Source organism: Eriocheir sinensis, chromosome 64, assembly GCF_024679095.1.
Source record: "Eriocheir sinensis breed Jianghai 21 chromosome 64, ASM2467909v1, whole genome shotgun sequence".
NCBI classification, from domain to species: Eukaryota; Metazoa; Arthropoda; class Malacostraca; order Decapoda; family Varunidae; genus Eriocheir; species Eriocheir sinensis.
The window spans coordinates 7,875,163-7,938,029 of NC_066572.1; the positions used below are offsets into that span (position 1 = coordinate 7,875,163).

A 62,867-nucleotide genomic window follows, 5' to 3' on the forward strand; every position below is an offset into this window, starting at 1 on the left:
CCCCCTTCCCCAGCCCGAGGCTATGACTTAAGCAGAGACAGGGTATAACTCATTGACTTCCGAGGCGCACCCATTAGCAGCAATGTTGTCCCTTTGCCCCCGTGGATGCAGGACAGCGTTTGTTCTTCGTCTTGCCACGTTGTACAAACGTGAAAGCACCCATGGAACTGTACCATGCTCTTAGTTAATAATCATACTATCTATACATATACACGTACATAACATTCTAATATATAATACAGTGATGGGAGAAATAGGGAGGGACACAAGAGTGATGAGGGAGGCGAGAAGTTAGGGGGAGAAGAGGAGGGATAACGAGAGCGAGAAGGGGGAGTAGTTGTGGCTAGGAATAGTTTGGGAGGGTGCTGGGGGGGGGGGCACACTTTCCTTTGAATGCGTCAACATGACTCGTCGGGTTTGTGTTATTTTTCACAAGTAAACTCGTCACATAAGACATATAGTAATGTGGTAGGTTAGCCATAAATTAGGTCCGGGTATTATAGGTAGTGTGCTGAAATATCATACTGATCCAAAGATTCGTCTAGGAGATATTTGCGAAAAACAGCGTTTGTCTGCCGCTGAAATGTATAGTAGTAATGAAGTAAAAGTATTTGGGTAGTGACTGTGAAATCACAATTCATCCAAAAGTACCTCCAGTTGTGTCAGAAAATGCACAAAGCCAGCTGCTACAATGGGCTGTTGATAATCAAATAACTCACACAGCTATTAATTCATTGTTAACCATTCTAAAACTAAATTATGATGTGTCCCTTCCTTCAGAGGCTCGCACACTGCTCAAAACTCCAGTCAACCAAACATCACTTATTACACAAAAATGTGGAGGCCAGTATTACCATTTTGGTTTGCTCAAAACTATTGATAAATATGAAACAAGACATACATCTAAAGAGTCCATTCAGCTACTTGTACACAATGGTTTGTCTTTGAAAATAAACTGTGATGGCATACCATTACATCGGAGCTCTAGAGCACAATTTTGGACAATACTGATTAATTTTCAGTGTGAAGGACTTAAACCCAACTGTTCTCCAGAAGTTGAAGGAATATTTTATGGCATGTCAAAACCTAATGATGTTGATGAATTTTTGAAAGATTTCATTGATGAATTGAAACTTGTATCTAATGGGTATAAGCTTGGTGAGCATCTTATCCCAGTCCACACAGCCTCCTTTATTTGTGATGCCCCAGCACGACAGTTCTCTAAAAGAATCACATCTCACAATGGTTACTCAGGATGTGAGAGGTGTCAACAGGTGGGGGAATATGAGGCTGGAACTGTGGTATTTCAAGAATTGAATTCTCTACCACGATCAGATGAAAATTTTCTTGCTCAAAGTGACAGTAATCACCACCGAGGTATATCCCCTCTTGCAAAGCTGAATATGACAAATTGTTTAGTGTCAAAATTTGTATTGGATCCTATGCACTTAGTGTATTTGGGTGTTATGAGAAAACTTCTCAATCTTTGGCTCAAAGGACCCTTAAATGTAAGGATAGGCTCTCACAAGAAAAACTGAATATCTAAAAACCTGGTCAATGTAGCAAAATTCATGCCTGCGGAATTCAACCGTAAACCAAGGTCGCTAGATGAACTTGATAGATTCAAAGCAAATGAGTCAAGAAGTTTTCTTCTATATACAGGCCCTGTGGTTTTGAAAGATACCACTGACATCAACATATATAACAATTTCATGTTGCTGTTCAGTGCAGTCAATCTCTTGTCCAGAAAAGATATTCCAAATTCTGTTGAGTATGCAAAAGACTATTTACTCAAGTTCACTGAGCACTTTATCCAGATATATGGGAAAAGATATGCTGTTTACAATGTTCGTAATTTGTGTCATCTACCTGATGATGTCGCAAAACATGGTACTCTTGATAGTTTTTCGGCATTTGAATTTGAAAACTTTTTGGGAGTCATAAAAAATCTCAATTATTTAACAGCAAGTTAAATCATTCTTAAGCTGCTGGAGAGCAAAATAAAGCCCTGGGCAAAAAAATACAAAACCTCCAAGCTAGTATTTTGTCTGTTTGGGCCGCTCAGGAGACTGCGGCCCCCGGCACATTCGCCCTCAGTGGTCACACACACCACACACAGATGCAAACCTTAAAACCTTACCAGCAAAGGGTAAATACATTTTTTTCTACCAGCAGGTACCACGTTTGGACATTTGGCTCCAAACGACAGCCAGTATTATTTTTTCCCAAAATAGAAAAGAGGATCCGAGTTAAGTCCAAACAGTACTTGTCTCTGAGTCACCGCCAGAGAGCCAATATGGTCCCTTGAGCTATGAAAAGGATACAGGACATTAGGTTCATTCTGTTTCCTGTTTTATTAATTTTTCACAGATAATGACAATTTTTCTTGGCAAAATGAAGAAATAGTTGAGGAAAAGTATCAAAAATAATGTTTTCCTGCATGAGTTGAGGGAGATATTTTTTTCAGGAGTACAGTGCATCAATTACGCTATAAAAAGGATGCGGAATTTAGGGCGAGATTCCCATGTGTGTGTTTGTGTGTGTGTGTGTGTGTGTGTGTGTGTGTGTGTGTGTGTGTAGAGGGAGAGATGTATCTCACCATGATGCTGTGATTTGTCTGTTGTATAGTATAGAGGGAGAGATGTATCTCACCATGATGCTGTGATTTGCTTTTGATTTCTTATGGAAAGAATATATTTTGCATCATATAATGATTATCGTCTTATTTATAGCACTTATATGACACATTCTAGCAGTAAATTAGCTCACACTTTGCCAATCTTAAATCTTGCCAGTGTAAGACATATCAAGGTCAAACAGCACCATGTCAAGCAAAGTTGAAAGGTTGAGTGCTTGATATGAAGCAGCAAAATTACATTTTTGTATTTGAGTTGCATTTTTTCATGTCGATCCTTAGGTCTGACAATCTTTGGGTTCACGGATGTTATAATTTGCATTCATTTATTTTTCATGGATGCTTGCAATATGTGTCCAGTCATATAACCACCATTATTGAATGTGGTCAAAGTTACTATGCAACATAGATCATTTTTTGGCCTCATTATTTAATAAGATACTATTGTATTATCAAAGATCTAATATGATCCAAAGAAAATGGATGACAAATTATAGCATCTGTTAGAACCCTAACACTTGAAAATCCAGAATACTGGCATAATATGATTTGATAATCCCATTTCAGTGTTGTGTTTGCAGTTATTTGTTGTCTGGATTTCATTGTGATTTTAACTGTTCTCAATACCACCCCGCTTTGGAGCTGTGATTTTCCTTTTGCCTTCTTGAAGCTTCATCTCATTGACTGTGTATGTCATTAGAAAACAACGTTATGGAGGAACAGCGTCTGTTACTTCATAAGGTCTTCTTCTGATGACATACACAGTCAATGAGATGAAGCTTTGAGAAGGCAAAAGGAAAATCACAGCTGCAAAGGGGTGGTAATGGAAACAGTTGGTCCATGTTGGCCTGCAACCGGCTCAGAATTGGGCCGGCATTGGTATTAATAGAAGGCTGCATAGGCCCAGTATTGGCTGCAGTATGGTTACGGAATGCCAATATAGATCTGTTTCTGGCCCGCAGCGTAACCGATTCAGGCCCGGGGTGCAAACATATATCGGCAAGTAAATGGCCCGCTGTTGGGCCCATTACTACGTGATGGCTTACCGATTCAAAACCAATTTGGTTTATGATGACTTGCCAGCACTGGCAAGATGCAGGCCCGGCATAACCATGTTTGCTGGGTCCTTCCTGTCCCAAGTACAGCCCGTCCACACCCTGGCCCTCCCCTCCTTCCTGTCCCAAGTGTAGCCCGTCCACACCCTGGCCCTCCCCTCCTTCCTGTCCCAAGTGTAGCCTGTCCACACCCTGGCCCTCCCCTCCTTCCTGTCCCAAGTGTAGCCCATCCACACCCTGCCCTCCCCTCCTTCCTGTCCCAAGTGTACCCGTCCACACCCTGGCCCTCCCCTCCTTCCTGTCCCAAGTCAAGCCCGTCCACACCCTGGCCCTCCCCTCCTTCCTGTCCCAAGTGTAGCCCGTCCACACCCTGGCCTTCCCCTCCTTCCTGTCCCAAGTGTTGCCCGTCCACACCTGGCCCTCCCTCCTTACTGTCCCTAGTGTAGCCCGTCAAAACCCTGTCCCTCCCCTCCTTCCTGTCCCAAGTGTAGCCCGTCCACACCCTGGCCCTCCCCTCCTTCCTGTCCCAAGTGTGGCGCGTACACACCTGGCCTCCCTCCTTCCTGTCCCAAGTGTAGCCCGTCCACACCCTGGCCCTCCCTCCTTTCTGTCCCAATTGTTTCCTGTCCACACCCTGGCCCTCCCCTCCTTCCTGTCCCAAGTGTAGCCCGTCCACACCCTGGCCCCCCCTCCATCCAGTCCCAATTGTATCCCCTCCACACCTGGCCTCCCTCCTTCCTGTCCCAAGTGTGGCCCGTCCACACCCTGGCCCTCCTCCTTCCTGTCCCAAGTGTAGCCCGTCCACACCCTGGCCTCCCTCCTTCCTGTCCCAAGTGTAGCCGTCCACACCTGGCCCTCCCCTCCTTCCTGTCCCAAGTGTAGCCGTCCACACCCTGGCCTCCCCTCCTTCCTGTCCCAAGTGTGGCCCGTCCACCCTGGCCCTCCCCTCCTTCCTGTCCCAAGTGTAGCCCGTCCACACCCTGGCCCTCCCCTCCTTCCTGTCCCAAGTGTAGCCCGTCCACACCCTGGCCCTCCCCTCCTTCCTGTCCCAAGTGTAGCCCATCCACACCCTGGCCCTCCCCTCCTTCCTGTCCCAAGTGTAGCCCGTCCACACCCTGGCCCTCCCGGTATTATTGTAGGAGTACACCAGTCTAGAGATGGCTTTTCTTACCCTGACCATTAGAAAGAGCTCCGCATTCTGAGTAAATTCATCCCCATAAACACCCCTCGGAAATCATTTATAACGGAGGGAGGGAGGCCGTTAGGTTAGGTTAGTTTTAGGTTAGGTTAGTGTTAGGTTAGGTTAGTTTTAGGTTAGGTTAGTGTTAGGTTAGGTTAGTTTTAAGTTAAGTTAGGTTAGGTTAGGTTAGGTTAGGTTAGTTTTAGGTTAGGTTAGGTTAGGTTAGGTTAGTTTTAGGTTAGGTTAGGTTAGGTTAGGTTAGGTTAGGGTTATGTTTAGTTTAAATGCACCTGTGTGGACGAAACTAGTTTTTTCTGGTAGATTTCGGTCTGTTTTGAATGAATGTGCTCTAAATTTTTTATCGCAAATCATTAGTCTCTTGGTTGGAAGGGGTAAAAAACACGTGATTTGCGATAGAAATGACACGCATATTCATTCAAAACAGGCCGAAAACTACCGAAAAAAACTAGTTTCGTTCGGAAATGCGAGACTGGTGAAGTGCTACAAATTTACCCTCCCCTCCTTCCTGTCCCAAGTGTAGCCCGTCCACACCCTGGCCCTCCCCTCCTTCCTGTCCCAAGTGTAGCCCGTCCACACCCTGGCCCTCCCCGCCTTCCTGTCCCAAGTGTACCCGTCCACACCCTGGCCCTCCCCTCCTTCCTGTCCCAAGTGTAGCCCGTCCACACCCTGGCCCTCCGCTCCTTTCTGTCCCAAGTGTAGCCCGTCCACACCCTGGCCCTCCGCTCCTTCCTGTCCCAAGTGTAGCCCGTCCACACCCTGGCCCTCCCCTCCTTCCTGTCCCAAGTGTAGCCCGTCCACACCCTGGCCCTCCCCTCCTTCCTGTCCCAAGTGTAGCCCGTCCACACCCTGGCCCTCCACCACCCGCACACTCACCCTGGGGGCCTGCACGCCGAGGGGCTCCTCCTCCTCCACGAGAAACAGTGCCAGGGCACTTCAGGGCACGCGGCGGACCTCGACCTTGATCTTGATGTCACAGGGGACTTGTTGGCTTCCTCCTCCTCTTCTTCTTCTCCTTCCTTTATAGCTTCTTGGCTCCTTCTTGATTGTTTCACTTTTCTGTCTCCCTATATTCAGACTTTCCTATTTTATCCTTTCCGATTGACCTATTTTCCCATTTCTTTATTTTATTTCCCTGTTTTCTTCTTTTCCCTTCTCCTCTTGTTTATCTGCAACAATAAACTATCAATCAATCAAATCTCCTCTTTGCACATCTTCTTAGGTCCTTCTTGATTCTTTATTTTTTCTGTGTACCTAGATTCAGATTTTCCTGTTTTCCTCTTCTGATTTAGTACATATTTTTTCCCAATTTTCTTTTATTTCCGTATTTTCTTCTTCTTTTGTGATGATCTGCTTCTTTTTTCTCTTCTTCACACTATATTCAGGTTTTCCTATTTTCCGATTTGCCTATTTTCCCTATTTTTCTTCTTTTCTTTCTAATTGGAGACTTTTTATGCCCTAAGTTGTTGTCTTTTTATGCATTTTATTTATGGTCTTTTATTTCTTGTATTTTCTTTTCCTTACGCTTAGTTTTATCCTTGGAGGAATAATACATGGAGTGGCCCTCAGCGGGTCGCTCTCTTGGAGGAAGATTCTTCCTCCTCTTGAGCAGGCATTGCCTAACTTTGTAATAACTACCGATGAAGTCCTTAAAGCTCTCCAGTCCCTTAAAACAAATACAAGCCCCGGACCTGACAACGTATATCCTATACTGCTTAACCCTAGAATGGAAACCGTTTGCCGTTTGGCACAAAAATTAAGGGGTTTTTGAAACTCGCGCTCACTGTGGTTAACCTTGGCCGAATTTTTCAACTCATTCACGGGCATGTATTAGTGCGTCGGGTGCCCTGTTGAGGAGAGGGTATCACAGTCCTCTGCTCCTTCTCACTTCTCTGGTATGAGTGCCCCGTGTGCCATTCGGCACAGCGTTTCCAGTAACGTTATTTTTGTTGTCAAATAAAGTTTTGGAAGTGGCCATTTTGACCCAGGTGTGACGACATGTAGGAATTTTTTTGGGGGTGAGTATACATTAGCCTTTGTACTTCACAAAAACACTATATACAGAAGTTTTTTTTATTCGGTGATGCGTGATAACGTCCATGTTACGAGACAGATCGTTCAGTGAGTATGACTTGGCAGCATTTCTTTGGTGTGAGGACGTGCTTTCATCACGTTGCCAGCAGGAGAATCGCCATTTTCCTTTGTCATTCGGTACATGGTTTCCTGGCGCCGTATGTTCAACCGGTCGTATCTCACCATTTGGTCCTAATTCCTCCATTGTGGTCGCAAGTGCTGCTCCGTACGTGCGATGTTCAAACAAAGACTACATATAAAAGAAAGACAGGAAAGCTGAACGAAACTCTGTGAGCAGCTGGCGTCGGCTCGCTAGATGGCCTTGGTGTAATACCGACACCCAGGACCAAGACCAAGACCCCAAGACATGAAAACATTGAGGCAGAGAATGAGTATCAGAATACATGGTCAGAGTATGTAAGGTAGGGATGGGCAAGTACCGTTAATTTGAGTACCGGTAGTACCGGTACAGAAAACTCAGGTACCGTTAGTACCGGTACCGGTACCCGAAGGATTTTTTTTTTCCTTAATGACTTCTGATGAAATTCCCAAATAAATTTCCTGTAAAGAAAACTCCCTCTCTCTCTCCTTCAACTTAATATCAACTAGAGTAGAAATGCATCGTTTAGTTCTGATTAATGTAAAATCACTTAGGTTTAAGGACAGATCACCTAGTCTGGACCATGGGGTCTGTGTGGTCTGATTTTCTATGTAAATCTATGTAAATCTCTCTCTCTCTCTGAATGAAGTGAATATTTATTTTTTCGATAAAAAAATAGCATGTATAGTTATTATGGGTGTACTCGATCATAGTCTAATAACAATAAAAATATTTATTAGCAACCTAAAAAAGAAAAAGAATCGGACATGAAGAATTATCCAGTAACTCCAATAAATAAATAAAATAATGGAAACGGGAGCTGTGATGGAAACGGAAAGCAGGACAAAATGGTGGGAACTTGGGGAGACGGTCAGCGGGGCAGTGACTCAGCGTCTACACACAGGGCCCATCCCACATGGAGGCGGGCGAGCGCCGAGCGTCACTAAGATCCTAACGGTACCGGTACTAGCGGCAATGCGCAGTGCCGAGTGATCATTAAGCTTCCCGGAACCCAAGTGATCATGAGGCTTCGCGGTACCAGGTACCGGTACCGGGTACTGCGACGAATCGATTCTTCGCGGCACCAGGTACCGGTACCTGGTATCGGTACTGGTACCGCTGGTACATGGTACCTCCATGTGGTATGGGTGTTATGAGCGACAATTTAGTCTTGTATGGCTGAATCCTGTCCCTTGACCCTTAGTTCATCATCAGAATCTCTAAACAAATATATTTACCTTAAGTAATAGTGTTAAAGTCACGCTACCCATATTATTTGGCAGATGATAATCCTGTGTGCGATAACGGTGCCTTATTAGACTTGGTAAATGAACTACTAATTTTACTCTCTGCTTTAAGTGATCAACAATTAATTCTACTTTGAGGTATAATTAACCAACATTATTAAGGAGTGCCCATGCCAGGCACGACATTAAGAATATTTTTCTGTTGACCAGCAGACTTACTATAGTCAAACCATTTCCAATAGTCTGTTGAGGCAGTGGCTTCTGCAGGTCCTTTCCTCCCTTCTGCTTTGCCACACAGTTCCAGTTACCTATTTCCTCCGTTTCCTGTCCCGTCTTTCACAAACTGGGCACCTGTAATGCACCACTACTTGATTTACATTTCTCAGCCCTGAGCATCTCTTTGTGGCACCACTTATCACCCCCTGTGCACAGGGCAGAGTTAGTAGCCATTTCTCTTCCACACCAACTACCTTCCTGTATAGATGATTTCTCAGTAATTACTTATTTGTTGTGCTGTATCAGCTGTTACGTGCTACATCAAGCTGTAATACTCAAACTGCAGGTTAATCCAATAACAAAGTGAATGACTAAGTCATGTGTTATTATTCCCAAGCTCCATTGGCAATGGCGAGTACACATTATATAACTGAAGCATATTACACATTCATTGAACACAATTAAAACTAACTACCCTAATCAAATTAAATGTAACCTAACCTCATCTGACCTAATTAAACTAAATATAAGGTAACCTAACATAACCTGGCCTTAATGCCTGCTCCCAAAATGAAATAAATGGAAATAAATATGATATTAATTTGAAAAATATATCTGAGGAACAAAAAGAGGGAAAATGACAAGAATTGAACTATGAAACAAGAATTGTTGGCTTCAAGATGACCTCAACTGACTAAGAATGACAAGATCTACGCAATGTGACAGTTCAGAATTGAGTCTTGAAAATGATTTCTGATGATTAAGAATGACATGATCCACTGAATGACAACAATTGTCTGCTTTGAAAATGACCCCAGCTGAAATAATATTGCATGCATTTAACCTTTTTACATCCCTCTCCAACATCCTATTCCATTCAGTCACAACTGTTACCATAATCCCCTTTTCTCTCTTATATACATACATCACTCAAGTAGCATGTGCTCAATCATATCGTCACCCCTCTTTCACACCTACATGAATGTCACACCTTGCTTCCCCCTATCAGGCACCCGTGCTCCCACCTGCCTCTCCCTTGTCCATCGCCCTTGCCAGGCTGGCCCCCAGGACTTGCCTCTTCTGAGCACTGTCAGACCTCTTCCTTAGCTCCCTCATCTCACTCCTCAATGCACGTATTATGCCTTCCTGAGCCCCTAACTTCCTCTCGTACCCACACACATAGTATACGTTGTTCACCTCTAACCCACACCTCTTTGCCGCGCCTGCCTGACAAATGCCCCACTTCTAAAATCTTGACCATCGTTATTTCCAGCACGGTAACCTCCTCTCCGGCCAATACTCACTAGTCTTCCCCATCTTAGCTTGGCTGTACGGACTTGAGGAAATACTGACTCGCGGTAGTTTTCGTCGCTGGCGCCGTTTTTTTGCAATCACCTTCCTTGATCCTGATTGGCTGTCTTTTTTGTTTCACTGATTTCCATTGGTTGCAATCACATCAGCTGGTGAGCTGCCCGCCCTCTACCGCCTCACTCGTGAACCATAGGGCTGACCCTTAGCACGCCGCGGCGACTGCGCTGTGCATCGCTGCGGAGGAGGATCCTAGCGGGGAGCGAACTTGCGACGCGACCCGTGACTTACAACCGTCTCCGGGGATAAGTTACCACCACCTTTGAGCATCCGGCCACTGTATCAGTGCTATTGTGAATAAAAAAAAGTGTAAATGCCCTCTTTTTTCCATATTATAAGTAAGCACAGTGATTCGGTCCTGCTTCGACATCACATGAGAGCCTAGGAACAGGAAAGCAGTGTCACCTAGCAGAAAGAGGTGTTTCTTCTGTCCAGCAAAAGGAGCCAGCCAGACCAGGACTTACTGCATTCACTGCGGTAGGCCTGTGTCCAAAGCACTCCGTGTGCTGTGTGATGAATGCCATGGATTGGAATGATGGGTAACTAAATCAAATTTACAGTATGTTGCTCCATATATTCACATTGATATATCAGTACCGCCAAATCTGTGCACGTAAAATGAGTGTTTTACATTTGTTCCCGGTGACATGTTTCCTGCAACATTGAGGACTCACTGGCTGCCAGAGTGAAATTAAGGAACACACGCTATTTTCTTATGATAATAAAACTCATCTCTCGGAATGCTTTTTTATCTTTACATAAATTCCCAAGTGGTACACTGAGATTTGAGGGCATACAAGACACATGTAAATGCAACCTGTTATAATTCTGATTGGGGGAAGAGAGGGGATGGGGGGGAGGGGGAGCAGGGTGGTAGAACACCCAAGAGAAGTAGGGGAGGGAAGAATGAGAAGACGGGAGTGTATGGAGAGAATTGATAACTCGCCTTTGCATTACCAAACTTCACCCTTATTCCTTTCTCCCGTTTCCGTTATTTCTCTCATCCTCAAAGGAAGTGGTGCCACTGCTGTTGTCCCCCCCCACACCCCCCAAAAGGCTGCCGTGGTATTTGACTTGCTTGTTGAGATGAGACATCACAAGGTTGGAAACAGGAAAGTGACAACACCATAAGACCTCAGTTACCCCTCCCAACTGCCAGTTTGGTGTGGTTTGCCTACAGTGCTGTCATCCTGCCCACCCTGCTGCCGGGAAAGGCCTGCTCTGCTTTGGTGACTGCTGTGTTGGAGCCTTGTCACTCAAGTGGAGCACAATGTACACCACCCCCGCCAAGGCTGTGCCCTTGTCCCCCCAGCCACCCCCCTCTCTTGTCCCACCAGCCCAGGGTATGGCACAAGTGTTCAGTCTGTGGCCTGAGTTAACTCCCACTGCTCTGCCTGAATCCCGCCATCAGCGTCTGACCTAAGGATGACCTGGGACTAACACCTTGCCACCATCTGGAAGAGGATGTCCTCCCCCTCCCGGCACCACCACACTGTACTCAACCTCCCACCACTATCATTCCAACATCCCACTGAACTGTTAGATCCCTGAACCCCAACATACTGTACTTTACAATTAGATAATAATGTGTAAATTTTTAGCTTAGCTGATGGTAAGACCAAATACACTATATTACTATTAACACACACACACTTGACCAATAAGCCCAGGCCACAACAGCCAGCCCAGCACAGTCACCAAAAAGATCAGACCTTTCACAGGACCCACCAACCACATGAAGCCTGGGGTGGAAAGTGAATAACAGATCATGCCGTCACAGTCACCATTTGTTCCAATAGATGAATATTTTCTGTTCTCTGTGCTACACACAGCCCTGTAACACCACCACAACAAACACTTGCACTCACACACACAGCAGAACTGAATCAGCACAGCACCTCAGGAGAAGTGGACCTTCATGTGCCTGACAATCTCACCCTTAGTCATGAAACGTTTCCCACAAACATCGCACTTGAACCCTTTATGACCAGAGTGTCTGAAGAGGTGCATGTCCAATATACTCTTCAGTTTGAACCTTTTCCCACAAACTTCACACTCATGACTCCTTGCATCAGTGTGTGTAACAAGGTGTAATTTGAGGTTACCCTTCCAACTGAAACATTTCCCACAAACTTCACACTCATGATTTCTTTCACCAGTGTGTGTAACAAGGTGTAATTTGAGGTTACCCTTCTGACTGAAACATTTCCCACAAACTTCACACTCATGATTTCTTTCACCAGTGTGTGTAAGAGTGTGTAATTTGAGGGTACCCTTGTGACTGAAACATTTCCCACAAACTTCACACTCATGATTTCTTTCACCAGTGTGTGTAAGAGTGTGTAATTTGAGGTTACTCTTCTGAGTGAAACATTTCCCACAAGCTTCACACTCATGATTTCTTTCACCAGTGTGTGTAAGAGTGTGTAATTTGAGGTTACTCTTCTGAAAGAAACATTTTCCACAAACTTCACACTCATGATTTCTTTCACCAGTGTGTGTAAGAGTGTGTAATTTGAGGGTACCCTTCTGACTGAAACATTTTCCACAAACTTTACACTCATGATTTTTTTCACCAGTGTGTGTAAGAGTGTGTAATTTGAGGGTACCCTTCTGACTGAAACATTTTCCACAAACTTCACACTCATGATTTCTTTCACCAGTGTGTGTAAGGGTGTGTGTGTTGAGGTGACCCTTCTGACTGAAACATCTCCCACAAACTTCACACTCATGGTTTCTTGCACCAGTGTGTGTAAGGGTGTGATGTTTGGGGTTACTCCTATTACTAAACCTTTTGCCACACTCCCGACTTTCATGAGGTCTTACACCAGAGTGTGTGGGTGTATTTGTTGAGGTCATCCTTCCCTGCATGTCTTTTCTCACACTCTTGGCTTTGGTCAGTAAACTTGCTCTCATTCTCAGATCTTCTCACACTTCTGAAATTCAAACTTCCCCCTTTGTGGATGAAGAGGCCAGCAGTTGTTGTTGTTGTTGGTGGTTGTGTTGGTGGTGTTTTTTATCACTCCTGAACCTCACACCAGTAGCAGTCTGCTCCTGCTGATCCCAGCCACTCCAGCTGCTGTCCCGCCTTGCAGCCTCCACTGCAACACTACTCTGGATGTGAGGAGTTGGCTGGCCTTGAGGAACCTCAGAGATGCTGGAGAAGGCAAGGTTGCTTCAAAGCCACACTCAGTGACCAATTGAGCAGGCAAGGCGAGGATGCACCAAGGAGTCCTGAAGTCAGCGGCAGCAGGACGGAACAAGTTCTGACCACAGCAACTGTTTCGATGCCACACTACAGCACTAACACCAGTGGTGGACATTGCGACACAAAGTCATGTGCTGAAAAAAAAAGAAAAAATATATATATATATATATATATATATATATATATATATATATATATATATATATATATATATATATATATATATATATATATATATATATATATATATATATATATATATAAGAAGATAAGAACGTAAGGAGTCTGCAAGAGGCCGGTTGGCCTATACAAGGCAGCTCCTGTACACTCAACCCCACCTTACCTCACCATCCATGGCTTTATCTAACCTCTTCTTGAATGTATCTATGGTATTGGCACCCACAACATGGCTCCCAAGCCTGTTCCATTCGTCCACCACTCTATTGGTGAACCAATTCTTGCCTATGTCTTTGTTGAATCTGAATTTGTCTAACTTAAAACCATTGCCACGCGTCCTACCTGGCTCTTTCACTCTCAAAATTTTATTGACATCCCCTTTATTAAATCCCTTCATCCATTTATAAACTTCGATCAAGTCTCCTCGCAACCTTCGCCTTTCTAGAGAGTGTAGATTTAACTGCTTCAGCCTGTCTTCATAAGGCAAGTTTCTCACCCCCTGAATCATCTTTGTCATCCTCCTCTGTACAGATTCTAACATCTTGATATCCATTCTATAATAGGGGGACCAGAACTGAACTGCATAATCAAGATAAGATCTAACTAGTGCTAAGTAAAGTTTGAGGACGACTTCAGCGCTCCTATTGCTCACGCTCCTTGAGATGAAACCTAGTACTCTGTTTGCCCGATTTTTAGCCTGAATGCATTGAGCCCTAGGACGGGGAAACTGAAGTTGGTGGGAGGGATCAGGGCGGCGGTGGGTGCACCGAAGGCAAGCCACAGGCCACCGGGTCAGGCAAATAGTGCGTGTACTGATAATAAGCTAATGCAATAATATATTCATTGATAAATATGTCTTTTGAACTGACCTAAATAAATCTGAAGCGATATTCGTAACAATACTAAGACAGAACTACACATCAATGGACAATATCCAGCGACCAAAGCTGCCAGCTTGATAGTTTTAAGGCCTGTTAACACATTAATCACGTTTGGCAACTCAGCGCTCTTGCCTGCTCCGCGGAACTTTCACGGAGCCCACCACACCAGTGTCCGTTGGACTTTTGCAGAGAGAGGAGTTATGTGTCATTATGAGAGGATAGCCTGTAGTATAGTGTAAAAATCCACGGTACAAATATATACCAAATCGCGGACCACTAATATTTTTTCCCTCTACTGCGTATTGGTGCACCAATGTACCAGGCATGGGTTGGCGCATATATGTACCAGTTCGCGACGCACTGACGATATAGTCTTGTTCTGCTATTTGGTGTAGTTTTTATGATTATTATATGAGTTTGTGTGGATACAATATCTTACATTCTGATGAGCTGTACATAAAAAACTATTAATAATGTTTTTTTCCCTCCTTTTCAACAGAAATGAACCCGACCGTCTTTTAAGGAGGGCGATCGGATACCTCATCTGGTGATTCAGATGATTCAGGTTTTTTGTCAGTTCAGATGACCCAGATGATGAGCTCTCCGAGGAAAGTGACGAGTTAGAAACAGATGAAGAGCAGGATGGGGAACATTATTTTCTTCTCTGTTATGAACAAAATTTTAATTTATCAGGAATTTTTTTTACGTTATTTGCGGAGTGGTATTTCCCTCTACAGTTCAGTAAAATACACTATAATAAATCAACCATTGGGATAATCTAATATTCCAAGTACTAGTAAGTAGTGATCTGGAGCATTATTTTTTCTGTTATGAAAGCAAGATTTTCATTTATTAGGATTTTTTTAATTTTTTTTTTTACGTTGTTTGATATGAGGGGCATTTGCCTCTACAGTTGATTACTGTTACATAATGAAATGCTTATATTTGGAAGCAAAATGTCACCAAACTTTAAATGTATTTTGGATGCCTTTACATAGCTATATATTTATTACCTTATCATTTTCAACTTATTACCTGGTACCATTGCAACACATCTGCAGTCATAATAAATACAAATTTACCCACAAATTGTTTATATACTCATGTTTGTAAAAGTTTATAGAAAGGGCTATTCGGGCCACAGATGTACCAATATGCAACAAGTGAAACATCTGCTCAGCACACTGGCGGCCCAGTAAGTGAACAAGGTATAAACAATCATATGTGAACATTTCATGACAATCAAATGAATACAAATGGCAAGACACATGAAATGTAAAAAAAAATCTTAAGGAGCCAAAATTTTGAAAATTTGTTTTTTACACTTCAAAAAATTTCACAAAATCAACAAAACGTCTGACAGTCTTTTGTAAGGTATCAATATAATCTACAACTAAACGGCAATTTTTCTCATTTTGTACATTTTTTTTAAATGTAAAAAGAAAACGGTAGAAAAAGTGGAGAAAATTCTAAGTGAAAATAAAATTCAATTTTTTTAGGCTAGAACAAAAAATGAAAAAAATTACAAAATGATAAATGTAGATCTATACACAAAGTTTCTATGGTATATTTTTTTCAGCTAAAGTCTGTGAAACAAAAATCAGATTTTATGCTTTGTTTGAGTCTCCTCTACACATTCACCCAAATTTCACAAAATTCACAGAATGTCATACACTTACACCAACAAACAACATACTAAAATTTCAAAGCCATAGGACATACTGTGTGCCCAGGAGGGACCCCCCCGGGCGCCCTCCTTAACCCGAGAACGTGGGCAGACCCTTTTTTAGGCTTTCACGAGTCGTGGCTGTGGTACGGTGGACCCTAAAAAGGGCTCGCCATAAAACGCCTAATTCGAGCTAATTGTAGGCGGTGGTGGCATAGCGCAACCCACCATGAATGCCCTAGGTCAATGTGGTGGGTGGGTGATCTTGAGGTGGGCTTTTTTGTCATAGGTGGTGCTGTAAGGTCGTGGCATACTGAATTAGCTATCCATACAGTGATCACTTGGCAAATTCTCTGTAGTACACAACAAGCGACTCTCGGCTATCTGCCACGCATCACGAGACTGTTTATTTTGTAACAAACATCACCCAAAAAGAATGGAGTTTGAGTAAAAGTAAATATTTGTGACGGTTTTATGGTTATGAGAGGAGTACTCTGATGTACGTTCCATGCTCTTTTCTTAGTCTCAAAATGCAGAGTAGTTTTGTCGTTTCTCGGGCACTTCTCGGCCTTCCCATAGCCGAAGCCTACGGGTTAATAAGGCAGTGAGGCCGCTGATTGGGTGAGCGCCGGCGATGACGTCATTGGACTCCCAGCGAATCACAAGCGTGTTTTCAGAGCTCAGCCAATCGTAAGGCTTCATCTGTGGCTTTAAAATGACCCGTTCTCTCTTTGTTTCCTTTCTTTTTCCAAGGTACGTATTTTGAGATAACAAGGGAGTAAAGGAGGAAAAAAAGTGAGCTCCGGGGGGCACCATGACCCAATTATAACGGCACCACTATAAACAGTTGCCTGCGCCATGACAGGCTCGGGGCCGACCATTAGGCTCAGATGGATAGTTTACCGGCGCCATAAGCCACATAAAAACAAAAATAAAATAAAAATCTCCACGGGTCGGAACAAATAAGCGCTTTTTCAGTGTTTTCAATACCTTGAGTTTCGCGACCCTCGAGTTTAGCGCTACACCTTCGGAAGGAAACGAGCACGAAACTGGAGAGGGTACTGTAGTCATAACATAAATACTGGCCTAAGGCAAAAACCTTCTCTTTCATCGTACTTTTATTTATTGGAGAGTAAGATGTTGGTATTTTCCTGAGGTCGGGGTGGCAACTCTACACACGCGTGGCCCGTCCACACGCTGGCCCTCCGCTCCTTCCTGTCCCAAGTGTACCTGTCCACACCTTGGCCTCCCTCCTTCCTGTCCCATGTGTACCCGTCCACACCCTGGGCCTCCACTCCTTCCTGTCCCAAGTGTACCTGTCCACACCCTGGCCCTCCCCTCCTTCCTGTCCCAAGTGTACCCGTCCACACCCTGGCCCTCCGCTCCTTCCTGTCCCAAGTGTACCCATCCACACCCGAGCCCCATGCGCCTTACGGTCCCCATTACACCCCATCCACACCCTGGCCCTCCGCTCCTTCCTGTCCCAAGTGTACCCATCCACACCCTGGCCCTCCGCTCCTTCCTGTCCCAAGTGTACCCGTCCACACCCTAGCCCTATGCTCCTTCCTGTCCCAATTACAGCCCATCCACACCCTGGCCCTCCGCTCCTTCCTGTCCCAATTACAGCCCGTCCACACCCTGGCCCTCCGCTCCTTCCTGTCCCAATTACAGCCCGTCCACACCCTGGCCCTCCGCTCCTTCCTGTCCCAATTACAGCCCGTCCACACCCTGGCCCTCCGCTCCCCAGCAAACATGGGGTTATTGGGCCAGCATCGGCTACTGTCGGGGTTGTGTCGGCGGCGGCGGCTGAGTGACTGTTGCAGCAAACCGCTTCGTTAGCGGTGTCGGCCTTACATCAGTAAATGTTAATTGAACCAATTAATACTAAAACCAAATTGGCCCGATACAGTTTGCCTCATATTTGCCTCAATCATGAGCTAATGTATAACACTGCATTTATGCAAACATACAAAAAAATGGATTATCCGTTTTCCGATTGGGATTACAGGCAGCGAACGTTCAAGATCAAGATCAAGTTCAACTTTTCCCGCTTAAATATTGTTTACGTTGTAAAACGGCTCATCCAAGAAGCCGTCCCGTCATCGTTGAACAATTTACCACTCTACACACAAGTGGTGAGTTATCTTTGATAAATCTTTGAAAGAAGAAGTCTTCTAAGTTCTAAGTGTTATGAGCGACAATTTAGTCTTGTATGGCTGAATCCTGTCCCTTGACCCTTAGTTCATCATCAGAATCTCTAAACAAATATATTTACCTTAAGTAATATTGTTAAAGTCACGCTACCCATATTATTTGGCAGATGATAATCCTGTGTGCGATAACGGTGCCTTATTAGACTTGGTAAATGAACTACTAATTTTACTCTCTGGTTTAAGTGATCAACAATTAATTCTACTTTGAGGTATAATTAACCAACATTATTAAGGAGTGCCCATGCCAGGCACGACATTAAGAATATTTTTCTGTTGACCAGCAGACTTACTATAGTCAAACCATTTCCAATAGTCTGTTGAGGCAGTGGCTTCTGCAGGTCCTTTCCTCCTTCTGCTTTGCCACACAGTTCCAGTTACCTATTTCCTCCGTTTCCTGTCCTGTCTTTTCACAAACTGGGCACCTGTAATGCACCACTACTTGATTTACATTTCTCAGCCCTGAGCATCTCTTTGTGGCACCACTTATCACCCCTGTGCACAGGGCTGAGTTAGTAGCCATTTCTCTTCCACACCAACTACCTTCCTGTATAGATGATTTCTCAGTAATTACTTATTTGTTGTGCTGTATCAGCTGTTACGTGCTACATCAAGCTGTAATACTCAAACTGCAGGTTAATCCAATAAAAAAGTGAATGACTAAGTCATGTGTTATTATTCCCAAGCTCCATTGGCAATGGCGAGTACACATTATATAACTGAAGCATATTACACATTCATTGAACACAATTAAAACTAACTACCCTAATCAAATTAAATGTAACCTAACCTCATCTGACCTAATTAAACTAAATATAAGGTAACCTAACATAACCTGGCCTTTATGCCTGCTCCCAAAATGAAATAAATGGAAATAAATATGATATTAATTTGTAAAATATATATGAGGACCAAAAGAGGAAAATGACAAGAATTGAACTATGAAACAAGAATTGTTGGCTTCAAGATGACCTCAACTGACTAAGAATGACAAGATCTACGCAATGTGACAGGTCAGAATTGAGTCTTGAAAATGATTTCTGATGATTAAGAATGACATGATCTACTGAATGACAACAATTGTCTGCTTTGAAAATGACCTCAGCTGAAATAATATTGCATGCATTTAACCTTTTACATCCCTCTCCAACATCCTATTCCATTCAGTCACAACTGTTACCATAATCCCTTTTCTCTCTATATACATACATCACTCAAGTAGCATGTGCTCAATCATATCGTCACCCCTCTTTCACACCTACATGAATGTCACACCTTGGGACTAACACCTTGCCACCATCTGGAAGAGGATGTCCTCCCCCTCCCCGGCACCACCACACTGCGCTCAACCCTCCCACCACTATCATTCCAACCTCCCACTGATGTGTTAGATCCCTGAACCCCTACCTACTGTTCTTTACAATGTGTTTATAATGTGTACATTTTTAGCTTAGCGGCTGGTAAGACCAAATACACTATATTATTACTATTAACACACACACACTTGACCAATAAGCCCAGGCCACAACAGCCAGCCCAGCACAGTCACCAAAAAGATCAGACCTTCCACAGGACCCACCAACCACATGAAGCCTGGGGTGGAAAGTGAATAACAGATCATGCCGTCACAGTCACCATTTGTTCCAACAGATGAATATTTTCTGTTCTCTGTGCTACACACAGCCCTGTAACACCACCACAACAAACACTTGCACTCACACACACAGCAGAACTGAATCAGCACAGCACCTCAGGAGAAGTGGACCTTCATGTGCCTGACAATCTCACCCTTAGTCATGAAACGTTTCCTACAAACATCGCACTTGAACCCTTTATGACCAGAGTGTCTGAAGACGTGCCTGTCCAATATGCTCTTCAGTTTGAATCTTTTCCCACAAACTTCACACTCATGACTTCTTGCATCAGTGTGTGTAACAAGGTGTAATTTGAGGTTATCCTTCCGACTGAAACATTTCCCACAAACTTCACACTCATGATTTCTTTCACCAGTGTGTGTAAGAGTGTGTAATTTGAGGTTACTCTTCTTAATGAAACATTTCCCACAAACTTCACACTCATGATTTCTTGCATCAGTGTGTGTAAGAGTGTGTAATTTGAGGTTATCCTTCCGACGGAAACATTTCCCACAAACTTCACACTCATGATTTCTTTCACCAGTGTGTGTAAGAGTGTGTAATTTCAGGGTACCCTTCTGACTGAAACATTTCCCACAAACTTCACACTCATGATTTCTTTCACCAGTGTGTGTAAGAGTGTGTAATTTGAGGTTATCCTTCCGACTGAAACATTTCCCACAAACTTCACACTCATGATTTCTTTCACCAGCGTGTGTAAGAGTGTGTACTTTGAGGGTACTCTTCCGACTGAAACATTTTCCACAAACTTCACACTCATGATTTCTTTCACCAGTGTGTGTAAGAGTGTGTAATTTGAGGTCACCCTTCTGACTGAAACATTTACCACAAACTTCACACTCATGCTTTCTTTCACCAGTGTGTGTAAGGGTGTGTTTCTTGAGGATACCCTTCCGACTGAAACATTTTCCACAAACTTCACACCTATAATTTCTTTCACCAGTGTGTGTAAGAGCGTGTAATTTGAGGGTACCCTTGTGACTGAAACATTTTCCACAAACTTCACACTCATGATTTCTTTCGCCAGTGTGTGTAAGAGTGTGTAATTTGAGGGTACCCTTGTGACTGAAACACTTTCCACAAACTTCACACCTATAATTTCTTTCACCAGTGTGTGAAAGAGTGTGTAATTTGAGGGTACCCTTCTGATTGAAACATTTCCCACAAACTTCACACTCATGATTTCTTTCACCAGTGTGTGTAAGAGTGTGTAATTTGAGGGTACCCTTCCGACTGAAACATTTTCCACAAACTTCACACTCATGATTTCTTTCACCAGTGTGTGTAAGGGTGTGTGTGTTGAGGGTACCCTTCTGACTGAAACATTTTCCACAAACTTCACACTCATGATTTCTTTCACCAGTGTGTGTAAGGGTGTGTGTGTTGAGGGTACCCTTCAGACTGAAACATTTTCCACAAACTTCACACTCATGATTTCTTGCACTGGTGTGTGTAAGGGTGTGTGTGTTGAGGTGACCCTTCTGACTGAAACATTTCCCACAAACTTCACACTCATGGTTTCTTGCACCAGTGTGTGTAAGGGTGTGATGTTTGGGGTTACTCCTATTACTAAACCTTTTGCCACACTCCTGACTTTCATGAGGTCTTACACCAGAGTGTGTGGGTGTATTTGTTGAGGTCATCCTTCCCTGCATGTCTTTTCTCACCCTCTTGGCTTTGGTCAGTAAACTTGCTCTCATTCTCAGATCTTCTCACACTTCTGAAATTCAAACTTCCCCCTTTGTGGATGAAGAGGCCAGCAGTTGTTGTTGTTGTTGGTGGTTGTGTTGGTGGTGTTTTTTATCACTCCTGAACCTCACACCAGTAGCAGTCTGCTCCTGCTGATCCCAGCCACTCCAGCTGCTGTCCCGCCTTGCAGCCTCCACTGCAACACTACTCTGGATGTGAGGAGTTGGCTGGCCTTGAGGAACCTCAGAGATGCTGGAGAAGGCGGCGAGGTTGCTTCAAAGCCACACTCAGTGACCAATTGAGCAGGCAAGGCGAGGGATGCACCAAGGAGTCCAGAAGTCAGCGGCAGGAGGGACGGAACAAGTACTGACCACAGCAACTGTCTCGATGCCTCACTTCAACACTAACACCAGTGGTGGACATTGGGACACAAAGTCATGTGCTGAAAAAAAAAAAAAAAAAAGAACATAAGAACATAAGAACGTAAGGAGTCTGCAAGAGGCCGGTTGGCCTATACAAGGCAGCTCCTGTACACTCAACCCCACCTTACCTCACCATCCATGGCTTTATCTTGTATTGGATCCTATGCACTTAGTGTATTTGGGTGTTATGAGAAAACTTCTCAATCTTTGGCTCAAAGGACCCTTAAATGTAAGGATAGGCTCTCACAAGAAAAACTTAATATTTAAAAACCTGGTCAATGTAGCAAAATTCATGCCTGCGGAATTCAACCGTAAACCAAGGTCGCTAGATGAACTTGATAGATTCAAAGCAAATGAGTCAAGAAGTTTTCTTCTATATACAGGCCCTGTGGTTTTGAAAGATACCACTGACATCAACATATATAACAATTTCATGTTGCTGTTCAGTGCAGTCAGTCTCTTGTCCAGAAAAGATATTACAAATTCTGTTGAGTATGCAAAAGACTATTTACTCAAGTTCACTGAGCACTTTATCCAAATATATGGGAAAAGATATGCTGTTTACAATGTTCGTAATTTGTGGCATCTACCTGATGATGTCGCAAAACATGGTACTCTTGATAGTTTTTCGGCATTTGAATTTGAAAACTTTTTGGGAGTCATAAAAAATCTCTTGAGGAAACCCAACTTCCCTTTATCTCAAGTTATCAATAGGATTTCAGAAAGAAATATAAGTATGGATGTGGAAGAACATATCTATCCTGTCCTGAAAAAGATTCACGCACAAGGCCCTTTAGTTGATGAAATGGTATGCCAGCAGTACAAGGAATTATACTTGGAAAAATACTGTTTTAAAGTCACACCTGCTGATCAAGGAGTAATGATTAACAATGAAATTGGATGCATTCAAAATATTATTTCAAATAAATGTGAGCCTAATAATATAAGTATAATATATCAAGTATATCAGGTTAAGGAAATTGTTTTTCATTACCCATTATCATCTGAAAATTTAGGAATTTACAAAGTTAAAACACTGCAAAAAGATTTGAAGATATCTTCTTACATGGCAATCCAAAGAAAATATTTGATGATACAATTATCACAAAATTCATTTGCTGCTTTTCCACTTGTTCACAGCCTTCAGCCACAGTGATTCAATCAATCAGCATGACTTCCAAAGAGTTTTGTGTAGTTGTGTTTGTTGAAACACAAGAGGTGGATGTTGATCCAAGCATTTGGCTTTCAAAAAATGAAAGAAAATGTAGATGGCCTCCATACAGAGACTCCCAGAAAACTCAAAAGGCTATCAAGGACCAAGTCATGCCTGGGGAAAGTTGGCCTACCTATCCAGTGTGAGTACTTGGCTTTTAGGGTGAGTATTTTTCTTCCTGTTGAGGTATTATTTGGCCTCATGTAGGCTCATACTGTCCCCTGATTTCCTATGGTACACATTCAATCACAGACAAGTTGGGGATTGCAGTTAGTTAATCTTTGAAGTTGCACCTTTGATAGGATGTTAATTCAAAGGTGTTGAAATTATTATTGAGGAGGTGATGAGAAGGTCTAGAGTAGGGGAACAGCAGCCTTTCAGTGGCCATTAGATTTTACAGAATTAATAATGTATAGTTAATATATTTACATCACATTATTTTTTGACAGGAGTGCTGCTCATGAAGCCACAATTTTCTACAGATGAGAAGGAGATTGGTCAAACAATTATGAAATATCTCCGTCGTTCCAGCGATCGTTGTGGAGGTAGAGCACAAAGGTTGAAATCCCAGTCAAATGATTCAGCACATTCATCACAAGATGGTGTTTTGTCAGACATAGATAGCTAGATCTTAATTAGGTGATTGATCACAATAGCCATGTCAGAGTATGGTTTAAGTATTTGTATACGGTTCTTTTTTACTGGGAAAGTAATGGAAGGAATTTCATCTCATGCATTACAAAAGATTCTCCAAGGAAAAGATTACTGGATTTGTTATTTTCAGTTTCTGTTTGAATCCCCTTAACTTCTTGCAATGTTTCATGCAGTTAATACTGTATTCATCATCATCATTATTATTATTATTATTATTATTATTATTATTATTATTATTATTATCATTATTATTGTTCATTATTGTTGTTTTTTTTTCAGTTCAGTTTTTACTTCCCTAATATTGGAGTTGAAGAGTTAGTTAATTTATTTTTGAATATTCTGTTTCCTGTTTTATTTATTTTTCACAGATAATGGTGATTTTTGTTGGCAAAATGAAGAAATAGTTGAGGAAAGGTACCATAAATAATGCTATCCTGCATGAGTTGAAGGAGATTTTTTTTTCAGGAGTACAGTGCGTCAAGGGACCATATTGGCTATCCAGCGGCGACTCGAAGACAAGTAGTTTGGACTTAACTCGGTTCCTCTTTTCTATTTCGGGAAAAAATAATACTGGCTGTCGTTTGGAGCCAAATGTCCAAACGTGGTACCTGCTGATAGAAAAAAAATGTATTTACCCTTTGCTGGTAAGGTTTTAAGGTTTGCATCTGTGTGTGGTGTGTGACCACTGAGGCGACTGCATAGGCCGTCTCTAGGCCAAACAGATAAATATTAGCTTGAGGTTTGTATTTTTTGCCCAGGGCTTTATTTTGCTCTCCAGCAGCTTAAGAATGATTTAACTTGCTGTTAAATAATTGTTAGCTTAAGAACCTATAGCTATTTTGACTTCTGGTCTTAAGATAAGTGATTTACAGACGCCCTCTCCAGCGAGAGGGCGTCTGTAAATCACTTATCTTAAGACCAGAAATCAAAATAGCTACTAACAATTATTTAACAGCAAGTTAAATCATTCTTAAGCTGCTGGACAGCAAAATAAAGCCCAGGGCAAAAAAATACAAAACTTCCAAGCTAGTATTTTGTCTGTTTGGCCCGCTCAGGAGACTGCAGCCCGCTGACTAACTAATTAGCTAACGAGGGGGCTTCAGCCCCCTCGAAGACCCTGCTAACCAAGGGGGGGCTGCCCTGGACCCCCCCCTCTTAAAGGTGCGTGTTCTAAAAAAAAAATAACCACGCGTAGTGGACCTGGTCTCACATGCGTGGGCTAATGGCTAACAAAGCGTACCATCGCTAACCAAGCGTATTATCGGAAATAGTATTAGGTAAAGGTGCGTGTTCACACCAAAAAAATAATAATAACAACGCATGGTGGACCTGGTCTCACATAGCGTATCATTGCTAACCAGATCGTTGGCAACGCTGCTCATATTGCAATGGCGTCGCCCTGTAAACACATCGTCCGTATGTATAATATGCCCTTAAGTACAATATGGAGGTGCGGTGATTTCAATAATTACCTTGAATGGTTTCTACGTCTAAAAAACCGGAATTGTGAAATTTCCTACATCTAGGGTATTTTCAACCCCTCATAACTCAAAAACTATGCATTTGCAACGCATTTCATGTTTACCACCGCATTCTGAAGTCTCAATGGCCCCTAGCCAATTTTGGTTGCGAGGTGAGTATGGGCAAACACTAGAATAATACCCCAAGTGTAGCCCGTCCACACCCTGGCCCTCCCTCCTTCCTGTCCCAAGTGTAGCCGGTCCACACCTGGCCCTCCCCTCCTTCCTGTCCCAAGTGTAGCCTGTCCACACCTGGCCTCCCTCCTTCCTGTCCCAAGTGTAGCCGGTCCACACCTGGCCTCGCCTCCTTCCTGTCCCAAGTACAGCCCGTCCACACCCTGGCCTCCTCCTCCTTCCTGTCCCAAGTGTAGCCGGTCCACACCCTGGCCCTCCCTCCTTCCTGTCCCAAGTGTAGCACGTCCACACCCTGGCCCTCCCTCCTTCCTGTCCCAAGTACAGCCCGTCCACACCCTGGCCTCCCTCCTTCCTGTCCCAAGTGTAGCCTGTCCACACCCTGGCCCTCCCTCCTTCCCTGTCCCAAGTGTAGCCCGTCCACACCCTGGCCCTCCCCTCCTTCCTGTCCCAAGTGTAGCCAGTCCACCCCCTGGCCCTCCCGTCCTTCCTGTCCCAAGTGTAGCCCGTCCACACCCTGGCCCTCCCTCCTTCCTGTCCCAAGTGTAGCCGTCCACACCCTGGCCCTCCGCTCCTTCCTGTCCCAAGTGTAGCCTGTCCACACCCTGGCCCTCCCTCCTTCCTGTCCCAAGTGTAGCCTGTCCACACCCTGGCCCTCCCTCCTTCCTGTCCCAAGTGTAGCCGGTCCACACCCTGGCCCTCCCTCCTTCCTGTCCGAAGTGTAGCCTGTCCACACCCTGGCCCTCCCTCCTTCCTGTCCCAAGTGTTGCCAGTACTCACCCTGGCCCTCCGCTCCTTCCTGTCCCAAGTGTAGCCCGTCCACACCCTGGCCCTCCCCTCCTTCCTGTCCCAAGTGTAGCCCGTCCACACCCTGGCCCTCCCCTCCTTCCTGTCCCAAGTGTAGCCCGTCCACACCCTGGCCCTCCCCTCCTTCCTGTCCCAAGTGTAGCCCGTCCACACCCTGGCCCTCCACCACCCGCACACTCACCCTGGGGGCCTGCACGCCGAGGGGCTCCTCCTCCTCCACGAGAAACACTGCCAGGGCACTTCAGGGCACGCGGCGGACCTCGACCTTGATCTTGATGTCACAGGGGACTTGTTTGCTTCCTCCTCCTCTTCTTCTTCTCCTTCCTTTATAGCTTCTTGGCTCCTATTTGATTGTTTCACTTTTCTGTCTCCCTATATTCAAACTTTCCTATTTTATCCTTTCCGATTGACCTATTTTCCCATTTCTTTATTTTATTTCCCTGTTTTCTTCTTTTCCCTTCTCCTCTTGTTTATCTGCAACAATAAACTATCAATCAATCAAATCTCCTCTTTGCACATCTTCTTAGGTCCTTCTTGATTCTTTATTTTTTCTGTGTACCAAGATTCAGATTTTCCTGTTTTCCTCTTCTGATTTAGTACATATTTTTTCCCATTTTTCTTTTATTTCCGTATTTTCTTCTTCTTTTGTGATGATCTGCTTCTTTTTTCTCTTCTTCACACTATATTCAGGTTTTCCTATTTTCCGATTTGCCTATTTCCCTATTTTTTCTTCTTTTCTTTCTAATTGGAGACTTTTGATGCCCTAAGTTGTTGTCTTTTTATGCATTTTATTTATGGTCTTTTATTTCTTGTATTTTCTTTTCCTTACGCTTAGTTTTATCCTTGGAGGAATAATACATGGAGTGGCCCTCAGCGGGTCGCTCGATCTCTTGGAGGAAGATTCTTCCTCCTCTTGAGCAGGCATTGCCTAACTTTGTAATAACTACCGATGAAGTCCTTAAAGCTCTCCAGTCCCTTAAAACAAATACAAGCCCCGGACCTGACAACGTATATCCTATACTGCTTAACCCTAGAATGGAAACCGTTTGCCGTTTGGCACAAAAATTAAGGGGTTTTTGAAACTCGCGCTCACTGTGGTTAACCTTGGCCGAATTTTTCAACTCATTCACGGGCATGTATTAGTGCGTCGGGTGCCCTGTTGAGGAGAGGGTATCACAGTCCTCTGCTCCTTCTCACTTCTCTGGTATGAGTGCCCCGTGTGCCATTCGGCACAGCGTTTCCAGTAACGTTATTTTTGTTGTCAAATAAAGTTTTGGAAGTACCCATTTTGCCCTCTTTCGGATTCTATCCCTCTCTCTGTTCCTAAGGCTCTTCGTCTCATCAGCTCTCCTCCTCCTACTGATAGCCCTCTGGAGCCATTCCTGATGACCCCAGTTGCACGCCCGACAACACCTTGGGAGGAACGATACAACAAGTCCTCGCAGGACAAGATGCGTTGTCGATCGGACCTTTGGGATCCTCAAGTCAAGGTGCAGGTGCCTACATAAGTCAGGAGGAAGTTTGCAGTATGACCCCAAGAAGACTATGAAGATTGCGACTTCTTGTATGGTCCTGTACAACTACTGAGTGGATCGCTGCAGAAGAAGTACCAGTTCAGCCTGTGAGAAACAACAGACAGATTCCTGGTCAAGATGTCAGGCAGGAAATTATTAGAAACTTCTTTTCCTGAGTACAGGTAGGCATATATGTAGACCTTGCAGTTAGTAATAGATTACTTTCAAATGTAAATGTGCACAACTCACAGTCGGAGGCATAAGAACAAAACAACGTGGTGATCCAGAGGACTTGACTCCCACATCAAGACGTTGAGAGTTTTCAACCATTGACAAGTGGCGGAGGGTTACCAACATGCTGCCTAACAGATCTTCAAGAGGGGCACCACCTCCACACCACACATTCTTATCACCTAGTTTGATACCCTACTTGTCCATCTCACATGGCCCATGTATCTCAGCATTCTGCACTCTTGGCTCCATGTCATCCTCTTCAACTTGTTGCTTCGAATAGCATAACTGGCCTCACATACATAGAAGTGTTCAATATACCTAGGCTATAATATTATATTTAAGGACTCTTATACGAGGTATCGCCCCAGACAGAGGTGTCGAAGTAAGTCTGTCTGATGGTAGGCTGGCTGACTGCTGTCGGGACCCAAGCCAGCTTGCCCTGGGGGTGTGTGCGGGAGGAGGAAAGAGGGTAAAGGACAAATGGTGTGTGTGTCATTATCAGGGGTAACCACGGTGGAGCGCAAACACTCGGTAGTTGTAGCCAAGGCTTAATTAAGTTGATGAGTGATGTTAGACTGAGTGAGCAGGTTTTTTACCACATATTAGTGGGAACACTTGATAGTGTTGTGCTGGAAGCTTCCCCCGGGGTCTATGGGACTCCGGAAGGCTCCGGGAGGAGCGAGTAGAGGGGCGGGGAGCAAGGCCCCGCCCGCGCCCCGCGGCCAGGCGCCGGGCGGGAAGTGTTGCCAACTCGCACATATTTTTGCTACATGTTCTTGTATAATCTAATAAATACTGTAACGTTCTAGACTGTACTGTTCGGTATATATAGGAGAAGAGGGCGAGAGGAGTTAGTCCCAGTCATAGTAAGCTAGTGGTCAGTGAAGAGTCAAGAGTGAATTGTACAACTAAGGAAGAATATTAAACTACAGAAGCTGTGCAAGGTGTTTCCATATCTCCCTCCCACGGAGTCTCCTGACGGCGACACGGAACCCAAGTAACACGTCCGGCATAACAATAGGTTTTCTTCGTGTGTTGGTGCTACTTGTTTCTTGTGTTTACATGTTAGTTTATAATTAGACTAAGTTCTAAGTGTTATGAGCGACAATTTAGTCTTGTATGGCTGAATCCTGTCCGTTGAACCTTAGTTCATCATCAGAATCTCTAAACAAATATATTTACCTTAAGTAATATTGTTAAAGTCACGCTACCCATATTATTTGGCAGATGATAATCCTGTGTGCGATAACGGTGCCTTATTAGACTTGGTAAATGAACTACTAATTTTACTCTCTGGTTTAAGTGATCAACAATTAATTCTACTTTGAGGTATAATTAACCAACATTATTAAGGAGTGCCCATGCCAGGCACGACATTAAGAATATTTTTCTATTGACCAGCAGACTTACTATAGTCAAACCATTTCCAATAGTCTGTTGAGGCAGTGGCTTCTGCAGGTCCTTTCCTCCCTTCTGCTTTGCCACACAGTTCCAGTTACCTATTTCCTCCGTTTCCTGTAGACCGTAGGGTTGCGCTATGCCACCACCGCCTACAATTAGCTCGAATTAGGCGTTTTATGGCGAGCCCTTTTTAGGGCGACTTTAGCGTGACTTTAACACTATTACTTAAGGTAAATATATTTGTTTAGAGATTCTGATGATGAACTAAGGGTCAAGGACAGATTCAGCCATACAAGACTAAATTGTCGCTCATAACACTTAGAACTTAGTCTAATTATAAACTAACATGTAAACACAAGAAACAAGTAGCACCAACACACGAAGAAAACCTATTGTTATGCCGGACGTGTTACTTGGGTTCCGTGTCGCCGTCAGGAGACTCCGTGGGAGGGAGATATGGAAACACCTTGCACAGCTTCTGTAGTTTAATATTCTTCCTTAGTTGTACAATTCACTCTTTGACTCTTCACTGACCACTAGCTTACTATGACTGGGACTAACTCCTCTCGCCCTCTTCTCCTATATACCGAACAGTACAGTCTAGAACGTTGCAGTATATATTAGATTATACAAGAACATGTAGGAAAATATGTGCGAGTTGGCAACACTTCCTGCCTGGCGCCTGGCTTTTGCAAGTGGCGGGGCCTTGCCTGCCCTCTACTCGCTCCTCCTGAGCCTTCCAGAGTCCCATAGACCCTGGGGAAGCTTCAGCACAACACTATCAAATGTTCCCCACTATTATGTGGTAAAAACCTGCTCACTAAGTCTAACATCACTCATCAACTTAATTAAGCCTTGACTACAACTACTGAGTGTTTGCGCTCCACCGTGGTTACCCTGATAATGACACACACACCATTTGTCCTTACTCTCTTCCTCCTCCTGCACACAACCCCCAGGGCATGCTGGCTTGGGTCCTGACAGCAGTCAGCCAGCCTACCATCAGACAGACTACTTGACACCTCTGTCTGGTGCGATACCTTGTATAGGAGTCCCAAACATAATATTATAGCCTAGTATATTGAACACTTCTATGTATGTGAGGCCAGTTATGCTATTCGAAGCAACAAGTTGAAGAGGATGACATGGAGCCAAGAGTGCAGAATGTTGAGATACATGGGCCATGTGAGATGGACAAGTAGGTTATCAAACTAGGGTGATAAGAATGTGGTGGTGGTGCCCCTCTTGAAGATCTGTTAGGCAGCATGTTGGTAACCCTCCGCCACTTGTCAATGGTTGAAAACTCTCAACGTCTTGCAGTGGGAGTCAAGACTGGATCACCACGTTGTTTTGTTCTTATGCTCCGACTGTGAGTTGTGCACATTTACATTTGAAAGTAATCTATTACTAACTGCAAGGTCTACATATATGCCTACCTATACTCAGGAAAAGAAGTTTCTAATAATTTCCTGCCTGACAACTTGACCAGGAATCTGTTTGTTGTTTCTCACAGGCTGAACTGGTACTTCTTCTGCAGCGATCCACTCAGTAGTTGTACAAGAGCATACAAGAAGTCGCAATCTTCATAGTCTTCTTGGGGTCATACTGCAAACTTCCTCCTGACTTATGTAGGCACCTGCACCTGACTTGAGGATCCCAAAGGTCTGTTCGACAACGCATCTTGTCCTATGAGGACTTTTTGTAACGTTCCTCCCCCGGTGTTGTCGGGCTTTTTTTTTTTTTTTTTACAACAAAGGAGGCAGCTCAAGGGCACAAAAAAAGAAAACAATAATAAAAAAGCCCGCTACTCGCTGCTCCCAAAAAAGAATCAAAAGAGGTGGCCGAAAGAAAGGTCAATTTCGGGAGGAGAGGTGTCCTGATACCCTCCTCTTGAAAGAGTTCAAGTCGTAGGCAGGAGGAAATACAGATGAAGGAAGGTTGTTCCAGAGTTTACCAGCGTGAGGGATGACAGAGTGAAGATGCTGGTTAACTCTTGCATAAGGGGTTTGGACAGTGTAGGGATGAGCATGAACAGAAAGTCGTGTGCAGCGTGGCCGCGGGAGGGGGGGAGGCATGCAGTTAACAAGTTCAGAAGAGCAGTCATGTGGAAATATCGATAGAAGATAGAAAGAGAAGCAACATCGCGGCGGAATTTAAGAGGTAGAAGGCTATCGGTAGGAGGAGGAGCTGATGAGACGAAGAGCCGTAGGAACAGAGAGAGGATAGAATCCGAAAGAGGCAAAATAGGTACTTCCAAAACTTTATTTGACAACAAAATAACGTTATTGGAAACGCTGTGCCGAATGGCACACGGGGCACTCATACCAGAGAAGTGAGAAGAGCAGAGGACTGTGATACCTCTCCTCAACAGGGCAATCTGACGCACTAATACATGCCCGTGAATGAGTTGAAAATTCGGCCAAGGTTAACCACAGTGAGCGCAGTTTCAAAACCCTTTAATTTTGTGCCAAACGGCAAACGGTTTCATTCTAGGGTTAAGCAGTATAGGATATACGTTGTCAGGTCCGGGGCTTGTATTTGTTTTAAGGGACTGAGAGCTTTAAGGACTTCATCGGTAGTTATTACAAAGTTAGGCAATGCTCAGAGGAAGAATCTTCCTCCAAGAGATCGAGCGACCCGCTGAGGGCCACTCCATGTATTATTCCTCCAAGGATAAAACTAAGCTGTAAGGAAAAGAAAATACAAGAAATAAAAAGACTATAAATAAAATGCATAAAAAGACAACAACTTAGGGCATAAAAGTCTCCAGTTAGAAAGAAAAGAAGAAAAATAGGAAAATAGGCAAATCGTATAATAGGAAAACCTGAATATAGTGTGAAGAAGAGAAAAAAGAAGCAGATCATCACAAAAGAAGAAGAAAATACGGAAATAAAAGAAAAATGGGAAAAAATATGTACTAAATCAGAAGAGGAAAACAGGAAAATCTGAATCTAGGTACACAGAAAAAATAAAGAATCAAGGACCTAAGAAGATGTGCAAAGAGGAGATTTGATTGATTGATAGTTTATTGTTGCAGATAAACAAGAGGAGAAGGGAAAAGAAGAAAACAGGGAAATAAAATAAAGAAATGGGAAAATAGGTCAATCGGAAAGGATAAAATAGGAAAGTCTGAATATAGGGAGACGGAAAAGTGAAACAATCAAGAAGGAGCCAAGAAGCTATAAAGGAAGGAGAAGAAGAAGAGGAGGAGGAAGCAAACAAGTCCCCTGTGACATCAAGATCAAGGTCGAGGTCCGCCGCGTGCCCTGAAGTGCCCTGGCATAGTCCGTGGGCCACCCTGGAATATCTTACACTTTCGTCGGGCATCATTCCGCAGCGCTCGTTTTCTTCAGGATATAATATGTTTTATTACATAGAAGCTAGTTTCGAGGAGCTTAACTAGTTTTACTTGCACGTTTACGAAATAATAGCATATTAAAATCTATTTTTTTTATATGAATAGGATAGTATTCCACAAAAACTTGTGGTATTCTCTAATGCTTAAAAGCGCCAAAGAAAATGTACTTTTATGGCTGACTAAATTAAATTCAATATTTTTTTATTTTTAATGCTTTAATGAATATTGAATTGAATAAAAGCACAAATAAAGTATGTCAAATATATGTAGTTTTATTTATACAAAAAATATTTACGTACCTATTCTAATAAGGTTTTAATATTAACTGTAAACAAACGCCTTTGCCTGTTCGTTCTGATGAATATTTCTGACTCACGGGACTATTCTCGTTTTAAGAAGACAGAAGACCGTAATGTTAGTAAATATAATCCATATAATTCTGAAATGGCCTTTGACTGGACAAAAGCCATCATTGTTCCAGTTTACAAAGGAAGGACAGGAGAGGGACTTTGGGATCTATAGAGGTATAAGTCTGTTGAGTGTACCCGAAAGGTAAACGGAAAAGTCATAACAGAGGGTTCAACGACTTACAGAGGAGAAAATCAGTGAAGAAACAAGGTGGCTTCCAGAAAGGAAAAGGATGTTTGGAAAAATATTTTCCTTCAGGATGGTAATAGAAAAAATTAAAAGAAAAAAAATATACGCTGCCTTCATGGATTTGGATAAAGCTATGACACAGTTTGGTTGGGAAGTCTTAAGGTATATGATGTGGGAGAAAACTGTTTAGTGCAATAGTCATTCTATGAGGCAGCATCTGCATGTGTCAGAATTAATGAAGAAACAAGTGAACATTTTGAGATAAAAATTGTTTTTGAGGTAGGGGTGTACCAACTCCATGGTTGTTCAATATTTATATGGATGGTGTTAAGGAGAGAAGTGAAGGCAAAGTTGGGGAAGTTGAGTAAAAATGTACAATGAGGGAAGGAAGTGGGTGCTGAATTCTATTTTATTTGCTGATGACACAGTGCTCATTGCAGAAAACGAGAGTGACTTACAAAATTGGTTAGTGTCTTTGATAGTGTATGTAAAAAGAGAAAATTGAAAGTAAATGTCAACAAAAGTAAAGTGATGGTTTGTGGTGGAGTAGAAGTGAGGTGTGGATTTTGTATGCCCATATAGAGTGGGTATTGAATGTGAAAAAGAATGTAAAATAACTTTGAATGATGAGGAATACACTTACCACGGTCCGGCCACACTCACAAAGGAGGATACACTTGGGACAAAGGAGGCTGTGGACGGGCGCCAGGAGGTGTGGCAATTACCTGAAGTACACCGAACAATCTATGACACCCGGAAAGCGAGCCGGGACGAACCACTAGTGTGGACCGTGGTTACCACGACTTGGGACGATGAAGGAGGGAGGCCACCCTTCGGGTGGATTGGGCACACCCAAGAAGTGGGACGATGAGGAAGGAGGCGCGCAGGAGTAGGTTTACTTTGCGGCCAAGCACTTTGACACTTGGAAGGAGTTTTTGAGGTTTGCATGATAGTATGTGCTCACGAAGGCCACACTTAAGCAGAAGGAGGAGGCTGGAAGGCCAGGTGTGGATCATAGGCCCCAATGGGACAGGAAGGCCATGTGAGATGGAGGTGTGTGACGGCCACTATGCCGTACAGGAAGGAGGAATAGGCCATGTAAATATACTGCAATGACTGTACTGTCTTGGGACAGGGAGTCCTGAAGGAGGGCGAGAGGAGGTGGACCAGGGCTCCCAGTGATAGTAAGCTAGTGGTAAGAAGAGTCAGAGTGAAGTGTACTACTAAGGAAGAACATTAAACCACAGAACTAATAAAGTGGTTCTGCCATACATCTCCTCCCACGGAGTTCTGACGGCGACACGGAACCCAAGCACAGTCTGAGGCGATAATAGTTTATTGTTGCAGATAAACAAGAGGAGAAGGGAAAGAAGAAACACAGGGCCAAAAAATGGACGGGCTGTAAATTGGGGAAAATAGGAATAGGTCCATAAATAGGGTCTGACTTGAGGGAGACAGAAAAGGAAACACCCAAGAAGGACCCAAGAAGCTATGAAAAGGAAGGAGACTTGAGGAGTCTGAAGCAAACAAGTCCCTGTGTTGACATCAAGATCAAGGTCGAGGGTCCAAGGGGTGCCCTGGAAGTGCCCCTGGGCAAGGTGCAGTGGAGGAGGAGGGAGCTGGCGTGCAGGCCCTAGGGTGATGGTGTGTGGTGGTGGAGGCCAGGTGGACGGGCCACACTTGGGACAGGAAGGAGGGGAGGGCCAGGCTGTGTGGACGGCCACTCATTCCTTGGGACAGGAAGGAGGGGAGGGCCAGGTCTGGGACGGGCTAACACTTGGGGACAGGAAGGTGGGAGGGCCAGGGTGTGGACGGTGTAACTTGGGGACAGGAAGGGAGCCAGGTGGATGGAAACGGCCACAACTTGGGACAGGGAAGCAGCTAGGTGTGACGGGGCTGTACTGTTTTACAGGAAGGAGGGGAGGCCAGGGTGTGCACGGCCACACTCTCCAATGACAGGCAATGAAGGAGGAAGGGAGGCCAGGGAAACGGAGTTGACACTTCACAGTGGGAAGGATTGTCCAAACAGGCTACACTTGTGACAGCGTAAGGAGGGAAGAAGCCAATGTGACGACGCTTGTACTTGGGACAGGGCATAAAAGGAGGCCAGGTGCAGACCCCTGGCTAGCTCCACTTAGACAGAAAAGGAAAATGAGGGGAGGCTAGGGTGTATTTGGACTAGGGCCAAAACTTGGGACAGGAAGGGGAGCTGGGAGGGTCAGGCGTGTTAGAAAATGGGACAGGATCAAGGCCAAACATGGCTGGGTGTGGACGTCATGTTAGCCACACAGGACAAATGAGTGGGGAGGCCATGGACCCATCCACACATTGGGACAGGTCAAGGAGGAGAGGCCAGGGTAGGCAGGCCATGTACATGTTGACAGGAGCATTGGGCCAGGTGTGGATTGTACTGCAGATGTTGACAGGAAGGGAGGAGGGCCATCTGGGGTGTGACGGCCACACTTGGGGACAGGAAGGAGCCCAAAGAGGCCAGGTGTGGACGCACACTTGGGAGACAGAAAAGTGAGGGAGGCCAGGTGATCGTTGGATACCAAGCACTTGGGACAGGAAGGAGCGGAGGCCATTTGAGACTTCGAGAAGCATTGGGACAGGGGAAGGAATCATGGGACTGGCACAGTTTTGGGACAGGAAGGCAGAGGGGAGGAGGATGTGGGATGGCTACAATTGGGGACAGGGGAAGGAGGGGAGGCCATGGACGGCCACACTTGGGACAGGAAGGAGCGGAGGCCAGACGGGCCACACTCTGGGACAGGAAGGAGGAGGCCAGGTGTGGACGGCCACACTTGGGACAGAAGGAGTGGAGGCCAGGTGTGTGGACGGCTACACTTGACAGAAGGAGGAGGCCAGGTGGACGGGCCACACTACTGGGACAGAAGGAGGAGGGCCAGGTGGTGGACGGCTGTACTTGGGACAGAATGAGGGGAGGGCCAGGGTGTGGACGGGGTCAGCACTTGGGACAGGAAGGAGGGGAGGCCAGGTGTGGACAGGGCCACCTTACACTGGGACAGGGAAGGAGGGAGGGCCAGGGGTGGACGGGCTACACTTGGGACAGGAAGGAGGAGGGCCAGGGTGTGGACGTGGCTACAGCACTTGGGACCAGGAAGGGAGGGAGGGAGGGCCAGGGTGGACGGGCCTGTGCACTTGGGACAGGAAGGAGGGGAGGCCAGGTGTGGACGGGCTGTACTTGGGACAGGAAGGAGGGAGGCCAGGGTGTGGACGGGCTACACTTGGGACAGGAAGGAGGGGAGGCCAGGGGTGTGGACGGGCTACACTTGGGACAGGAAGGAGGGGAGGGCCAGGGTGTGGACGGCCACACTTGGGACAGGAAGGAGGGGAGGGCCAGGGTGTGGACGGCCACACTTGGGACAGGAAGGAGGGAGGGCCAGGTGGACGGGCCACACTTGGGACAGGAAGGAGGGAGGGCCAGGTGTGGACAGGCTACTTGGGACAGGAAGGAGGGAGGCCAGGTGGACGGCCACATTTGGGACAGGAAGGAGGGAGGCCAGGGGTGTGGACGGCTGTACTTGGGACAGGAAGGAGCGGAGGCCAGGGTGTGGACGGGCTGTACTTGGGGGTACAGGAAGGAGGGGGCCAGGTTGAGACGGGGAATGTGGTGGTAAACATGAAATGCATTGCAAATGCATAGTTTTGAGTTATGAGGGGTTGAAAAATACCCTAGATGTAGGGAAATTCCTTACAATTACTAAGATGTAGGGAAATTTCATAATTCCGTTTTTTTTTACAACGTACGGAAACCACGCAAGGTAATTATTGAAAATCACTCCGCACCTTCATATTGTACTTAAGGGCATATTATACATACGGACGATGTGTTTACATGGCGACGCCATTGCAATATGAGCAGCGTTGCCAACGATCTGGTTAGCAATGATACGCTATGTGAGACCAGGTCCACCACGCATTGTTATTATTATTTTTTTGGTGTGAACACGCACCTTTACCTAATACTATTTCCGATAATACGCTTGGTTAGCGATGGTACGCTTTGTTAGCCATTAGCCCACGCATGCGAGACCAGGTCCACCACGCGGTTATTATTTTTTGAACACGCACCTTTGAAGGGGGTCCAGGGGGGCGGCACCCTTGGCAGGGGTAGGGGGGGTGAAGCCTCCTCGTTAGCAGGTCGTAAAGTTCTGGTTGAGAAGCTGAAATATGCTCCCCCACAAAACTACCCCGAGTTCACGCAGGTCCCCGAAGATCGTTGGGGGAAGGGGATTAATTCGGCTTCTTTACTTCTAAGTACTTTTTTTTTTACTATGATATATGGAGGCGTATTATTGTATTCTGGAGGCGCGGAGTCAATATCCACAATCATCTTGTATACTGGGAATACGAGCCCGTGAAGCAGAATCAAAATCCAGTCAGTAAGGATTCACGTGTTCGAACAGCTCGGGCAAGAGGTTCGAGAGCCTGCACTTCCTGCACAAGCCGCAGTAGTGTTAAAGGCGCGGTGTTGGATGGATCCCGGCTAGCCGGTAGTTTTACTTGTGTCAGTGATAAACAGTGAAGATACACTGTGTTTGGTGCCACGGACTCTACTTGGAGGACAGAAACCTTGCGATGAGGTGACAACCTACTAGAGAGAGGGCATGAGTGTGGTGAAGGCGGTTTATGTGAGCACAGATGGCCGCCGGTGCCACGCCAGATGGTGAGGTGAGCATCGTTTGGTGGGTTCACGACGCTTCTCTCCCAAAGCAAGCTTGGGGATCCACTGAGTGTGGTTTTTGTATGGGGAAACACTAAATTCGTCGCAAATGCTTATTTTAGTGGTAGGAGGAAAAATTTCAAATTTAGGGAATTTCCTAGATCTAGGGAGTTTTTTATCCCCCCACTAAAAAAAATACGCGAATGAGACAGATGTGTCCCCACCAGAAACCCCTGCATTCCCACCCAGGTCCCCAGGCTTTATGGGGGGAGGGGAGTATGGGCAAACACTAGAATTTTACCCACTTGGGACAGGAAGGAGGGAGGGCCAGGGGTGGACGGGCTGTACTTAGGACAGGAAGGAGGGAGGGCCAGGGTGTGGACGGGCTGTACTTGGGACAGGAAGGAGGGGAGGGGCCAGGTGTGAACGGGCTGTACTTGGGACAGGAAGGAGGGAGGGCCAGGTGTGAACGGGCTGTACTTGGGACAGGAAGGAGGGGAGGGCCAGGGGTGGACGGCCCACACTTGGGACAGGAAGGAGGGGAGGGCCAGGTGTGGACGGGCCACACTTGGGACAGGAAGGAGGGGAGGGCCAGGGTGTGGACGGGCCACACTTGAGACAGGAAGGAGGGAGGGCCAGGGTGTGGACGGGCTACACTTGGGACAGGAAGGAGCGGAGGGCCAGGGTGTGGACGGCTACACTTGGGACAGGAAGGAGGGAGGGCCAGGGGTGTGAACGGGCTGTACTTGGGACAGGAAGGAGGGAGGGCCAGGTGTGGACGGGCTGTACTTAGACAGGGAAGGACCCAGCAAACATGGTTATGCTGGGCCTGCATCTGCCAGTGCTGGCAAGTCATCATAAACCAAATCGGTTTTGAATCGGTAAGCCATCACGTAGTAATGGGCCCAACAGCGGGCCATTTACTTGCCGATATATGTTTGCACCCCGGCCTGAATCGGTTACGCGCGTGCCAGAAACAGATCTATATTGGCATTCCGTAAACCATACTGCAGCCAATACTGGGCCTATGCAGCCTTCTATTAATACCAATGCCGCCAATTCTGGAGCCGGTTGCAGGCTAACATGGACCAATCAGCCGTTACACCTTGTTCAGGATTTTTCTTTTTTTCAAAGCTTAATCATTGACTGTGCATGTCATCAGAAGAAGACCTTATGAAGTAACAGACGCTGTTCCTCCATAACGTTGTTTCTAATGACATACACAGTCAATGACATGAAGCTTCAAGAAGGCAAAAGGAAAATCACAGCTCCAAAGCGGGGTGGTATTGAGAACAGTTAAAATCACAATGAAATCCAGACAACAAATAACTGCAAACACAACACTGAAATGGGATTATCAAATCATATTATGCCAGTATTCTGGATTTTCAAGTGTTAGGTTCTAACAGATGCTATAATTTGTCATCCATTTTCTTTGGATCATTTTAGATCTTGATAATACAATAGTATCTTATTAAATAATGAGGCCAAAAATGATCTATGTTGCATAGTAACTTTGACCACATTCAATAATGGTGGTTATATGACTGACACATATTGCAAGCATCCATGAAAAATAAATGAATGCAAATTATAACATCCGTGAACCCAAAGATTGTCAGACCTAAGGATCGACATGAAAATGCAACTCAAATACAAAATGTAATTTTGCTGCTTCATATCAAGCACTCAACCTTTCAACTTTGCTTGACATGGTGCTGTTTGACCTTGATATGTCTTACACTGGCAAGATTTAAGATTGGCAAAGTGTGAGCTAATTTACTGCTAGAATGTGTCATATAAGTGCTATAAATAAGACGATAATCATTATATGATGCAAAATATATTCTTTTCCATAAGAAATCAAAAGCAAATCACAGCATCATGGTGAGATACATCTCTCTATACATATATACAACAGACAAATCACAGCATCATGGTGAGATACATCTCTCCTCTATACTATACAACAGACAAATCACAGCATCATGGTGAGATACATCTCTCCTCTATACTATACAACAGACAAATCACAGCATCATGGTGAGATACATCTCTCCACACACACACACACACACACACACACACACACACACAGGATATGGAGAAGATTGATAGAGAAGACCTAGTGACGAAGGACGTTAAGTGGTAGAAGAGGGCATAGCAAGAAACTGAAAAGACGACATTCAGAAAAGACAAAGAAACACACAGTTTCCACATAGAAGTATAACAGCTTGAAATGAACTTCATGAGATTGTGTGTGCAAAACAATACATGAATTTAAGACAAAGTTGATAGAAAAGATATAGACGGGATGACAGCATGAGGCTAAGCATGGCTCTTTTCCTTACAACTAGGTAAACACACACACACACACACACACACACATGGGAATCTGCCCTAAATTCCGCATCCTTTTATAGCGTAATTGATGCACTGTACTCCTGAAAAAATATCTCCCCAACTCATGCAGGAAAACATTATTTTGATACTTTTCTCAACTATTTCTTCATTTTGCCAAGAAAAATTGTCATTATCTGTGAAAAATTAATAAAAACAGGAAACAGAATGAACCTAATGTCCTGTATCCTTTTCATGCTGGTAGAAAAGGATTGTTTTGATGTGACTCAGAGAAACATTTTGAGGTTTTGCCCAGGCTTTATGCTCCAGCAGCTAAGAAACTTGCTGTTAAATCTGTTTGTAGCTATTTTGACTTTTGGTCTTAAGATGAATGATTTACAGATGCCCTCTTGCTGGAGAGGGCGTCTGTAAATCACTTATCTTAAGACCAGACGTCAAAATAGCTACGTACTAACAATTATTTAACAGCAAGTTAAATCATTCATAAGCTGCTGGAGAGCAAAATAAAGCCCTGGGCAAAAAAAATACAAACCTCCAAGCTAATATTTTGTCTGTTTGGGCTGCTCAGGAGATCATGCCCCCTGCACATTCGCCCTCAGTGGTCACACCCACCACACACAGATGCAAACCTAAAACCTTACCAGCAAAGGGTAAATACATTTTTTTCATCAGCAGGTACTAATGTTTGGACATTTGTCTCCAAACGACAGCCAGTATTATTTTTTCCCGAAATAGAAAAGAGGAACCGAGTTAAGTCCAAACTACTTGTCTTAGAGTCGCCGCTGGATAGCCAGTATGGTCCCTTGACGCACTGTACCCTGAAAAAAATCTCCTTCAACTCATGCAGGATAGCATTATTTATGGTACCTTTCCTCAACTATTTCTTCATTTTGCCAACAAAAATCACCATTATCTGTGAAAAATAAATAAAACAGGAAACAGAATATTCAAAAATAAATTAACTAACTCTTCAACTCCAATATTAGGGAAGTAAAAACTGAACTGAAAAAAACAACAACTAATGAACAATAATAATGATAATAATAATAATAATAATAATAATAATAATAATAATAATGATGATGATGATGATGATGATGAATACAGTATTAACTGCATGAAACATTGCAAGAAGTTAAGGGGATTCAAACAGAAACTGAAAATAACAAATCCAGTAATCTTTTCCTTGGAGAATCTTTTGTAATGCATGAGATGAAATTCCTTCCATTACTTTCCCAGTAAAAAAGAACCGTATACAAATACTTAAACCATACTCTGACATGGCTATTGTGATCAATCACCTAATTAAGATCTAGCTATCTATGTCTGACAAAACACCATCTTGTGATGAATGTGCTGAATCATTTGACTGGGATTTCAACCTTTGTGCTCTACCTCCACAACGATCGCTGGAACGACGGAGATATTTCATAATTGTTTGACCAATCTCCTTCTCATCTGAAGAAAATTGTGGCTTCATGAGCAGCACTCCTGTCAAAAACTAATGTGATGTAAATATATTAACTATACATTATTAATTCTGTAAAATCTAATGGCCACTGAAAGGCTGCTGTTCCCCTACTCTAGACCTTCTCATCACCTCCTCATTAGTCACCCTGTCATCCCAGTCAGGTGTTACTTAAATAGGGAAGGTTACAGTGGCGTAGCTACGGGTGGGTGGGAAGCCAATAACCCCCAGGTGCCTAACCACTGGCCAGTGGGCACAGCTGCCATACGGCAAGGGAACGGTGTTCCACCATGTAGGACGGAGGAAGCATGCAGGAACATTATGAATAATTTCTACTCATGACTTACTCTCGAACTCAAGTACAATAAATATTTTTCCTCTGCTTGAAAGAAAGTATAAGATTTATCAAACTATCTCTCTGATGCCTCACTCCATTCAGGAACGTCTAACAAAGAGGTGGTCACAGCAGAAGAGCTTCCAATTTTTCTTTATTCACCTGGAGGATAGTTTCTTTGAATTGTTTATGGGAAGAAAACAATATATTCAATGTTTATGATAACCAACATAGCAGTCTTCTAATACCAACATCAAGTATTATTTAGCATTTCTTAAGTTGGACTGTTCTAATTACATGATTCATATATACTTGAAATTGTACTCACCACACACCAGTTGACAAAGCTTTGTTGACTTGAATCCTATCTTGGTGAAATTCTCCTTTGTTTTCCAACACTTCTTGCCCTCCCAATTGAATTTCTGTTGCAGTCGATTTGACATGACAGTATCCAAAATTGACTTTACTGCAACTCTCAATGTAGTTCCTCCCAAAACCTTCAGCCGTTGTACCTAAAACATATAACTTAGATAATAATATGTTCTTTGTTATTTTTTATCATGCATTTGAAGTATTTTCCCAACATACAGTTCGCTTGATTTAACTACGACTAGAGTGTGATCAACTAGTTTTGCAAACTCAAACTAAAAGAACCTGACTGCGTCTTTCACACACAGTTAGGCTAAAATATGTAAACATTATTCCAGTTTATTTTGTTATCATTCATTGTTACACAACCTTGGTAATCATTACCAAGGGCCTCTAGATGCATAAACACAATCAAAAAATAAATAAAAGGGATCACTTAAGTAAACTTAAAACAACAGACAAGAAAGGAAGAAAAGGAAAACTTGAAATGGTTTCTTAATTTAATAACAAAAGAAATTATATTAATACATCAAAACTGAAAGTGAAATATTTACAAGTTCCAAAAGATAAGTCCAGTTACTACTTTAAGATAAAATAAGCACAACAGTAAAGTACGGTAAATAAATAAAATCACAAATATGAAGACACAAATAAATCCTACAACATAACACCTAACCCGCAGACACACACACACACTAAGTTACCGGGGAAATTCACATTATGTTGTACTTACACAAGACTAGAGAGGAGCGGTAGGGGAAGGAGGACAAGGCACCTGGAATGCTGAAGTGAAGGCAAGAGAAGGACTTTTTATACAATTCAAAAGAGGGAGGGAAAGAAACACAAAGGGGTGGAACAAAACCTTATTTTACACATAATTTAGGGCAGGGATTGGTCACAATTAGTGGGCGGAGAAGTGAGTGGACACGATGACAGGGTATGGGCAGTGTATGGAGGTCATTGTAGGTCACACCCAAACATGGATAGTTTTCTGTGAGTGGCTCAGGAGAAGGGTATGGGAGGAGTTAAGGAAAAAAGCAAAACAAACAAACATTTTTTCTATGAACGGGTGAGGGGAGGGAGACTGGGATGGACGGAGCAGCTGCAGGACACGTGTTGTTGACATGATGCCGTAGGGCTAAAGGGGCACAACAAGACACAAGTTGAGACATAAATAGACGGAAACAAGATACTGGACACACAATGATATAGTTGTAGGACATACATACACACAGACAGACACAAGTAAATATCATAAAAATAGCATGGATCGCTACACGTAACATCATTCAAATAAAGTGTTAATAAAATTATTAATTTTACTTACCATAAGCTCTTTAAATTCTTGATCAGATGTCAGTCTTCCTTCAAGAGCATCAAATCCTGAAGTGTTTCAATTGGTAGTACATCATCAACAGCAGTAAAGTCATATTCCTGTGATGATGATGATACCGACTGCATTGTCAACAGCTGGTGTAGCATATCCTTCTGCGTTGCCATTAGTTGTTGAAGCAGTTTAGTTTGATCTTCCGTGCGTGTCTCACATCTTGCTAAAGCAAGTAGAATAGTCTTCAATTCTCAAAGAAAAAGTTGCCATAGAAATTTCAGATTCAGATTTCTAAGTCACTAGAACAAGCAGAATAGTATGTAGAATAGTATGTAATGAAATATCACACAGTGATTTTGTTGTTAGTCAGCCTTTAACTCCAGACCATACCTTACCATGGTGGCTTAGTCCACATTGGTAAGCCCATGTATCTTGTGTAAAGTGCATGTTAAGGTTACTGTAGCGTTAGAATGGCTATAGATATAAGTGTAATCTGTAACCAGTGTGACCTATGTCTATCAGGTGCCTTAGGATATACTTGTGTACATGCCAGACTGTAATGTTAACATTACTGTAGTGCTGGAATGGCCGTGTGTAGATTTGATTTGTGACCAGTGTGATAAATTCAACTATGTCCATCAGTTCCTGGAATAGATTTGCATGCAATCATTCTGGTCTACAGGTACTCTGATTAGAGTGTATAGGTTCAGTAAGTCTTTTAAACAATGATGTCATGTATGAAGCTTGAAAAATTCCAGTTTCACTACTATTTGACGAGAATTTTTTCATGAGGTATACTAATTGAATATCTAAATTACTTATATGAAACATGATAACCAATGTATACAAATTAAGCTTTTATCAATATTGCAAAAAAGTTAAAAGATAAATGTAAGATATTACAGTTACACCCAAAATGTTTATGCAAAGTTAGCAGCATCCCTTACGGTGAGAATGCGTGTCTCTGTCAACCTTAGGGATGCAAAAAGCATTACTTCTTTGAAGAGATGGGAAACCAGAAACACGAGGGGGTTCTGGAATTGTGCTTGGGCTTGGCTGCATAGTTGATGTATCTCCAGATGAGTCAGAGCAGTCTGTGTCTTCATAAAGTGTTTTACGCTTCAATCTGTAATGATAAATCCTGAATAATAATTTCAACACCTTTGAATTAACATCCTATCAAAGGTGCAACTTCAAAGATTAACTAACTGCAATCCCCAACTTGTCTGTGATTGAATGTGTACCATAGGAAATCAGGGGACAGTATGAGCCTACATGAGGCCAAATAATACCTCAACAGGAAGAAAAATACTCACCCTAAAAGCCAAGTACTCACACTGGATAGGTAGGCCAACTTTCCCAGGCATGACTTGGTCCTTGATAGCCTTTTGAGTTTTCTGGGAGTCTCTGTATGGAGGCCATCTACATTTTCTTTCATTTTTTGAAAGCCAAATGCTTGGAGCAACATCCACCTCTTGTGTTTCAACAAACACAACTACACAAAACTCTTTGGAAGTCATGCTGATTGATTGAATCACTGTGGCTGAAGGCTGTGAACAAGTGGAAAAGCAGCAAATGAATTTTGTGATAATTGTATCAGCAAATATTTTCTTTGGATTGCCATGTAAGAAGATATCTTCAAATCTTTTGCAGTGTTTTAACTTTGTAAATTCCTAAATTTGCAGATGATAATGGGTAATGAAAAACAATTTCCTTAACCTGATATACTTGATATATTATACTTATATTATTAGGCTCACATTTATTTGAAATAATATTTTGAATGCATCCAATTTCATTGTTAATCATTACTCCTTGATCAGCAGGTGTGACTTTAAAACAGTATTTTTCCAAGTATAATTCCTTGTACTGCTGGCATACCATTTCATCAACTAAAGGGCCTTGTGCGTGAATCTTTTTCAGGACAGGATAGATATGTTCTTCCACATCCATACTTATATTTCTTTCTGAAATCCTATTGATAACTTGAGATAAAGGGAAGTTGGGTTTCCTCAAGAGATTTTTTATGACTCCCAAAAAGTTTTCAAATTCAAATGCCGAAAAACTATCAAGAGTACCATGTTTTGCGACATCATCAGGTAGATGCCACAAATTACGAACATTGTAAACAGCATATCTTTTCCCATATATCTGGATAAAGTGCTCAGTGAACTTGAGTAAATAGTCTTTTGCATACTCAACAGAATTTGTAATATCTTTTCTGGACAAGAGATTGACTGCACTGAACAGCAACATGAAATTGTTATATATGTTGATGTCAGTGGTATCTTTCAAAACCTCATGATTGAGGCAAATATGAGGCAAACTGTATCGGGCCAATTTGGTTTTAGTATTAATTGGTTCAATTAACATTTACTGATGTAAGGCCGACACCGCTAACGAAGCGGTTTGCTGCAACAGTCACTCAGCCGCCGCCGCCGACACAACCCCGACAGTAGCCGATGCTGGTCCAATAAGCCCATGTTTGCTGGGGAGCGGAGGGCCAGGGTGTGGACGGGCTGTAATTGGGACAGGAAGGAGGGGAGGGCCAGGGTGTGGACGGGCTGTAATTGGGACAGGAAGGAGGGGAGGGCCAGGGTGTGGACGGGCTGTAATTTGGACAGGAAGGAGGGGAGGGCCAGGGTGTGGACGAGCTGTAATTGGGACAGGAAGGAGGGGAGGGCCAGGATGTGGACGGGCTGTAATTGGGACAGGAAGGAGGGGAGGGCCAGGGTGTGGACGGGCTGTAATTGGGACAGGAAGGAGGGGAGGGCCAGGGTGTGGACGGGCTGTAATTGGGACAGGAAGGAGGGGAGGGCCAGGGTGTGGACGGGCTGTAATTGGGACAGGAAGGAGGGGAGGGCCAGGGTGTGGACGGGTACACTTGGGACAGGAAGGAGCGGAGGGCCAGGGTGTGGACAGGCTGTAATTAGGACAGGAAGGAGCAGAGGGCCAGGGTGTGGACGGGCTGTACTTGGGACAGAAAGGAGCGGAGGGCCAGGGTGTGGATGTGCAGCTCATCAAAATGTAAGATATTGTATCGACACAAACTAGTATAATAATCATAAAAACCACCAAATAGCAGAACAAGACTATATCGTCAGTGCGTCGCGAACTGGTACATATATGCGCCAACCCATGCCTGGTACATTGGTGCACCAATACGCAATAGAGGGAAAAAATATTTGTGGTCCGCGATTTGGTTTATATTTGTACCGTGGATTTTTACACTATACTACAGGCTATCCTCTCATAATGATACATAACTCCTCTCTCTGCAAAAGTCCAATGGACACTGGCGTGGTGGGCGCCGTGAAAGTTCCGCAGAGCAGGAAAGAGCAAGGAAGGTAAAGAAGAGGTAATGTCACTCGCATAGAACGTGAAGAACCAAAATTCGAAATGAGCTTTTTTATTAGGAGCTCTTGGATGCTTTTAATGTTATAAACTATTAAAATAAAATAAAATAAGATGACGATTTTTTGTTATTTATCGTATTAAGCAATTGTTATTGAATAAAAAATAGAAATAGAAATGTTAATGAGAACCCATCGTGGACGGTGATTGGCTGGCGTCACGATTATGCTCCGGCCGGGGCTCCGGCCCTTCATCAAGCCTTAAGCCCCGCCCCTTTGTTGCAGCACGACGGCAACTTCCTTGGCACGACGTTTTATCGCACTTGTTTGGTGTTTTTTTCCACATTTTTTTGGCATGGTGTCGTGTGCTGTAGCTACCTGTGTATTCAGATGGAAAAACAAGAAGAAATATATAAGCTTTCATTCATTTCCAAAGACCAAAAAACTAAGAAAAAAATGGATAGAAGCGTGCAAAAGGAAAGACCTAAATAAATACAATGACATAAAGAAAACCCACATGATCTGCTCAATGCATTTTAGTGCTGCGTGTTTTCATTTTCATACAACATATGAAACCATAAAACTATCAGTATTACCACACTCCTGCCCAACACTAAACCTGCCAGGACTGCAGCGCACCATTAAGAACTTCATTTCTTATGAGGAACACATAGAGTGAGTATTAATATTATTAATCAAAACATACAGCTACCATGACTGGGTACAGATCCATCCACTGTACTATAAGCTGGAGATGTTTGCTGAATAAAGCGTCAATCATATCATGGTCATATAGCGACAAGGTGATTTTAATTGAAGGTTGCAATGATATTGAGCACCCCACACCATTATTATTATTATTATTATTATTATTATTATTATTATTATTATTATTATTATTATTATTATTATTATTATTATTATTATTATTATTGGCATAGCTGGGTCATGTTATATCAATGAAATACACTAGGGGACACTCGATAGCAAAAAGTTAAAAGATAGTTTAGTCACCGCAAAAAGAGAGCAACTGGAGTTAAAAAAAAACTTACTTATTCGATAGGTAACTCTCCGAAATTATTGTTTAACGCTAAAACGTGAACATAAATTTTATCTTTATACATAAATTACCGGTGATTTTAGTGAACCTGAGAGAGAGAGAGAGAGAGAGAGAGAGAGAGAGAGAGAAGAGAAGCAGTGTTCTATGCACTCGCCACGGAGCCTGCAACAAGGGGGCGTGGCCAAGCCTGGCTAGGCTAAAGAGTTGCCAACGAGTGATTTCCTCCCGCCGCGCATGACTCTACCTCTTCTTTACCTTCCTTGGGAAAGAGCGCTGAGTTGCCAAACGCGATTAATGTGTTAACAGACCTTAAAACTATCAAGCTTGCAGCTTTGGTCGCTGGATATTGTCCATTTATGTGTAGTTCTGTCTTAGTATTGTTACGAATATCGCTTCAGATTTATTTAGGTTAGTTCAAAAGACATATTTATCAATGAATATATTATTGCATTAGCTTATTATCAGTACACGCACTATTTGCCTGACCCGGTGGCCTGTGGCTTGCCTTCGGTGCACCCACCACCGCCCTGATCCCTCCCACCAACTTCAGTTTCCCCGTCCTAGGGCTCAATGCATTCAGGCTAAAAATCGGGCAAACAGAGTACTAGGTTTCATCTCAAGGAGCGTGAGCAATAGGAGCGCTGAAGTCATCCTCAAACTTTACTTAGCACTAGTTAGACCTCATCTCGATTATGCAGTTCAGTTCTGGTCCCCCTATTATAGAATGGATATCAAGATGTTAGAATCTGTACAGAGGAGGATGACAAAGATGATTCAGGGGGTGAGAAACTTGCCTTATGAAGACAGGCTGAAGCAGTTAAATCTACACTCTCTAGAAAGGCGAAGGTTGCGAGGAGACTTGATCGAAGTTTATAAATGGATGAAGGGATTTAATAAAGGGGATGTCAATAAAATTTTGAGAGTGAAAGAGCCAGGTAGGACGCGTGGCAATGGTTTTAAGTTAGACAAATTCAGATTCAACAAAGACATAGGCAAGAATTGGTTCACCAATAGAGTGGTGGATGAATGGAACAGGCTTGGGAGCCATGTTGTGGGTGCCAATACCATAGATACATTCAAGAAGAGGTTAGATAAAGCCATGGATGGTGAGGTAAGGTGGGGTTGAGTGTACAGGAGCTGCCTTGTATAGGCCAACCGGCCTCTTGCAGACTTCTTATGTTCTTATGTTTTTTTTTTTTTTTTTGTTTTTGAGCCCCTGACTTTGTGTCCCAATGTCCACCACTGGTGTTAGTGTTGAAGTGAGGCATCGAGACAGTTGCTGTGGTCAGTACTTGTTCCGTCCCTGCTGCCGCTGACTTAAGGACTCCTTGGTGTATCCCTCGCCTTGCCTGCTCAATTGGTCACTGAGTGTGGCTTTGAAGCAACCTTGCCGCCTTCTCCAGCATCTCTGAGGTTCCTCAAGGCCAGCCAACTCCTCACATCCAGAGTAGTGTTGCAGTGGAGGCTGCAAGGCGGGACAGCAGCTGGAGTGGCTGGGATCAGCAGGAGCAGACTGCTACTGGTGTGAGGTTCAGGAGTGATAAAAAACACCACCAACACAACCACCAACAACAACAACAACTGATGGCCTCTTCATCCACAAAGGGAGAAGTTTGAATTTCAGAAGTGTGAGAAGATCTGAGAATGAGAGCAAGTTTACTGACCAAAGCCAAGAGTGTGAGAAAAGACATGCAGGGAAGGATGACCTCAACAAATACACCCACACACTCTGGTGTAAGACCTCATGAAAGTCGGGAGTGTGGCAAAAGGTTTAGTAATAGGAGTAACCCCAAACATCACACCCTTACACACACTGGTGCAAGAAACCATGAGTGTGAAGTTTGTGGGAAATGTTTCAATCAGAAGGGTCACCTCAACACACACACCCTTACACACACCAGTGCAAGAAATCATGAGTGTGAAGTTTGTGGGAAATGTTTCAGTCAGAAGGGTAACCTCAAATTACACACTCTTACACACACTGGTGAAAGAAATCATGAGTGTGAAATCTGTGGAAAATGTTTCAGTCAGAAGGGTAACCTCAAATTACACACTCTTACACACACTGGTGAAAGAAATCATGAGTGTGAAGTTTGTGGGAAATGTTTCAGTCACAAGGGTACCCTCAAATTACACACTCTTACACACACTGGTGAAAGAAATCATGAGTGTGAAATCTGTGGAAAATGTTTCAGTCGGAAGAGTAACCTCAAATTACACCTTGTTACACACACTGATGCAAGAAGTCATGAGTGTGAAGTTTGTGGGAAAAGGTTCAAACTGAAGAGCATATTGGACAGGCACGTCTTCAGACACTCTGGTCATAAAGGGTTCAAGTGCGATGTTTGTGGGAAACGTTTCATGACTAAGGGTGAGATTGTCAGGCACATGAAGGTCCACTTCTCCTGAGGTGCTGTGCTGATTCAGTTCTGCTGTGTGTGTGAGTGCAAGTGGTTGTTGTGGTGGTGTTACAGGGCTGTGTGTAGCACAGAGAACAGAAAATATTCATCTGTTGGAACAAATGGTGACTGTGACGGCATGATCTGTTATTCACTTTCCACCCCAGGCTTCATGTGGTTGGTGGGTCCTGTGAAAGGTCTGATCTTTTTGGTGACTGTGCTGGGCTGGCTGTTGTGGCCTGGGCTTATTGGTCAAGTGTGTGTGTGTTAATAGTAATAATATAGTGTATTTGGTCTTGCCAGCCGCTAAGCTAAAAATGTACACATTATAAACACATTGTAAAGAACAGCAGGTAGGGGTTCAGGGATCTAACACATCAGTGGGAGGTTGGAATGATAGTGGTGGGAGGGTTGAGTGCAGTGTGGTGGTGCCGGGGAGTGGGAGGACATCCTCTTCCAGATGGTGGCAAGGTGTTAGTCCCAAGGTGTGACATTCATGTAGGTGTGAAAGAGGGGTGACGATATGATTGAGCACATGCTACTTGAGTGATGTATGTATATAAGAGAGAAAAGGGGATTATGGTAACAGTTGTGACTGAATGGAATAGGATGTTGGAGAGGGATGTAAAAAGGTTAAATGCATGCAATATTATTTCAGCTGAGGTCATTTTCAAAGCAGACAATTGTTGTCATTCAGTAGATCATGTCATTCTTAATCATCAGAAATCATTTTCAAGACTCAATTCTGACCTGTCACATTGCGTAGATCTTGTCATTCTTAGTCAGTTGAGGTCATCTTGAAGCCAACAATTCTTGTTTCATAGTTCAATTCTTGTCATTTTCCCTCTTTTTGTTCCTCAGATATATTTTTCAAATTAATATCATATTTATTTCCATTTATTTCATTTTGGGAGCAGGCATAAAGGCCAGGTTATGTTAGGTTACCATATATTTAGTTTAATTAGGTCAGATGAGGTTAGGTTACATTTAATTTGATTAGGGTAGTTAGTTTTAATTGTGTTCAATGAATGTGTAATATGCTTCAGTCAGGGACGTGCACAGGTAGGTTGCCCAGGTTGTCTGAGCAACTGCCGTTTTGCCCTTCTCGGCTGATGTTGCCCTTCTGAAAAATAGTGTTACGAATGTGTGTATTTTTTCCTAATATTATTTCCTCCAGGGACGTTATTATAGTCCCCGTTTCTTTTACCTCCTCCTCCCTAGTGCTGTTGCAAAAGTAACCAATGATATTTCCGCTTCCAACAAAACATTATTACACTGAAATTACCTATTTAAATATAAGTATTCATCAATCTAAAATTATTTTAACTATTTTCTCACATTTGAAAACTTATAATATTAGCTATCTAGCTAGTTAATTCATTCCCGCCAAAACGTACTTGAAGCGTCCCTCGCGGCGTCACAGTCACTTCCCCCGCGACCGTCGCGACGCCTTCACACACGTCCCCTCGCAGGTAAAACTCCCCCATATTCACCGTATTTTGTATAGTTAATAACCTTCGATAACATGTGCTGCTATAACAACTAGTGAGTTAAGGATCCCTAGAAGGCTGTGATAACTATGAATCCCATATTATACAGTTGACCGGGTGAAGTGAGGCATGTTGGGTATGATAGGCTGGACTGCTTGCATCACCCGCAGCCCAACACCCACCCTTCATACCGACTCACGATTTGCTTTTTTGTCCTGAAGATTTTTGTTGACATGACTCCCAATAGACGCCTCCTCTTTTGAACGTTTGCACTGTCAGCATATCCCTTATGTAAATATGTATATGGAAGTAAGCAAGTTTATTTTTTTCAATTTACCTAGAAATAGTGAGCTCAAGTGCTGAATTTTTGTTTTTGCTTATTTGTAATATTCTAATAAAGACAGTGTGCATAAAGTGCAAAGCCTGTTAGGGTGTTTTGTTGTTGTTATTGTTGTTGCAGTTTGTGTGTGTGTGTGGGGGGGGGTGGGGTTGCCCTTTTTTCAGGTTTGAGCAACTGCCCTCTAAAATTCCTGTGCACGTCCCTGGCTTCAGTTATATAATGTGTACTCGCCATTGCCAATGGAGCTTGGGAATAATAACACATGACTTAGTCATTCACTTTTTTTTATTGGATTAACCTGCAGTTTGAGTATTACAGCTTGATGTAGCACGTAACAGCTGATACAGCACAACAAATAAGTAATTACTGAGAAATCATCTATACAGGAAGGTAGTTGGTGTGGAAGAGAAATGGCTACTAACTCTGCCCTGTGCACAGGGGGTGATAAGTGGTGCCACAAAGAGATGCTCAGGGCTGAGAAATGTAAATCAAGTAGTGGTGCATTACAGGTGCCCAGTTTGTGAAAGACGGGACAGGAAACGGAGGAAATAGGTAACTGGAACTGTGTGGCAAAGCAGAAGGGAGGAAAGGACCTGCAGAAGCCACTGCCTCAACAGACTATTGGAAATGGTTTGACTATAGTAAGTCTGCTGGTCAACAGAAAAATATTCTTAATGTCGTGCCTGGCATGGGCACTCCTTAATAATGTTGGTTAATTATACCTCAAAGTAGAATTAATTGTTGATCACTTAAACCAGAGAGTAAAATTAGTAGTTCATTTACCAAGTCTAATAAGGCACCGTTATCGCACACAGGATTATCATCTGCCAAATAATATGGGTAGCGTGACTTTAACACTATTACTTAAGGTAAATATATTTGTTTAGAGATTCTGATGATGAACTAAGGGTCAAGGGACAGGATTCAACCATACAAGACTAAATTGTCGCTCATAACACCCGTACCACATGGAGGCGGGCGAGCGCCGAGCGTCACTAAGATCCAAACGGTACCGGTACTAGCGGCAATGCGCAGTGCCGAGTGATCATCAAGCTTCCCGGAACCCAAGTGATCATGAGGCTTCGCGGTACCAGTACCGATACCAGGTACCGGTACCTGGTACCGCGAAGAATCGATTCCTCGCAGTACCCGGTACCGGTACCTGGTACCGCGAAGCCTCATGATCACTTGGGTTCCGGGAAGCTTAATGATCACTCGGCACTGCGCATTGCCGCTAGTACCGGTACCGTTTGGATCTTAGTGACGCTCAGCGCTCGCCCGCCTCCATGTGGGATGGGCCCTGTGTGTAGACGCTGAGTCACTGCCCCGCTGACCGTCTCCCCAAGCTCCCACCATTTTGTCCTGCTTTCCGTTTCCATCACAGCTCCCGTTTCCATTATTTTATTATTTTATTTATTTATTGGAGTTACTGGATAATTCTTCATGTCCGATTCTTTTTCTTTTTTAGGTTGCTAATAAATATTTTTATTGTTATTAGACTATGATCGAGTACACCCATAATAACTATACATGCTATTTTTTTTTATTGAAAAAATAAATATTCACTTCATTCAGAGAGAGAGAGAGAGAGAGAGAGAGAGATTTACATAGATTTACATAGAAAATCAGACCACACAGACCCCATGGTCCAGACTAGGTGGTCTGTCCTTAAACCTAATTAGTGATTTTACATTAATCAGAACTAAACGATGCATTTCTACTCTAGTTGATATTAAGTTGAAGGAGAGAGAGAGGGAGTTTTCTTTACAGGAAATTTATTTGGGAATTTCATCAGAAGTCATTAAGAAAAAAAAAAAAAAATCCTTCGGGTACCGGTACCGGTACTAACGGTACCTGAGTTTTCTGTACCGGTACTACCGGTACTCAAATTAACGGTACTTGCCCATCCCTACCTTACATACTCTGACCATGTATTCTGATACTCATTCTCTGCCTCAATGTTTTCATGTCTTGGGGTCTTGGTCTTGGTCCTGGGTGTCGGTATTACACCAAGGCCATCTAGCGAGCCGACGCCAGCTGCTCACAGAGTTTCGTTCAGCTTTCCTGTCTTTCTTTTATATGTAGTCTTTGTTTGAACATCGCACGTACGGAGCAGCACTTGCGACCACAATGGAGGAATTAGGACCAAATGGTGAGATACGACCGGTTGAACATACGGCGCCAGGAAACCATGTACCGAATGACAAAGGAAAATGGCGATTCTCCTGCTGGCAACGTGATGAAAGCACGTCCTCACACCAAAGAAATGCTGCCAAGTCATACTCACTGAACGATCTGTCTCGTAACATGGACGTTATCACGCATCACCGAATAAAAAACTTCTGTATATAGCGTTTTGTGAAGTACAAAGGATAATGTATACTCACCCCCAAAAAATTCCTACATGTCGTCACACCTGGGTCAAAATGGCCACTTCCAAAACTTTATTTGACAACAAAATAACGTTACTGGAAACGCTGTGCCGAATGGCACAGGGCACTCATACCAGAGAAGTGAGAAGGAGCAGAGGACTGTGATACCCTCTCCTCAACAGGGCACCGACGCACTAATACATGCCCGTGAATGAGTTGAAAAATTCGGCCAAGGTTAACCACAGTGAGCGCGAGTTTCAAAACCCCTTAATTTTTGTGCCAAACGGCAAACGGTTTCCATTCTAGGGTTAAGCAGTATAGGATATACGTTGTCAGGTCCGGGGCTTGTATTTGTTTTAAGGGACTGGAGAGCTTTAAGGACTTCATCGGTAGTTATTACAAAGTTAGGCAATGCCTGCTCAAGAGGAGGAAGAATCTTCCTCCAAGAGAGCGACCCGCTGAGGGCCACTCCATGTATTATTCCTCCAAGGATAAAACTAAGCGTAAGGAAAAGAAAATACAAGAAATAAAAGACCATAAATAAAATGCATAAAAAGACAACAACTTAGGGCATAAAAAGTCTCCAATTAGAAAGAAAAGAAGAAAAAATAGGGAAAATAGGCAAATCGGAAAATAGGAAAACCTGAATATAGTGTGAAGAAGAGAAAAAAGAAGCAGATCATCACAAAAGAAGAAGAAAATACGGAAATAAAAGAAAAATGGGAAAAAAAATGTACTAAATCAGAAGAGGAAAAGAGGAAAATCTGAATCTAGGTACACAGAAAAAATAAAGAATCAAGGACCTAAGAAGATGTGCAAAGAGGAGATTTGATTGATTGATAGTTTATTGTTGCAGATAAACAAGAGGAGAAGGGAGAAGAAGAAAACAGGGAAATAAAATAAAGAAATGGGAAAATAGGTCAATCGGAAAGGATAAAATAGGAAAGTCTGAATACAGGGAGACAGACAAGTGAAACAATCAAGGAGCCAAGAAGCTATAAAGGAAGGAGAAGAAGAAGAAGAGGAGGAAGCAAACAAGTCCCCTGTGACATCAAGATCAAGGTCGAGGTCCGCCGCGTGCCCTGAAGTGCCCTGGCAGTGTTTCTCGTGGAGGAGGAGGAGCCCCTCGGCGTGCAGGCCCCCAGGGTGAGTGTGCGGGTGGTGGAGGGCCAGGGTGTGGACGGGCTACACTTGGGACAGGAAGGAGGGGAGGGCCAGGGTGTGGACGGGTTACACTTGGGACAGGAAGGAGGGGAGGGCCAGGGTGTGGACGGGCTGTACTTGGGACAGGAAGGAGGGGAGGGCCAGGGTGTGGACGGGCTACACTTGGGACAGGAAGGAGCGGAGGGCCAGGGTGTGGACGGGCTACACTTGGGACAGGAAGGAGGGGAGGGCCAGGGTGTGGACGGGCTACACTTGGGACAGGAAGGAGCGGAGGGCCAGGGTGTGGACGGGCCACGCGTGTGTAGGGTTGCCACCCTGACCTCAGGAAAATACCAACATCTTACTCTCCAATACGGAACTAACTGTATTTTAAGTTATGGGTCTTGTCTTGTTGCAGTGTAGGTGATGTTCACTTTGGGCGACTTGGGAGTCCACCGCCCCAACACTGTGCCCTACTCCTAGGGCCGCTTTCACTTTATTTGTTTTGATCGTTACCAATGGTGGTGATCAACGCATAGTTTTCCACGTGAAACTGGCCTATGGGGTAGTGGTAGAGGAGGTGAGAGGTGTTGAGAGTGTGTGGTAAGGTGCGGGGCTGGGCTCACCCCGCAGCCGCCACTACCCCATAGGCCAGTTTTACGTGGAAATACTATAGCGGCAATCACCGCCATTTGTGACGATAAAAACAAACAAAATGACTGTGAAAGCGGCCCCTAATGTGCCTCAGCTGGTCAGGGAGGGAGCTACTCTCTGCCCCCCTTGGAGTAGTCGCGTGTAGGACAGGGGGCTCATCAGGGATCCCCTGCAGAAACAGGTCAAATTTTCTCCTGAAGGTCTCCATGCTGCAGTTTGAGGTGTCCCTGATCTCCCTGGGCAGGCAGTTGAATAGTCTTGGTCCCTCGTTGGTAAAGCTGGCAGCATGTATGGACCTAAGACATTGACTGACTGTTTCAATGGATGTCCTGGGGCAGGTGCGGCCAAATTGGGGGTGTGTCTGGCGTGTTATCCCTCCTTCAGTTTGTGGTGATGGGTTAGGCACTTGCTTCTTCAGTGTTAATTATGTAGTACTATCTCTTCGTCTTTGGAGGGAGTAGAGTTGCAGAGTCTTGAGCCTGTCCCAGTAACTCAGATTTTTCATTGAGTTCAGCTTCCTTGTGAAGACCCTTTGTGTCTGTTCCAGTCGCTTGATATTGTACATTTTGTGTGGGGACCACAGATGGCACAGGTATTCCATTTTCGACAACACCAGGGACTTACAGAGCGGGAGGAGGTGTTCGGGTTCCCTCGTCTTGAAGGTGCAGAGTATCCATCCTGTCATCCTGCTGGCCGTCCTTGTGATGTCAATGTGCTCAGTGGGTGAAAAGTCATTACTAACTAGTACCCCCAGGTCATGTACGGAGCTCTTCTCTGCAATTTCTTGACCTTTCACCTGGTACTGTGATCTTGAGGTGGCCATTTTCCCCATATCTTATTAATTCAAATTTATTTTTGTTCAAAGACATGTTGTCCTAACCTAACCCACTACCTAACCCAGCCCTAAAATTGGCTGAGCTGCCATGACTGACAGCACGCTTGTGATTCGCTGGGAGTCCAATGACGTCATCGCAATACCTATGACAAAAAAGCCCACCTCAAGATCACCCACCCACCACATTGACCTAGGGCATTTATGGTGGGTTGCGCTATGCCACCACCGCCTACAATTAGCTCGAATTAGGGGTTTTATGGCGAGCCCTTTTTAGGGTCCACCGTACCACAGCCACGACTCGTGAAAGCCTAAAAAAGGGTCTGCCCACATTCTCGGGTTAAGGAGGGCGCCCGGGGGGGTCCCTCCTGGGCACACAGTATATCCTATGGCTTTGAAATTTAAGTATGTTGTTTGTTGGTGTAAGTGTATGACATTCTGTGAAATTTGGGTGAATGTGTAGAGGAGACTCAAACAAAGCATAAAATCTTATTTTTGTTTCACAGACTTTAATTTTTAGTTAATTACTTTGAAAAAAAATACCATAGAAACTTTGTGTTTAGATCTACATTTCTCATTTTGTAATTTTTTTCATTTTTTGTTCTGGCTTAAAAAAATTGAAATTCATTTTCACTAATAATTTTCTCCACTTTTTCTACCGTTTTCTTTTTACATTTTAAAAAATGTACAAGAAGAAAAATTGCCGTTTAGTTGTAGATTATATTGATACCTTACAAAAGACTGTCAGACGTTTTGTCGATTTTGTGAAATTTTTTGAAGTGTAAAAAACAAATTTTCAAGATTTTGGCTCCTTAAGATTTTTTTTCCATTTCATGTGTCTTGCCATTTGTATTCATTTGATTGTCATGAAATGTTCACATATGATTGTTTATACCTTGTTCACTTACTGGGCCGCCAGTGTGCTGAGCAGATGTTTCACTTGTTGCATATTGGTACATCTGTGGCCCGAATAGCCCTTTCTATAAACTTTTACAAACATGAGTATATAAACAATTTGTGGGTAAATTTGTATTTATTATGACTGCAGATGTGTTGCAATGGTACCAGGTAATAAGTTGAAAATGATAAGGTAATAATTATATAGCTATGTAAAGGCATCCAAAATACATTTAAAGTTTGGTGACATTTTGCTTCCAAATATAAGCATTTCATTATGTAACAGTAATCAACTGTAGAGGCAAATGCCCCTCATATCAAACAACGTAAAAAAAAAAAAATCCTAATAAATGAAAATCTTGCTTTCATAACAGAAAAAATAATGCTCCACTACTTACTAGTACTTGGAATATTAGATTATCCCAATGTTTGATTTATTATAGTGTATTTTACTGAACTGTAGAGGGAAATACCACTCCGCAAATAACGTAAAAAAAAAATTCCTGATAAATTAAAATTTTGCTCATAACAGAAGAAAATAATGTTCCCCATCCTGCTCTTCATCTGTTTCTAACTCGTCACTTTCCTCGGAGAGCTCATCATCTGGGTCATCTGAACTGACAAAAAACCTGAATCATCTGAATCACCAGATGAGGTATCCGATCGCCCTCCTTAAAAGACGGTCGGGTTCATTTCTGTTGAAAAGGAGGGAAAAAACATTATTAATAGTTTTTTTATGTACAGCTCATCAAAATGTAAGATATTGTATCGACACAAACTCATATAATAATCATAAAAACTGCACCAAATAGCAGAACAAGACTATATCGTCAGTGCTTCGCGAACTGGTACATATATGCGCCAACCCATGCCTGGTACATTGGTGCACCAATACGCGGCAGAGGGAAAAAATATTAGTGGTCCGCGATTTGGTATATATTTGTACCGTGGATTTTTACACTATACTACAGGCTATCCTCTCATAATGATACATAACTCCTTTCTCTGCAAAACTCCAACGGACACTGGCGTGGTGGGCTCCGTGAAAGTTCCGCGGAGCAGGCAAGAGCGCTGAGTTGCCAAACGCGATTAATGTGTTAACAGGCCTTAAAACTATCAAGCTTGCAGCTTTGGTCGCTGGATATTGTCCATTTACGTGTAGTTCTGTCTTAGTATTGTTACGAATATCGCTTCAGATTTATTTAGGTTAGTTCAAAAGACATATTTATCAATGAATATATTATTGCATTAGCTTATTATCAGTACACGCACTATTTGCCTGACCCGGTGGCCTGTGGCTTGCCTTCGGTGCACCCACCACCGCCCTGATCCCTCCCACCAACTTCAGTTTCCTTACCAGTCTTTTTTTTTTTTTTTTTTTTTCAGCACATGACTTTGTGTCCCAATGTCCACCACTGGTGTTAGTGTTGAAGTGAGGCATCGAGACAGTTGCTGTGGTCAGTACTTGTTCCGTCCCTGCTGCCGCTGACTTCAGGACTCCTTGGTGCATCCCTCGCCTTGCCTGCTCAATTGGTCACTGAGTGTGGCTTTGAAGCAACCTCGCCGCCTTCTCCAGCATCTCTGAGGTTCCTCAAGGCCAGCCAACTCCTCACATCCAGAGTAGTGTTGCAGTGGAGGCTGCAAGGCAGGACAGCAGCTGGAGTGGCTGGGATCAGCAGGAGCAGACTGCTACTGGTGTGAGGTTCAGGAGTGATAAAAAACACCACCAACACAACCACCACCAACAACAACAACTGCTGGCCTCTTCATCCACAAAGGGGGAAGTTTGAATTTCAGAAGAGTGAGAAGATCTGAGAATGAGAGCAAGTTTACTGACCAAAGCCAAGAGTGTGAGAAAAGACATGCAGGGAAGGATGACCTCAACAAATACACCCACACACTCTGGTGTAAGACCTCATGAAAGTCGGGAGTGTGGCAAAAGGTTTAGTAATAGGAGTAACCCCAAACATCACACCCTTACACACACTGGTGCAAGAAACCATGAGTGTGAAGTTTGTGGGAAATGTTTCAGTCAGAAGGGTCACCTCAACACACACACCCTTACACACACCAGTGCAAGAAATCATGAGTGTGAAGTTTGTGGGAAATGTTTCAGTCTGAAGGATACCCTCAAGAAACACACCCTTACACACACTGGTGAAAGAAATCATGAGTGTGAAGTTTGTGGAAAATGTTTCAGTCGGAAGGATACTCTCAAATTACACACTCTTACACACACTGGTGAAAGAAATCATGAGTGTGAAGTTTGTGGAAAATGTTTCAGTCGGAAGGATACCCTCAAATTACACACTCTTACACACACTGGTGAAAGAAATCATGAGTGTGAAGTTTGTGGAAAATGTTTCAGTCAGAAGGGTAACCTCAAATTACACACTCTTACACACACTGGTGAAAGAAATCATGAGTGTGAAATCTGTGGAAAATGTTTCACTGAGAAGGGTACCCTCAAATTACACACTCTTACACACACTGGTGAAAGAAATCATGAGTGTGAAATCTGTGGAAAATGTTTCACTGAGAAGGGTACCCTCAAGAAACACACCCTTACACACACTGGTGAAAAAAATTATAAGTGTGAAGTTTGTGGGAAATGTTTCAGTCGGAAGGGTACCCTCAAATTACACCTTGTTACACACACTGATGCAAGAAGTCATGAGTGTGAAGTTTGTGGGAAAAGATTCAAACTGAAGAGTATATTGGACAGGCACGTCTTCAGACACTCTGGTCATAAAGGGTTCAAGTGCGATGTTTGTGGGAAACGTTTCATGACTAAGGGTGAGATTGTCAGGCACATGAAGGTCCACTTCTCCTGAGGTGCTGTGCTGATTCAGTTCTGCTGTGTGTGTGAGTGCAAGTGTTTGTTGTGGTGGTGTTACAGGGCTGTGTGTAGCACAGAGAACAGAAAATATTCATCTGTTGGAACAAATGGTGACTGTGACGGCATGATCTGTTATTCACTTTCCACCCCAGGCTTCATGTGGTTGGTGGGTCCTGTGAAAGGTCTGATCTTTTTGGTGACTGTGCTGGGCTGGCTGTTGTGGCCTGGGCTTATTGGTCAAGTGTGTGTGTGTTAATAGTAATAATATAGTGTATTTGGTCTTACCAGCCGCTAAGCTAAAATGTACACATTATAAACACATTGTAAAGAACAGTAGGTAGGGGTTCAGGGATCTAACACATCAGTGGGAGGTTGGAATGTTTGTGGTGGGAGGTTTGAGTGCAGTGTGGTGGTGCCGGGGAGGGGGAGGACATCCTCTTCCAGATGGTGGCAAGGTGTTAGTCCCAAGGTGTGACATTCATGTAGGTGTGAAAGAGGGGTGACGATATGATTGAGCACATGCTACTTGAGTGATGTATGTATATAAGAGAGAAAGGGATTATGGTAACAGTTGTGACTGAATGGAATAGGATGTTGGAGAGGGATGTAAAAGGTTAAATGCATGCAATATTATTTCAGCTGAGGTCATTTTCAAAGCAGACAATTGTTGTCATTCAGTAGATCATGTCATTCTTAATCATCAGAAATCATTTTCAAGACTCAATTCTGACCTGTCACATTGCGTAGATCTTGTCATTCTTAGTCAGTTGAGGTCATCTTGAAGCCAACAATTCTTGTTTCATAGTTCAATTCTTGTCATTTTCCTCTTTTTGTTCCTCAGATATATTTTTCAAATTAATATCATATTTATTTCCATTTATTTCATTTTGGGAGCAGGCATAAAGGCCAGGTTATGTTAGGTTACCTTATATTTAGTTTAATTAGGTCAGATGAGGTTAGGTTACATTTAATTTGATTAGGGTAGTTAGTTTTAATTGTGTTCAATGAATGTGTAATATGCTTCAGTTATATAATGTGTACTCGCCATTGCCAATGGAGCTTGGGAATAATAACACATGACTTAGTCATTCACTTTTTTTTTATTGGATTAACCTGCAGTTTGAGTATTACAGCTTGATGTAGCACGTAACAGCTGATACAGCACAACAAATAAGTAATTACTGAGAAATCATCTATACAGGAAGGTAGTTGGTGTGGAAGAGAAATGGCTACTAACTCTGCCCTGTGCACAGGGGGTGATAAGTGGTGCCACAAAGAGATGCTCAGGGCTGAGAAATGTAAATCAAGTAGTGGTGCATTACAGGTGCCCAGTTTGTGAAAGACGGGACAGGAAACGGAGGAAATAGGTAACTGGAACTGTGTGGCAAAGCAGAAGGGAGGAAAGGACCTGCAGAAGCCACTGCCTCAACAGACTATTGGAAATGGTTTGACTATAGTAAGTCTGCTGGTCAACAGAAAAATATTCTTAATGTCGTGCCTGGCATGGGCACTCCTTAATAATGTTGGTTAATTATACCTCAAAGTAGAATTAATTGTTGATCACTTAAACCAGAGAGTAAAATTAGTAGTTCATTTACCAAGTCTAATAAGGCACCGTTATCGCACACAGGATTATCATCTGCCAAATAATATGGGTAGCGTGACTTTAACACTATTACTTAAGGTAAATATATTTGTTTAGAGATTCTGAT

General features: G+C 43.5%; 2 long non-coding RNA genes across 2 annotated transcripts; both read left to right on the plus strand.

Moving 5' to 3' along the window:
• Window positions 1–11,528: 11,528 nt before the first annotated feature.
• On the plus strand, window positions 11,529–20,364 carry LOC126987364 (uncharacterized). Its single transcript, XR_007740816.1, has 3 exons — window positions 11,529–12,232; window positions 19,974–20,069; window positions 20,238–20,364. It is a non-coding gene; the product is annotated as an uncharacterized LOC126987364 (long non-coding RNA).
• A 30,010-nt stretch (window positions 20,365–50,374) lies between these two features.
• On the plus strand, window positions 50,375–62,620 carry LOC126987367 (uncharacterized). Its single transcript, XR_007740820.1, has 2 exons — window positions 50,375–51,518; window positions 62,066–62,620. It is a non-coding gene; the product is annotated as an uncharacterized LOC126987367 (long non-coding RNA).
• The last annotated feature ends 247 nt before the right edge of the window (window positions 62,621–62,867 follow it).